The sequence below is a fragment of the Bufo bufo genome, chromosome 1, assembly GCF_905171765.1.
Source record: "Bufo bufo chromosome 1, aBufBuf1.1, whole genome shotgun sequence".
Classification (NCBI taxonomy): domain Eukaryota; kingdom Metazoa; phylum Chordata; class Amphibia; order Anura; family Bufonidae; genus Bufo; species Bufo bufo.
In genome coordinates, this window is record NC_053389.1 from 222,109,381 (window position 1) to 222,181,469 (window position 72,089).

At 45.2% G+C, this 72,089-nt stretch overlaps 1 protein-coding gene across 1 annotated transcript; it reads right to left on the reverse strand.

Moving 5' to 3' along the window:
- Positions 1–1,612: 1,612 nt before the first annotated feature.
- LOC121003666 (rho crystallin-like) lies at positions 1,613–28,122 on the reverse strand. Its single transcript, XM_040435535.1, has 10 exons — positions 28,019–28,122; positions 11,891–12,007; positions 11,287–11,454; positions 9,735–9,851; positions 9,386–9,460; positions 8,348–8,470; positions 6,459–6,568; positions 6,221–6,386; positions 1,916–1,998; positions 1,613–1,804 (listed from the first exon to the last, which is right to left on the reverse strand). The coding sequence occupies exons 2-10, from the start codon at positions 11,975–11,977 to the stop codon at positions 1,762–1,764; spliced, it is 972 nt and encodes a 323-aa protein (XP_040291469.1). The 5' UTR covers positions 11,978–12,007; positions 28,019–28,122; the 3' UTR covers positions 1,613–1,761.
- Positions 28,123–72,089: the final 43,967 nt, after the last annotated feature.

Below are 72,089 nucleotides of genomic sequence, written 5' to 3' on the forward strand. Positions count from 1 at the left end.
GCAATCAGAATAACTCAATGGATCAACAACCCATCTCTAGTAACTATAACCTGTAAGATACTAACCCATAACCTTCTTAGACCACCATGAATAATAAATATCAATATTAACCCCTTGATCATCATAGAAGAACAGAGATTCTAGGTAATAACTGCTTAAAGGAACACTCCAAGAAAATTGATAGTGTCACACCTGAGGAGCCAGTACTGAAATCTGATATAAAGTACAGGAAACCAAAAATATTCATACTCTATCACATCAAGCCTTGCACTAGATACACAAAAGGGTAGCAGGTTTTCCTGGTAACAACTTTAAGACCACTAGGAATACTTTCAATGCACCAGCATGTTTGGAAACCCTCCCTTAACACTGGGGCAGAATTGCTAGTCATGTCTAAGATTAGACATAAACGTAAATTAGACAGACAGTCTTTAGCCAATATATTCCTGTCGGGAACATATCAGAGCCCACGCACCCCGCCAAGGTATCAGTGTAGCACGGGACCTACCACTAACCTACCTATAGTGTGTGAACACTGTCCGATAGGTGCCAAGGTCTGACTCACAGCCAAATTCCCACATACCTCCAAAGTAAGATCACTAATACAATGGGAGGAGGGAGGAGGCTGCGAGTCCCACCGATAGCAGGCCATGTGACACATAATAAATGAGATGCAAAGCACATAAACCAGTTTTGTGGCGCAAACTAAGCCAAAATTCTGGTTCATTCATCTTCCTAAATCTTACCCACTGTGTTTGTCCCTACACATGCAATGAGGTAAATGTACTCATCCTACAGATGGCACAAACTTAAAGGGGTTGTCTCCCTTCAGTAAGTGGCATTTATCATGTAGAGAAAGTTAATACAAGTCACTTACTAATGTATTGTTATTATCCATATTGCTTCCTTTGCTGGCTGGATTCATTTTTCCATCACATTATACATGGCTCGTTTCCATGGTTACAGACCACCCTGCAATCCATCAGTGGTGGTCGTGCTTGCACAATATAGGAAAAAACACCAGTCTATATGCGCTCCCACGGTCCCGACCACCAGAGAGGCTGATGCTTTTTTCTATAGTGTACAAGCACGGCCACCACTGATGGGGTGGTCTGTAACCATGGAAACGAGCCATGTATGTGATGGAAAAATGAATTCAGCCAGCAAAGGAGGCAATATGGACAATCACAGTACATTAGTAAGTGGCTTGTATTAACTTTCTCTACATAATAATTGCCACTTACTGAAATGAAACAACCCCTTTATGCTGTGTCATAAATTTGGTTGATAGCTACTTTTGTCTATCTCTGTACTAAGTATTGGTTTGCTTAGTTTGAAACTTACATGTGCCCAACTGCAACACACTTTGGAGCAATTTACTCCAGATTCTGGGTACCTTCACATTAGCCAATGTGGGCTGGTATCTTCAATTTTATTGTGAAGCTGCAGTACCAAAGATTGTCCACGAGGTGTCACTTCCATGTAACATTGTTAGAGGGGGGGGGGAATAGAAATTCTAGAGTTCTGCATTAAACGTTCTATCCGGTGTGATGTATTTCAGAAAAAAAATATATACTATATTTACTTTATTTCTTTTATTTTTAAACAGTAGTATTTTTGAACAGATAATATGTCCTCACAATTGCTGCTGTTAAGAAATATTTTGTCAATAATGCGAAATGTGCATATTTTCATGTTGGTCCATCACATAAAGTTCAGAAATGATATTTAAGACAGCCGGTATGACCAGATACTTGCTCCTCAGTACTCATCATCGAATGGATATTCAGGGTGTTGCTTCATTCTGGAAAGATAAAAAGCCGCACAAAATCAATAGAAGCAACGCAATTATTTTCTGCTGCCATATATTTAGAATATTTGTAGAACTGTCCCCCCGCTCTCAGAGCCAACTTACTGCTTAAAAAGCCCATAGTGCAAGTTTTTGTCCAGTGCGTCTAGAGTTTTCACGTCTTCAGGATTCAGCTCAAAATCAAACACCTGAAAAATAAAAGATGTCTGGTCTGGTTATAAAAACATACCTACCAACATTTAAAAAGGAAAAATCTGAACATTTAAGCCTTAAACCACTAAGGGATGCCTCCAAAATGCCCAGAACCCCCCCACAGGCCACTGGCTATGGGGTGAGGCTTATATGAGCCTTGCATTTCTCAGGCCAGTTCATGGGATTGTCCCAACAAAATCTGGACTGTTGGCAAATGTAATAATCACATCAATGTTGTTAAAGGGGAAGTCTCATGTATATCCTTTTAGAGTAGTTTTCATTGTCAAAATGTTCCCTGAGGCCATACCGGAGACACCCACTTCCTTCCTGTATTTTCTGTATAGACAGTGCAGCAAGGTGGCAGCTGCAATGAAGTGCTTACTACAGGCTGGCACTAAGCTTATTCAAATATGCCCCACAGTCAACATTATAAGGAGGTTTTGTGGGTCATCGTGACTGTATTGGTATGGATCTTAATACTGTTAGATGATAAGGGATTCAAATGATGGGAGGTACGTCCTATATGCTATTCTGATTCCGCCAGGACAACAGAGTTGTAATTCCGAGGCGGATCAGAGTGAAACTTAAATAGGTTTTCCAGTATTTTGCTATTGATGACCTATCCTAATCCGACAACCGGTGTCCTCACCAATCTTCTACTTGGAAGTAGCTCCAGCGCCGGAAGTTGGCACCTGAACTACACAGTTCCATCCATTATGTAGTTGACAGAAATGGTTACGTAGACTCTGCTCCTGTTCACTTGAACGGGAACGGTACCGCATTAACCAGCGCTATCTACTACACAATGAATGGAGCTGTGTAGGTCCACTACTTATTTCCCACACTGGAGTTAACCTGATTGAGGTGGTGCACTTATCGATATCAAAATATGGGCAACCCCAAAAGTATCCTGGAAATGGCGGTTGAAACATTGTGAGGTATGCTATCCTGCATCCAGTAATACCAAAGTTTTATCATCTGTGATTGAACCCCTCATCTTCAAATGAAGAGATGACTCTGCAAACCCTGCATTGTAATGATAATGAGATGACTCTGTTGACTCCATCCTCTAATTCAGGGGTGCACAACCTGCGGCCCGGGGGCCACATGCGGCCCTTGAGACCATTCTGTGCGGTGCCTATGTCTTGTGGCTGCTCACATGTATTTTTCATGTATTTCTCCCATTAGATGGGAGTCCTGGAAGTGTAACTAGACATTAATGGTATATAATGTGTGTTCAATATGCCATAAGTACAATATTTCAGTTGTTAATACACCTTTAACATTTTAATTTCGGCCCTCGTCATTGGTTCAGTCTGGCAATGTGGCCCCCAATCAGGAAACGTTGTGCACCCCTGCTCTAATGATAATGAGGTGACTAGTGATGAGATAACTTGTCAGAGCACACCAGCTAATGATAATGAAACATAACTCATCTGAACTCACCCTCCAATTATATTGAGATGACTTGGCTGACCCTACCCTTTAGCGATGAGATAACTCTGCTGATTCCCTCCTAAGCCAGGGTATTACTTTATACGTATATCGTTTTACCTACCCTGAATCAGTCAAGTGCTATCTATTCCTGCTGGCAGGGATGTCAGGCAGCACATGAACATAGTGCATTGCTGCTTAATGAGTTAGAAAAGGTTTGCATTACTGTTAGGAATTCCGTTATAGAGTTCCGTTAAAACAGAGTTATAACGGAATATAACAGAATTTTAGGACGGAATAAAAAACCCTTTAAGAGGCATTCTGTTTTGCTCTGTCCTAATAAATTTCTATGGGCACATATAACGGTTCCATTTTTTCCCCGTTATTCATGACAGAAAAAAAGTCATGAATAACGGAAAAAAACAGAACCGTTATATGTGCCCATAGAAATATATTAGGACAGAGCAAAACGGAATGCCTCTTAAAGGGTTTTTCATTCCGTACTAAAATTCCATTATATTCCATTAGTAGCTGAAGAATCCGGCTTTGCTCGTTTATATTTAATCTATTTCATTTAATGTTTGTGTATGTCGTTAAAAGATATCAACACTATCCACTATAACAGTGACAACTACAGCACCCCGCCCCCAAAAGAGTGACCTCCACAGCCCCCCACTCCTTAACACTGAGCCCCCCACAGTGCCCCGTCCCTTAAAATTGGACCTCCACAGTAGCCCACCCCTCTTATCTTTGACTTTTACAGCAGCCTTCCCCTTTAACAGTGACTTTCTAAGCATACCACCCCCTTGACAGCAAACTCCACAGGGGCCCGCCCCCTTAACAGCAGCGTTTACTTGATCTGGGGCGTGTCCTTTTGAACAGCTCTCTCTAAGACAGTATCACTGTGCTGTCTGAATGTGAGCTTCAGGGAGAAAGTCACCTTCCCTCCCACCTCTGCAGCTGACAGAAGTTGATTTTTACCTTCATTTTTTCAATCCCCGTTGGCTGAGGTGTGGAGAGGGCGTGGCCTAACCAGATCAGGGCGTGGCTTAGCGGGACCTAGAAGTTGATTTTTAACTTAATTTTTTCAATCTCAGTCGGCTGAGGGGTGGGAGGGGGCATGGCCTAACCAGATCAGGGGCGTGTCCTTTTGAACAGCTCACTTATGACAGCAGCACTGTGCTGTCTGAGTGTGAGCTGCAGGGAGAAAGTCACCCTCCCTCCCACCCCTGCAGCTGACAGAAGTTGATTTTTACCTTCATTTTTTTCAATCCCTGTTTGCTCAGAAGTGGGAGAGGCGTGGCCTAACCAGATAAGGGGAGTGGATTAGTGGGGCCTAGGGGCGGGGTTTTAAGTTTTTTGAGGGTGGACACATTGTGGCAGGGGGCGTGTCTGGGCTCCTTCTTGCAAGAGTGACGCCCCGCTGGGTACCTTACTGGCTCATTTGCATACCAAATAAACTGGATTTTCAGAGGATAAAAATGTCTATTGCAGGAACAAACGCCTGGAAATAAGGTACTAAGTGCTATTAGGCCATGGCTTTACTTCAATAGCGATTACCCTGGTGACAGATTTCCTTTAAAGCTCTCCTACAGCAGTGAAGAAAAATGGCTGGGTTGTTATGGAAACCTGGGAGTAAAAACTGTGTATTTGGAGGCTGGAGAACCTGCAAGCTTCTATTGGCTGATAAGGGTCATGTGACCAGGCTTCTTTTGGCTAATGCATTTTTTGGGAATATTTCAGGAACGGTACGTCCTAGAGAGCTGATGTACCTGTGTGCCAATTTTCGTGATTGTAAATGTGACGGTGCGGATTCCTTTAGCGGACATACACACACACATACACTCAGCTTTATATATTAGATAACTCTGTTATAACAGAACAGTAAAATTGAATTCCTAACAGAAAGCATTTAGCAATCATAGGACAGGTTTGCATTAATTTAAAGTGCCACAGTACCAGTTAAAGGGAGTCTGTCACCACTATTTGCCCTTATACACTGCTTACATAGCACTGTAGCATAACTATACATGAGGAGACATCAGGAGAGAAGCTGATGTCTCCTCCCCATTGCTCCGATAGTAGTAATTAGCATACGGAGCAGGAGACGGTAACTGGGCCACAGCGGGCGAACGGAGCGGCGTCCAGGAATAATAGTAAGTGCAGGGAGATCCCTGGGCTCCGCTCTATGTAGCCTGCTAACTTAACAAAGTCTGGGCCCATGAAAAGTCCTCCTATAATTGGTGACGCAGTGCGCTCGCCCCTCCTCCGCACCTCTGTTGGCAGCCTGGCACAGGGGGGAGGGAGAGAGTAACTCCTTCTCCCCTGCGCTGCTGAGGGAACATGAGAGCGCTGACAGCAGCGCGCTCATGTTCTTTGATACTAGACTGCGCAGCAGCGCTGGCCAGTATCGAAAAAATTGAAATCCCGGTATCGTATCGATACCGGGACAAAAGTATCGATTGGGTTTCGAAATTTCCATACCCACAACAACCCTAAATAGAACAGTACTATCCATGTCCGTAATGCGGACAATAATAGGACAGTATGAGACCTGTTTCACATCAGTGTTAATGGTTCCGGCAGGGGAACAACCTGCTGGATCCGTAACTACCATGTGCAGCTGTGCGCTGCCCAAAGTCCATCCAGCCCCATTCACTATAATGGGGACCGGCGGAGTTCCGGCCGCAGCATGGCAAATGCCGCTGCACGCCTGTCAGAACCATTAACGCCAGTGTGAAACAGGCCTAACAGTAAAACAAGTACAGAACAAGTTGTAGTTACCTCAAGGTTTTGCTTTAGACGAGCTGCTGTGAAACTTTTGGCCAGTACCACAATCCCCTTCTGGAGGATGAAGCGCATGGCAACCTCCGCTGGAGTTCGGTTGTACTTAGCTGCCACATTGGCCAGGATTGGATCTTCAAGCAGAACAGGAGTACTCAGGTCCACCCTTCAAAAGATATCAGTTAGTTTTGACACAAATGGCAAGGCAAAGCGATTATCTGTGCACCATGATACCTACCAGTTCTTGTCTCTGTGTGACCCCAGCACGCTGTATGCTACCAAGATGATACCTTTAGAATTACAGTATGCCTGAAGTTTGCTTTGACTCAAGTATATATGACACTCCACCTGTCATCCAAAGGTCAATTAGTATAGGAGCTCATCATCAACTAGTTAATACATATTGCATGCTGTAAAAAGTAGTTAACTGTCAGGTTAAATATGTGTGTGGCTGCCAATATAGATATAGGTATGTGAAGGAACTCAGCACTGGGGATAATTGACACACAGTAGTAATCATAGGGGTCTGGAGGTTTATAAACCTCATTACATTGAAGATCATCACAGTAAAGACCCTTTTAGATGGGCCGAGGATCAGGGCAATTATCAGGAATGAGTATTGAAAAAACCAGCGAGTAAATGTGCAACCGATCACCCAACCTATTGAAAAATCATACTTGCCTGCTTCCTGCCGTTCCCATTCTGGCTGGATTCAGAAACCTTCCAGTTTCTGACCTGTAAGCTTTCCGATGGATGGGTCAAATCACTAACCTCGGTGGCAATGTGTCCTCGAGCAGCACATGACCCAGCACTTATATGACATTTGGAGGCACTTCATTGCTGCGCCCGTTGATTAGCTGCAGCAGCACATGTGACCATGTCCATCTAGACGCTTGCAGACCAGGGCCCGGAAGATTGCAGAATAGAGCCAGGACCGAGCAGCGATGAACAGGTGAGTAGGATTTTTTTAATAGGCGCAGTCAGGGGTGCACCACCAATGAGGCCAGGTGAGACGATCGCCTCAGGCAGCACCAGGTAGGGGAAAGAGGGGGGCAGCAGAAGGGCTATGGGCAATGAGCGCTTTCATTGTGGGAAAGAGGTTAGGTTAAGAAATTGGTGTTGGGGGGGAAGCGCCGTTTTAGTTTTAGCCTCAGGCAGCAGAAAGGCTAGGTGCACCTCTGAGCGCAGTATAACAGTCCTGTACCCCAAGTATCGATGTGGCATCGTCCTGTACCCCATGTATCAGTGTGTTATTGTTCCATACTCAGTCAGTGTATCATTTCTCTGTACAGCAAGTGTCAGTGTGGTATTGTTCTGCACCCCATTTCAGTTTCATTGTCCTGAACCCCAAATGTCAAAGCATCATTGTCCTGTTCCCCACATTTCAGTGTATTATTGCCCTGTGCCCCAGGCGTCATTGTGGCATTGTCCTGTATCTCAGCTGTCAGTGTATCATTGTCATGTAGCCCAAGTATCAGTGTATCATTTTACTGTACCCCATGTTTAAATTAATTATTCTCCTGTACCCCAAGTGTCAATGAGGCATTATTCTTCACCCTGTGTATGTGTCAGTGTCCTATACCCCAAGTGTCTTGCCATTATGTACCCCAAGTTTCAATGTATTATTGTACCCCTAGTGACTATTCACTTCAATGGGTCCAGGATCCGGGATATGAGTGCTACAGTGTGCTTCCGTGGGGCTTCTGGCTGTGCCTCCGCACCGCAAAAAAGTAGTGCATACGCCCGGATCCTGGACCCATTGAAGTGAATGGGTCCTTGATGCGGGCTGCACACGGCCGTGTGCAGCACGCATCATGGACCCATTCACTTCAGCATGCGCTACTTTTTTGCGGGCACACGGTCGTGTGCATGAGCCTAATAGTCCTCACTGGTACTGTTGATGCAATATTTTAGGTTTTAAAAATGTGGCTCTCGAAAGAAATTCCAATCGTGGTTTTGGCGATATTTGGCTCAGTTGACAAAAAAGGTTGCCCACCACTGCCCTAGTCTAAGTGTATCATTATTATATACCAGTGTTCCTCAAGTGCCCCCAAGCTCTTGAAAACTAAGTGTCAGTTTTCCCTAAATCTAGGACCTTAGAACTTCATGCTCATCTCTGTGTCATACCTGGTTGCAGACGGGTTTGTATTTTAGTCCTGGTTTGCTCAAGAGACGTTCTAGTTGCCTTTTGTTAAAGTTTGAGACGCCAATGGACTTCACCAGGCCTGCATCTTTGCACTTCTCCAGAACCTATAATCAGATTAGAGTTTACAGTATCTTGGTGAATGTGGACTAATAAAAGCTTCCGTTTTGCATTCCGTCATAATACAAGTCTATGGGCAGAATAACAGATCCGTCCTGGTTTCCGTTATGCAGGACTGGACTCCTGCATAATAGAAACCAGGACGGATCCGTTATGCTGCCGATAGACTTGTATTATGAAGGATCCAAACGGTACTACATGCAGGATCTTTTTTTTTACCCCGTCTAAAAAGCAGATCTCAGACGGAAATGGCTCAAACAGATGACAACTGATGCAACAGGATCCGTCTTTTTTTACTGGATACTGTTATTTGTTTCTCTCTCTCTTCTTCTGAAGGATCAGAAGTACAGAAAGCTAAATGGTGATGTGAACTCAGCCTTAGGGTACATTCACACGACCGTATTATTTTTTCCGCATTTTGCGGAATAGAAGCGAACCCGTTCATTCCTATGGGTGAAATAAATGTGTGCACAACATTCAGTATGTTGTCCGCATCCGTGTGTCTGCATTTCTATTTCGCAAAAATATGAAGCATGTCCTACTATTGTCCGTACAGATCGGTCCGCAGCACCATTCAAGTCAATGGATCCGCAAATTGCGGATGAAATACGGAATGGTTTCCGTATGTCTTTTTTTTTTTTTGGCGGATCCGTTTCCGTATTTTTGAAGGCCATAATTCTTTTTTTTTTCTCTCTCTCTCTCTCTTTTTTTTTCCTTCCGTTTTTGGCGGACCGTAAAAAACAGAAGGCATACGGAAGTCATTTGTCTGCAAAATGCGGACACACGGTTCCGTTATTTGCGGTCCGCAAATCGGAAAGAATTACACACGGTCATGTGAATGTACCCTTAAAGTGATTGAAATAAAGAAATGAATTGTCTGCAATTGTTATCCCGTGACAAACCTCCCAAGTAGCACAGAAATCCACATCATCATAGACAAAGGCTTCTGGGTTGCTGGGTTCTTCGGCTCCTCCGGGCTGAAGATAGAACATAAAAATATCAAATCATTTATTTCCTTTATTTTTTTTTCTAGTTAGTTCTGTTCAGCCTCTTTTTCATTTTGTAAATTTTTGTGTCACTGTTATCGCTTCTGTCAATAAAAAGGATTGGACAGTAGCCAAAATCTATATACAGTATAGAGAGGTGATGTAATACAAATATTATTTTCCCACTCCCATTAAAGTCCTTTAGAAAATACCCTTTACTTGATCCTTTCTTTCTGAGAATTCTTTATCTGCACATTTCACATACCTTGATGGAGAAAGGAAAGTGCATTATGAACAGGTCCAGGTAATCCAGCTGAAGATCTTGCAGAGACTTTTCTAGACCCTTGCGGACAAGTTCGGGAGAAAAAAACGTACACCAAAGCTAAATGAAAAATTAATAAATATATGAATGAGGAAAGTGGATGATTGCATTTATAAATAATTGTATAAAAAAAATAAACACATCAAATACATGTACTCAACTCCTAGCCATTTAACCCTTTATATGCTGCAGTCTATATAAACTGCAGTATCTACAGGGTTATGCAAGGAAGGAAAGGACTGTCATCCTCATTGGGTCCCCACAATACAACGGTGGAGTGCTAATTGTATGTCTTGGCAGCCAGCGTCCTACTGAATGCCACCAAGTGTCACATCTTTGCACTTTTATTAGCTCCTGCCAGTGGCAAGGCTTAATAGGATGCCTGTCAGCGTTACACACAGGCAAGCATAATGCATTGCAATACAGAAGTTTTGCTGTTTATTTTGTGAGCAATCAAGTGACTACACGGTGAAGTCCTCTAGTGGAAGTATAAAAAAAAGGATAAAAGGGTTAAATAAAATGTTTAAAAAAATGAAATACATATTTCAAATAAAATAAAACAAGGAGACATAATTGGTATAGTTACAACTAGTAATGAAGAAAATATTAGAAAATTCGATTTGGCTGCTTCGCTGAATTTTACAAATTCGCTTCGTGACAAATGACTCCATCATGAAGTGCGTTTCTTTGTAAGTAGCAGTTGCAATGACAGGGTGCGACGATTGCGCTGCTCCCCGTTCCTTGTACCCTTCAAATGCTGCATTCATAGCTGATCGCGGCATTTGACAGTAATTACACAGTGTCAAATAAAAATACATTAAATCATACTTACCTCATCCATTTGATTGCGACGAGCCGGCCACCGGCATCTTGATCGAAGATCTAGCTTGAAATCTCGCGCGGCCCGTCATCACTTCAGCCAGCATGGTGATGTCATATGTCACCGCGCAGAAGATTTCGTGGAAGATCTTCAATCTAGATGGCGGCAGCCAGATTGTCTCGATCAAATGGATGAGGCGAGTATGATTTTTTTTACATTTTTACCGCCATTCAGGGAAAATCGATTTGAGAATGAAGGGTGGGTGCGCATGTAAGGCTTATCTCCCTTCACTTTGGGGGGGCCATTTCTGGAGACTGGAAAAAAAAACTCGAAAAATGGGTGTGGTTTTCTGGGAGGGGTGGCCTATAACTTTCATACACTTATTAATACTAAGGCCAGAAAATGGCACAAATTGTGGTGCAAATCTACACCACACAGGGCAAAATCAAGATAGAAAATTGACCTGGGGTACAAATTTCAATGAAGTTCTCATAGCAGATTTGCCACAGATAAGTGTGAAATTTACAGCGTCAATTCACGCTACGGCTTCTGCTGTGGATTTTACCTTTTGCAAAGCATAGGTTAAAATCTGCAGCAAAATTCGCTGTGCAAATTCCATTGCGTACAATCTGTCACATGTGACTGTACACTAAAACCAACCTAGTATGTGTTTACCTTTCCTGTATAGAAAATGTCTTCTCTCTTAACTGTACCATCAGAGATTTTTGCACGAATGGCATTCCCGATTTGAACTTCATTGCCGTAGATGTAAGCACAATCAATATGCCTGTAGCCAAGATCGATGGCAATTTTTGTGGCATCTTCACCAAGATTTTTTGGGACCTAAACAAAATATTTCAATGAAAAAAAAATAGGGGTTGATAGTTTTCCATGTATCAGGAATAGTTTGAATTATCATGTATAGTTACAATTCCGACTCTACACTCTCTTTATACAGTATGTGTCAGTCTTCACTGTAGGTGAGGAATTATATCCACAAACCAAGCGTAGTGCAATGCACAGCATTCTACTGAAGAACAAGACTCACCCCTCTGAGGTTCAGTTTACTGAACAGTCTCACAAAAAGTGAAAGATACAAGGTTGACACAAAACATTTGCCTCATCTGTCTTACTACAGTTGGATGGTTTTCCTGGCATATTCCCCTACATAAAAGTGTTTGATATATCAGAAGGTCATTTTCAGTGGACTTTCCCTTCATTTTTCTTTTTCTTTCATGGTACTATCTACAATCACAAAAAGAAAATAATCATGACTTACATCAGGGGAAGCGTAGGTGCCCAAACCTATGATGGGAATGGCGTTTCCATCATTAAGGGTGATGCGGGTGTCCTTTGTTAGGGCCATGCTGTTTGTAAAAGGAAGCAGTCACCTCACCTGGATATATAGGAACGGCTGTATGTTAGTAACTGTGGGAGTGGTTTGTGTCCGACAAATTGAACCCTGTCCCAGATAACAAAGCTAAAGGGCAAAGTGACAGAAAAATGAATTGACTTAAAGCAGTTTCCAGATAACACAATAAAGGTTTGCACAAAAGTGAGACTTATTCAGTGACATGCAGGTTTTGTGCTCATACACACAGTGGCTGGGTCCGTGCTGCAGACCACAAATTGCAGTCCGCAATGCATGGGCACCGACCGTGTGCCTACCGTCTGTGGATGCGGACCCATTCACTGCAATGGGGTCCGCAATTCTCATCCAGCAGGCCGCACCGCTAAAAAGTTGTGCATGCACTACTTTTTGGCGGTGCAGAGGCACTGACAGAAAACCCATGGAAGCACTCTGTGGTGCTTCCGTGGGCTTCCGATCCTTGCCTACATTCAACACCATATCATCCGGATTGCAGACTCATTTAAGTGAATCGGTCGCATCCGTTATACTGTGCACACACGGCCAGTGCTTGTATATTACGGACCCATTGTTTGTGGGCTGCAATACGGGCACGGCCGGGCAATGGCATGAGCTCTTTGAGTGGCATAACCACAACAGAGGCACACCATACCACTCCTAGGGCCAAGCCCTAAACTGCTTCCTTTTATGATTAGCATTTTGTTTATCTGCAGTCTCCACTAGGTGGAGCACTGTGACTACATGTTTATACAGCTCCATAGGAGTTCAAAAGTAACTGTATAAATCCAGATCTGGGCAGCTCTCCTTAGTTTTGGTTGCAAAAAAACAGAATTTTATCATTTAAAGGAAATGTGACACCAAAATAGTTTTCTCCCAGTTAAAATCAGATAGTAATACATATCCTTTTTTCTAATCTCTTTGTATTTTTTAATTACAGATTTCTTTATTCTATTTCCTGAACATAATTATAGGGACCGCCATCTTGCCTGAGCTGTTCTTAGGCTACTTTCACACTAATGTTTCTATTTTCCTGTATTGAGATCTGTCATAGGGTCTCAATACCAGAGAAAAGCGCTTCCGTTTTGTCCCCATTCATTGTCAAAACGTAATTGAACAGAACGGGGATTGCTCCAAAAAGCATTCCGTTCCATTTGGTTGCGTTCTCATACCGGAGAGCAAATCGCAGCAAGCTGCGGTTTTCTTTCCTTCATGGGATGCAGAGCAAAACGGATCTGTCATGACCCACAATGCAAGTCAATGGGGATGGATCCGTTTTCTCTGACACAATCTGACACAATAGAAAACGGATCCGTCCCCCATTGACTTTCAATGGAGTTTGTGACGGATCTGTCTTGGGTATGTTAAAGATAATACAACCGGATCTGTTCATAACGGATGCAGATGGTTGTATTATTAGTAACAGAAGCGTTTTTGTTGAGCCCTGCCGGATCCAGCAAAAACGCTAGTGTGAAAGTAGCCTTAACAGCATTTAGAACAGATTAAGACAATTGCTTAACGGCAGACCCATCGTCCACAGGCACAATGGTCAGGAGGGGACCCTATTGACTTAGCTAAGATAAGATAAGCTTTGACAATCACTTATTGTGAATGGTGGATCCAGTCTTATCTGTCATTCTAATCCTGCCTGTAATGACATCACCTATGTGTATAGATAAGCAGGTAACTGCAGTAAAGTAATCTGTACCAACCAAGAAGTGGCGCCTATTATTAGGCTTAGTGGCCAGTGTGAAAACTGTAGGATTTTATGGGTTTTGTTTAACTTCCCGACTGGTGCCGTACATATGCAGAGCTGTGGGATGTAACTTAAACCCCAGCATCGTTCAGGTACAGCGCTCTGATCTGGCGGGTGCAGGAGCTGTACCTGCCCAATCAGCCGCAGGGGCCTGGCAGTCTGACAGCCAAGCCACTGCTGTATACTCTGGCATCAGTGAAAAAAATGAGCCCCTACCTAGCATAGCATTTTTGGTCACCTTGTCTCACAAACAGTGTAATACCAAGTGATAAAAAAATGTCACATGTACCCCAAAATGGTACCAATCAAACCATCATCTCATCCTGACAAAAATTAGCCCCTACCTAGCACGATTGTCCAAAAAATATGCCAAAACATGAACACACAAAACTTATCACATTTAAAAATGAAGCTAAATAGGAGAAAAACTTGCAACCTAATGAGCAGATCCCATGGGATACTGTTTATAGGAATATTAAAAAATCCACAGTTTCTCTTGCTCACATGTGGATTCTTCTCAAAATAATACACCGTCTATATCAGGGGTACTCAACTAGTTTTATTAAAGGTCCACATACCTGGGTCTGCAGTCAGGGGAAGGTCCGAGCTGAACGCCAACAGTAAAGATGCCATGCGATCATGTGATCCATGCGCGTGGGGCACTCTGACGTTATAGTGGAGCGCCCTGGGTAAGTCCCAGAATTAGTAATGGCCACATTAGTGCCCTAGTAAGAATAATGCCCCCAGTAAGAATAATGTCCCCATTAGTGCCCCCAGTAAGAGTAATGCCCCCATTAGTGCCCCCCTTCTCTGCTTTTGCAAAAAAAATAAAAAATAATTAGCATTCACCTGGCTGCGGTGAACATTCGCTGCTGACTGCAAGCTCAGGACCGGTGCTCCAACGTGATGACGTCTTGTAGGTCCTGTCCTGAGCTTCTAGTCAGCAGGGAGTGTTCTCCACAGCGTGAGCAAATGGAGGTGGAGGTACCGTATTTTTATTTATTTTTTTACTAGCACAAGTAGCGGTGGAGGTAAAGGCTGTACTAATGGGCGTTCCATGATGGAAGCGCTCATTAGTAAGGGTACTTTCACACTTGCAGAAGGACGGATCCGACAGGCTGCTCACCCTGTCAGATCCATCTTGCCACTACTTCGCCGTGCCGCTGCTCTGTGCCCATCGACTATAATGGGGATGGGGGCAGAGCTACGGCGCAGCACGGTGAGAGGCCGCCAGACTAAAAGTACTACATGTCCGACTTTTCCATCTGGCGGCCTCACGCCGTGCACTGCCATGCTGCGCTGTAGCTCCACTCCCACTATAGTCAATGGGGAGCGGCAGTCCGGCGAAATAGCGGCAGGACGGATCTGACAGGGTGAACAGCCTGTCGGATCCGTCCTGCCGCAAGTGTGAAAGTACCCTAACAGTCCTTACAGGAAAATTCTGGCACTGGCAAGGGAACTAAAATACCAGCCTTGCTGGTGAACTACTGGCCGGGTGGCAACCCAAGCCACAGAACAGACATATGATAGTTTTGTTCCGCATCCAATTCCCATTATTGGGGGATTGGATGCGGCCCCTTAATTACAATGGGGCCCCAAGAGATGCAGACAGCACACTGTGTGCTGTCTGCATCTTTTTCCGCTCCATTGAAACTAAGGGGTCCGCATCCAATGCCCCAATAATGGGAATTGGATGCGGAACAAAACTATTATGGTTTGATGGGGCTTAATCACTTTATTTAATCAGGTTACCTAAAGAAGATGGCCCAGGAGAGATGGGAACACGACACTGACTGGAGTCCTTTCCTGCAGTCAGTGACATGTTCCCGCCTCTCTGTAGCCCTCTCCACACCCCCCTTCCTTCCCAAATGTGACATTTATTTCATTGGTGGCAGTGGTGATGTCCCTCCCCTCTCCAGCAGCACGTAAGTGTCCTTTGGAGCTTGAAGCTCCCTTACGTGCTGCCGCTGCTGCAGGGGAGGAGGGACCTGTGAGCGCACTGAGGGAGAAAGCTCCCTCCACCTGCAGGTGCAGGATGAAAGCGCTGGTGCCTGCATGTGGAGGGAGCCGTCTCTCACTGCACCCCTGGGACAGGAGGAAGTGCGCCGGTAAGCTCCTCCTACTGCACGTACCAGAGTGTGCAGGAGAGGAGGAGCGCTACATGTGGAGGGAGCCCTGTCTCACTGCGCTCTGGGACAGGCGGAAGTGCGCCGGTAAGCTCCTCCTCCTGCACGGCACAGTGTGCAGGAGAGGAGGAGCGCTCTGAAGGATGGCCGGGGTCCGGACAACTGGCGGCCGCGGTCCGTATTTGGACCGCGGTCCGCCAGTTGAGTACCCCTGGTCTATATTATACACCATTTTTAATCTCCATCATTTACAAAGATAAAGAACCAAAGTACTATAAATGTCACAAGGACAGAGGGGACTATAAACATCTATTATGGGAATGTTCAGGTATAAAAGAGTACTGGTTTAAAATATTTACTAAAATACAGAATAGTTCCCCTCCGAAATATGAAGCCTGTATTGAATATGCGATTCTTTGCAATCTCCCAGAGACTAATAAATATAAAAAGGAGCAATTACTTTGGTTTAGGGGGATCTCCCTCGCTAAGATCATAATAGTGAAGTATTGGGGTTCGTGTAAATACCCACCTTTCCAGGAATGGAAAGAGTATATGGATAGGGTAATGGAATATGAACTTGGCCGCGCCCTGACAGAAGGGAAGAAATCAACCTGGTTACGGACATGGGGTCACTGGAATTAGGCTGCACTCAGGAATACGACGGCGGCTCCGCGGAAATGGGGGTTGTTGGGCGGGATAGGGGGGTTAAGAATAAGAAGAAAGTTCAGTCTGTGAAGAAATCATGTTACAGTATGTTCTTAAATTTTTTTGTATATTGTGAATCAATAAGGCCTCATGTAGTGTACGGGGACTGTAATACCCGTCACTACAAAAGTGTCACTTGGTGTGCTGTCGTCCCTCCTTATTTATGGGGAAGTTGGTATATGTCAGTTTTATAAAATGTCATGTAATGTAATGTTATGTATTTCCCTGTTACTATGACACTTGCATGTACAGGCTTGCTAGGGGTGTCATTCCAGCTTCCAGTCACTAGAGGGAGCTAGAGAGCCCTAGTTTATATAAGTCCAGACAGGGAAGCAAAAGGCAGTCTAGTGGAGAGCTCAGAAGTTTCTAGAGCCTCAGGAAGCTGAGAGAGACCGAGGCAAAGTGCAGAGAAGCAAGAGGTACTCAAAATAACAGAGGAGGTACTTTCTAAAGCTATAGCCAAGGATATAAAGCCAGAACTAGGTTATTGGGCCTTGGAGAAGAATTGCTATATTCCAGGATCAGACAGAAATAGAGTGCAAGCTCCTGTACTGCAAGTCCTATGTTCAACACTCTGTAATCACCTTGCTAAATCTGTAATTGCCTGCATCAACCGTATTGCAAAATCGACTGTATGCCAAGGAACTGCGATTCCAATATTGTCTCTGCATGAAAACTACTAAAGTTGGAGTTCTGTTTTAATACCACGTGTTCCTCAATTTATTCCTGCTATCCGCAAACGGCGTGCCACCGTCTAATTGGCACTGGCGTCACGAACAATTTCTACCATCACCTGCCTATGCAGAGAGTCAGCCGTCTCAGGTTAGTGTCATTGCACTACTACACCCAGAAACTCTATTACACACAACTTGAGTACGCTGCACCTCTCTTTTGGCGTCACGAACAGGATACGCACGCTTTCCAGTGCAAGAAGCGTGAACTTTGTGCCTTATACAGTTGCCCTGTGACCAAAGTGACAAATTACCTGTTTATTGAAAGTGGACTTTGTGGACTGAAAAATCTACCCAAAGTGTACCTAAAACCTCCAAAAAGCGCTGTGCAGTGTTGCGCTACCAAGAAGAAGAAAATCGCCACATTGGAGTGTGGTTTTGTGGACTTTTTACAATCCTGCTTGCTGTCAGTGAGTGGACAGCGTTTTGCTAAAGATGGCCACCGGCTGCCTGGAGTAAAGTTTCCCGCGCCGCTGAGGACCTTCGTGGGCGGATCCCTGCAAAGACACAGAGAGTCCCGCCCCTCTTCATCATCGCACCGCCGCGGCCCTGCTTCTTCTACGTCATCGGGTGCTCAAGACGTCCGGAACCTCGCGAGACTTGGCCTGCACAAGACCGGCGATACCGGTAAGCACTTGTAACCGGAGGGAAGGGGAGTGTACCGGCCCCTTTAGTCGCCAGCGGCCACCTCTCAATAGACTACCATGTCAGAGCCAGGAGTGCCTGAGCAGCCGGCCCCGGGAGAGCTTGCGGCTCCTAATCATCCTACAGCCCCCAGCATGATGCCCTTTACCATGCCTTACTATTTCGGGGCCCCATGGTTCCCCCGCTACAGGGGAGAGACCCATACCCTAAGGGACTTTAAAGAAAAGTTGCTGGCACTATTCCGACTGTACCCTATAAATGCTGACCAGCAGATGGAAATCCTGCTGGCGCAACTGGAGGGAGCTGCCCGCAGGGAAGTGTTATCCTGGCCTGCTACTGAGCGGAGTACTTTAGAACAGATCTTCGCCCGCCTCAGAGCCACTTTTGAAACTAGGACCGCCTCAGAGATAAAGATGCACTTCTTTGGCAAGAAACAGAAGTCCGGTGAGTCCCTCCGTGACTATGCCCTATCACTTCAGGAGGCTTTAGGGGCTGTAATTCAGATAGATCCCAAAGAGGCTGATAACCAGGACCAGACCTTGAGGGAACAATTTATCAACGGGGTGTCTAGTGAACAAATAAGGACCCAATTAAAGATGCTGTCCGCCCAGCACCCTAACAGTACCTTTCTGGACTTTAAAGAACTGGCTATAAAAATTCTGGGGTCCGCAGTATCTCCTGAGTTGAGCACCCCACCTGAGTCACCAGCCTGCAGGCCAAAACCGCTTATCACTAACCGAGCTGAGGCCGGCCAAGCTGTTCAAGTGTCAGCTACCGATACTATTGCCATGCTGACAGAGCAAGTAAATCACCTCACTAAAAGTCTAGAGAAAGTGTGCAGAAAAATAGAGGAATGGGAAAAACCCATAATGCTAGATGAAGAATTCCTGTCACCTCCTAGGCCGTTCCCACCTCCTTACCAAGAGACTCACCCCAGGGATCCTGGGAGACGTAATAGAGACCGTAAGCGGCCCGTGTGTACATACTGCAAGAAGCTGGGACACACAGAATCCACGTGCTGGCAGTTAAACGGGCAACCCCTGAGGCTGAGGACCACCCCTCGGGAGGTAGAACACTTGGTCCAGAGGATCCAAATTGGATGCCACGTTATGTAGGATCCCATCCTAAAATCAATATAGAGATCAACGGGGTCCCCTTTGAAGCCCTATTAGATACTGGGTCTCAGGTCACTACTATTCAGCTGCCTGCCTTTGAAAAGTTCTGGGACACCAACCAGTTGACCCAACCGCCTGAATCCTGGGTGGAAATTATCGCCAGCAATGGCAAACCAGTAAAGATTCATGGATACTGGGAACCCACCCTGCAGGTGGGAGAAGTAACCCTGCCTCAACAGGGAGTGATCGTAGTACAGGCCGGTGACAGAGGAGGACATCCTGTCATTCTAGGCACCAATGTCTTCAAAAACTGTTATTCAGAAATACTTGCTGTATTACATCAGACTTTGCCCACTGCTTCCTCTGCATCCAGGAGGGTGATTCAAAAGACTATTACTGTGTTAAGTGCCCAGCAGAGGTTTGCTAATGGGAAAGGAGAAATTTGTACTGCCAGGATTAGTGATATTAAGCCTGTGACCTTGCCTCCTAATTCTCAAACTCTTTTATGGTGTCGTGCTGTCCTGGGAGTCCAAGGCCGAGATTATCCAGCCCTGGTGGAACCAATCCAGATGGAGGATTACCCTTATGTGAGAGCTGCCAAGTGCCTGGTGAACGTCTCCCAAGGTAAAGTACCTGTCCGTCTGATTAACCTGAGTGATCATCCTGTTGCGCTTACTAAGCATTGCCGTGTTGCCCAGCTGTCCCAGGTGTCCTTCCAAGACATCATTCGTCTTCCAGCGACAGAGAAGCCGCCAGCTGCAGTCAGCGGATGTTCGCCGGTGACCCAGCCACAAGTGCCCTAGTGGGAAGAGCTCCATGTAGGGGACGAGACTACCCCCCAACATCAACAAGAAGGGATTCTACAGCTTGTCAAGGAGCACCACCAGGCCTTCAGTAAGCATGCCACTGATTATGGAGAGGTGAGTGCCATACAACACACCATACCTACTGGCTCTCATCCTCCTATCAAGGAGAGGTACAGACCTTTACCGCCTACTTCATATCAGACTGTAAAGAAAATGATCCAAGAGATGAAGGACTCTAATGTAATCCGGGACAGCCGTAGTCCGTGGGCTGCACCCCTGGTCCTTGTAAAGAAGAAGGATGGTGGTATCCGTTTCTGTGTGGATTATAGGAAGATTAATCAAATAACCCACAAAGATGCATACCCACTGCCCCGCATTGAGGAGTCACTGACTGCTCTGGGCTCTTCTGCCTATTTCTCCACATTGGACTTGACCAGCGGCTACTGGCAAGTACCCATGGCCCCCGAGGATAGGGAAAAGACTGCTTTCACTACTCCCATGGGCCTGTTTGAATTCAATTGTATGCCGTTTGGGCTATGTAATGCCCCAGGAACTTTCCAGAGACTAATGGAACGGTGTTTGGGTCACAAAAACTTCGAAACAGTGCTGCTGTATCTAGATGACGTCATTGTGTATTCAAAAACATATGAAGACCATCTGAAACATTTGGCAGAAGTATTTGAAATCCTTATCAAATATGGCTTGAAGGTAAAGCCATCCAAGTGTCAACTGCTCAAACCTGCAGTAAGATACCTGGGGCATGTAGTAAGCGGAGAGGAAGTGCAACCTGACCCTGATGAATTAGCAGCTGTCCGTAATTGGCCGGTTCCTACTACCGTCAAAGAGGTGAGGAGTTTTCTTGGTTTTGCCGGCTACTATAGACGTTTTATCCCCCATTTTGCTCAAATAGCTGATCCTATCCAGGAACTCTTGAGGGGGCAACCCAAAAAGAGTCCTAGAACTCCTGTGCCCATTGAGTGGAATGAGAAAAGAGAGATAGCGTTCCAATTGCTAAAAAAGAAACTGACCGAGCCTCCAGTGTTAGGTTATCCAGATTATAGCAAGCCCTTCCATCTCTATACTGATGCTAGCAAGCGAGGCCTGGGAGCTGTGTTAGCCCAGATCCAAGAGGGAAAAGAGAGAGTGATAGCATATGCAAGCCGCTCCCTGAAAGGAGCTGAGAAAAATGACCAGAATTATAGTTCCTTCAAACTAGAGTTCCTGGCATTAGTGTGGGCGGTGACAGAAAAATTCAAGGATTATCTAGCCGCCACCCCGTTCATTGCATTCACTGACAATAACCCTCTGGCGCATCTAAATACAGCTAAATTGGGGGCCTTGGAGCAGAGATGGGCCTCTCGCCTTGCCAACTATAATTTCTCTGTAAAGTATCGTGCTGGACGTACTAATGATAATGCTGATGCTTTATCCAGGCTTCCCACAGAGACAGCTCCTGATGATGTGCGAGATGCTTGGGAAGATGTAGAGATGCCGGCTTTCTATAACAAATTTGCTCAACAGGATCAGGCTCGAGCTACCAATAACAGAGCTGCAGTTCCTTCACCCTCCAGTAGGCCTGATCCTAAAGAAGAAAGGTGGGTGAAACTACAGTCTGAAAGTAGAGTGCTGGGTGAGTTGTTGGACTTCATTACTAGTGGCAGAGCCCCTGAGAGGATTCGGCGTAAGAGTGCAGATCCTGAGCTCATCAAACTGTGGAGACAGCGCCATCAACTCTTCATACAAAAGGGCCTATTGCTACGGAGAAGCCTAGACCCAGTGTCCAACGAGAGAGTGCACCAGATTCTCATACCCCGACGAGATGCAGGTATGGTGTTGGAGATGTACCACAATCAATCCGGTCACTTTGGGGTCCAAAAGACTGAAGCTACTATCCGCCAGCGGTTTTACTGGGTAGGCATGAGAGAAGACATGGAGAAGTGGTGTCGAGAGTGTGTAGCCTGTGCCTTGAAACTAAGTGAGCACCATGATCAGAGGGCACCACTGAGACCCATTGTAAGTACCCGTCCTCTTGAACTTGTCGCCATCGACCATGTAAAACTGGAGCCTAGTCGCTCAGGGTATGCTTATGCCATGACTATTATTGATCATTTCACAAAGTTTGTTGTAGCAGTGCCTGTGAGAGACCAGACAGCCAAGACTACAGCCGAAATGTTCTGGAAGCACTTCCTCCTGCCCTATGGATGTCCAGAAAAGATCCTCACCGATCAAGGACCTGCTTTTGAGTCCCATCTGTTCCATGAACTGTGCCGCTTACACAACTGTAAGAATATCCGGACAACGGCCTACCATCCTCAAGGTAACGGATTATGTGAAAAAATGAATCAGACCTTGATAGAGATGCTGAGGGCCGTGCCTCCTGAGAACAGAGGAGATTGGCCCAGTCTGTTGCCACAGCTCATGTTCACATACAATCATACCATACATTGTTCCACCGGGTATACCCCTTTTTACTTGATGTTTGGGCGCCAAGGGACATTGCCTGCTGATCATTCATTGGACATACATGTACCTGATTGCATTAACCCATTACCTAACACCGACTGGGTTGCTGAGCACCAAAGGCGATTGGATGCAGCCAAAGCCATTGTTCAGGAACGTATGGACTTTGCTAGAGACCGACAGCAGAGAGACTATGATCAGACAGCCCATGCAGAACCCTTGACCATAGGGGCCGTGGTATGGTTAAAGAATAACCGTCGTACCAGCAAATTGGACAGTAAGTGGGAGCGAAGTCCTTATGTTGTCACTGCAATCCCAAATGTTGGAACTCACACTTATGAGATCACCCGGGAAGGCAAGGGATCCCAAATTGTACACCGAAACCGGTTAAAGCTCTGCCTGACACCAGAACCTAGCGACGAGAGTTCTGGATCTGAATATCCTGTGTCAGAGTCAGCACTACAGCCCGAGGATCCTATGCAGGCTGTTCGTAATCTGAGGTATGACGCTGATCCCATGCATTGGCTTCTGACACCGTGGTTGAACTTGCTGGTGCCTGCTCCGGCACCTACTGTAGCTTCACCTCCAGAAGAGCTGGTTCAAGATGCCCTGGATCCAGTTCCCCCTGTAGTGGATATTGTTGTTCCTGTTGTTCCTGACCAAGGTCTCACTGATGGAGACTCTCCTGTTGTTCCTCTCCCTTCTACCTCGTTGCTAAGGGAAGAGGAGACCCCTGTTTTGAGAAGGTCTACCCGGATGACCAGGGGACGCCCGCCAGTCCGTTTAGGAGACTTTGATTATTCTGGTGGTGTCTCCTCCCAAACAGTTGCCACGGGCAATACTTTACTTGACATTTGTGCGCAAGAATGGACTCCTCCACGTGAGCCCTTGCCTGTGATACACCCACAGGAAACTCCTGGGTAGTTCCGTTTATATACTGTTTTATCTATTTTGCTGTTCTATTATGGACTTATTCATTGTCATGGACTATCCTGGTTATTAATGTTACGCTGTGCCAGGTCAGCGCCCCCGTTCCATTCATTATCCTGAGAGAAGAGAACGACGCCCCTTGTCACTACCCTTCACCTTTGCCAATTGGACCTGATGTAAATGTAAATGCAGATGAATTACATGTATGTATGCCTGCATGTCTCTATTTTCTATTTCAGGTAGAGATTCCAGTTGGGCGACCCATGATGGAGTACGAGGTCGTACTCAGCTTAAAGCAGTGGGGTATGTAGTGTACGGGGACTGTAATACCCGTCACTACAAAAGTGTCACTTGGTGTGCTGTCGTCCCTCCTTATTTATGGGGAAGTTGGTATATGTCAGTTTTATAAAATGTCATGTAATGTAATGTTATGTATTTCCCTGTTACTATGACACTTGCATGTACAGGCTTGCTAGGGGTGTCATTCCAGCTTCCAGTCACTAGAGGGAGCTAGAGAGCCCTAGTTTATATAAGGCCAGACAGGGAAGCAAAAGGCAGTCTAGTGGAGAGCTCAGAAGTTTCTAGAGCCTCAGGAAGCTGAGAGAGACCGAGGCAAAGTGCAGAGAAGCAAGAGGTACTCAAAATAACAGAGGAGGTACTTTCTAAAGCTATAGCCAAGGATATAAAGCCAGAACTAGGTTATTGGGCCTTGGAGAAGAATTGCTATATTCCAGGATCAGACAGAAATAGAGTGCAAGCTCCTGTACTGCAAGTCCTGTGTTCAACACTCTGTAATCACCTTGCTAAATCTGTAATTGCCTGCATCAACCGTATTGCAAAATCGACTGTATGCCAAGGAACTGCGATTCCAATATTGTCTCTGCATGAAAACTACTAAAGTTGGAGTTCTGTTTTAATACCACGTGTTCCTCAATTTATTCCTGCTATCCGCAAACGGCGTGCCACCGTCTAATTGGCACTGGCGTCACGAACAATTTCTACCATCACCTGCCTATGCAGAGAGTCAGCCGTCTCAGGTTAGTGTCATTGCACTTCTACACCCAGAAACTCTATTACACACAACTTGAGTACGCTGCACTCATGCACACGACCGTATTTTGTTTCCGTGTCCGTACCGTTTTTTTTGCGGATAGGATGCGGACCCATTCATTTCAATGAGTCCACAAAAAACGCGGACAGCACACCGTGTGCTGTCCGCATCAGTATGTCCGTTCCGTTGCTCCGCAAAAAAAATAGTGCATGTCCTATTTTTTTCTAGGATAGGCATTATTACAATGGATCCACAAAAAAAAACGGATGCCATACGGAAAGTCATCTGTTTTTTTTGCGGATCCACAATTTGCGGACCGCAAAACACATACGGTCGTGTGCATGTAGCCTTATAAAGAGGGGGGAAAAAATAAAAAATATGGCTCTCAGAAAATGGCAACACAAATACAAGATTGTATTATTTTCCTAAAATGCTTTCACTGTGTAAAACTAAACAAAATAAAAAAATAGTCCAAAAAATATATTTAAAAAAACTGTGGCAGAACAGTCATTTTTTTGTCACCTCACTTTACAAATGGTACCAATGATAATGTCACCTCATCCTGCAAAAAATAAACCCCCACATAAGACAATCACCCAAAAAATAAAAACCGATGGCACCTGTAAACCACTCTATCAAAATCTGTGACCTTCTGACTCTTGCCATGTGCCCCTACAGCAGTTTACCAACGCAAAGTGGGGTTGCCATATTCCTGTTACCGCAGACAGGATTGCTTAGCGGTGATCCTATAGAAATGAATGGGATTGCCACAACAGTCGCAAGGAATTCAGGTTGCCGAGTAGCCCTAGCCTTGTGGTTAATTGTGTGAAAGTTCATTTTTCCTGTATATTTATAAACCTATATAGTTTTCTTAGCACATAATAGCGCAAAAATGATCTGAATATACAAATTTCTAACATCCAGATTGCATCAAATAATAAAATAATATACAAGATGGGGTCAAATATACAGAGGGGGACATTTATAAAGGTAAAAAACAAATGCAATCGCACTCTGCAACCAGCACTCTGCCCTGCCTCTATGCTGGATGTTGAATGGGGCATTGGTGTACATTTTGGCCAAAGCGTAATAAGCCACTCACCACGTCAAGGTCGCCTCCATGAGTGGTCCCTAACACTAGTTCCTACCTGTTATGGGCCATGACAGCCACACAAAGTCCAGGGAGAATAGGTACAGCATACACGCTGTATAATGTTAAATTGTTTTAGCGCACACAACTTACGCAAAACTTTAAAGGATAACTGTCACATTTAGACCCTAATTTCAATTTTCATATATGTAGTTACTAATAACATGATATTCCAGAATCAGTTACTATTAGACTGACTTACCCCATATTTAATAAGATTCAGCCCTTAGCAACCAGTCTGCATAAAACTGCAATTTCACTATTCAGTTAAGATGGCCGCCACTGCCCTCATCCTGAGGCTAATCCTGCCTGCCCTCACTAGCCAGTAACAATAGCCCCCCAAAAGTGTCAGTAACCAGAGCCCTCCCCCCTAAAGGGTTAATCTCCTGCAGCACAAAGGGGTCCTCTTACCACATGTTGCTTTCATTTATACACTGAGCAGATGGCAGATCTCCCTTCCCTGTTGTGCGCTGCTTCAACTCTGCATTCTCCAGCTCTGCTGAGTGAGGGAGCGTCTGCCAAGCGCAGGGTCAGGGAGAAGTGCACACAGCCCAGGCACTGTTATCAGCTGCTGGGGAGGACACTTACAGTCCCTGGCTGTCAGTAATGTGACCTTGCACGCAGCCTGCACGCAGCGTGCTCCGTTGCTTCTATGTGCTCCGTCTATCGGACCATGCCTAGCAACCCTATTTTAAGCACAGGTAAAAGTAGGCAGTACAGGGAACAAAAATGTGGAATTAAGGGGTAATTGAATACACCGTGAAAAGTTGAAATAGGGCCACCAAGGTGATATTAATCACCACAATCCAATACTCCAAAAAATATATATACGACAGTTATCCTTTAAGACTTTTGGCTTTGCACACTACTTTCAGAAGTGGAGTGACAGGTTGGTCTGTTATGAAAAACTGGTCACCTTTAAAGGGATTCTGTCATCAAGATTTTCGATATGGAGCTGTTTATATTATCCTCTCAGTCTCCATTATCTAATTAAAAATATACTAGTTTTACCCCCATCTGTCCTTTCATTTTTGATAAAGATTGGTTTTATTAATATGCTAATTACCTTACTAACATGCCCAAGGGGCTGTTCTTCCGGCCGTTTGTGCCCAGCCGCGCTCCTTATCTCCTAGCCCAGCGCCGCCCCACTGCTAATTATGCACTTCTCTCATCGCCGATGGTGCGCCGTAATCTCGCGCATGCGCCCTAAATCCACTGGTCAGCGCCTGCGGGCGAAGTGCGCGGGCGCTGACCAGTGGATTTAGGGCGCATGTGCGAGATTACGGCGCACCATCGGCGATGAGAGAAGTGCATAATTAGCAGTGGGGCGGCGCTGGGCTATGAGATAAGGGGCGTGGCTGGGCACAAACGGCCGGAGGAACAGCCCCTTGGGCAAAGGACAGGTGGGGGTAAAACTAGTATATTTTTAATTAGATAATGGAGACTGAGAGGATGATATGAACAGCTCCATATCGAAAATCTTGATGACAGAATCCCTTTAATGTACATTTACAATGTGCAACTCTGGTCAATGTCGCACAAAATGTCACAGTCAGTTGCAAAGTACGTTGGGTAACCCCCCTGGTGTTTGATGACTTAAAAAGGCGAAACCACATTACACTTGGCTGAAATTAAAAAACTTTGCACCGTTTCATAAATTTTGCTCTCCACAATAAACCAAAGGCAGCCTTAAAAATGATATATAAAAAAAAAAATTAAAAAAACGCAATTGTTAAATGCCCCCCAAGTGTTCACCTAATTGTGCCATCTAAAGTCAGTGCAGTATTGCATGCTTAGTGTGTGCTCCATGAAAAGCTCCTGAAGTGCGAGCAAAGCGTATCCATAGGGTCCCATTAGTTGACAGAGGACAAAAGAGTGTACTTCTCCCGTGTTGGGCTGGTATATCAGTATACCAATAAAACAGGTATGTAATAGCATAGAAAACTATGCTATTCGGTACAATAGCACAATACCTAGTAAGGATAAATAGATACTGCATGTTATGTATCACTTTTTTACAATGGGGCAATATGGCCAATGTATCCCTTTGTATGTCTTTACACAAAGATGCATCACAGGTTTCTATATACTGTATGCAGGTATATGGTGGGAGAATCCCCCAGTGTATATGTCTAACAGAACCAATTACTATTATGTGAACAGGGTCTAATGAACACAAGCAAAAATATATACATCTACTTCATACTATACTCTGAAGCACACATCTACTACATAAGCATATACTACATACATGTACACAGAAGTGCACATTCTCCACATGCAGTGCATGCACACAGTAACACACACCATACATACTTGCTCATACACGTCTGTACAGTGTCAGATTAGGTTGCCTAGAGCCCATCAGTAAAAAAAATTTTGGGGGCCCGCCATAGGGATACATTCAAATATTATCAGGTCACATAGCAGCAGACAGCGACAAGATGCTACAAGATTAATGATTATGGGGATCTCTGCATCGACTTTGAGAAGGCAGGTCCCTGCAAAAAGAGGATACTGGCCAGCGGCATCTGTACCTAGAAGTTATCTCAGCCATCTGAGTTACCTGTTATGAAAAGTTTTAATTTCAATTTTCCTGTGTCCTGGGCCGAGGCCTATCCTGAGAGGAAAAGTGTAAATGTGCACAGAGAGGGAGCAGGGAGGGAGGGCGGATGCTTTGGGGGGAACTTTCCAGTCTGCTGACACAAGCAAGTTATGATTCACTCTCACACCCATTATGGCACTGGCCCAATGCAGCTAACACGTGTGCCTGACTCTGTTATGGAGGCACTGATGCTGACAATGTGATAAGGACACAGTGGATGGCCCCAGTGGGAGCAATGCATTTAACTGTTATAGGGGCACTGAGATTGACTCTGTTTGGGAAGGACTAAGGCTGCCATTGTTATGAGGGCATTGTGGATGAGTATCATGGGACCTCTGTGGTTTATGGGGATGCTGACTTACTAACTCTGTGATGGGGGTACATGTAATAGTGTAATGGTCATCAGAGGAAGAAGGGTAGAGTGATATGAACATTGGGGTGATATCACGGTTGCAAATCAAAATTTCTTTTTTTCTGGACATCTTGTCCCAAAATCACGGACAGCCAACATTTTGTATGGACAAATTGGAAGACCATAATGAATTATAAAAATTCTAAGTAATACAATGTCTATAGCTCAATATTAGAGATGAGCAAATTTGTAAAAATTTTCGGGAAAAATTTGGTTTGATCCGAATATATTTGTGGCAAATTATGTTAAAAACTGCTATTTCCTGGCTGCAGAGAGCCATTATAGTGGTGTAGAACACTGTGCCTTGTAGCAGGGGCGTTGCTAGGGTCTCAAAAGATCCGGGGCCCAAGACCCAATGTATATTGCCCAATTCTCAAAGTCAACCAATCGCCCCCCCAACCCCTCCCCCTGCAAACACTAGCACTGAAGACATTTTACTGTACTTGCTATATAGCTAAAAGGCAGCACGTACCTTTCACATCCAGTGCCTCCCAGGTGACGTCTCCTCTGATGTAGATTTTCTCTGTTATCATCTTCTCCATTCGGTCTGGACAACTTCTCTCAGCCGAGCCTCGTCTCTGCAGAGTGTGAAACGCAGACATCTTAACTTCCTCAATTTTCTCTACCCCCAAATACTATCCTGAAGAAACATGAGTGCCCCCCATAGTAATAGTACTCCTCATAGTCCCACCAATAGTAATTCCCTTCTAGAATGCCCTCATTAGTAATACTGCCCCTACAGTGCCCCCAACAGTGATAGTGTTCCCCAAGAGTGCCTCCATTAGTAGAAGAGCCCTCCGGTATTAATAATGTCCTTACAGAGCCCCTAGTAGAAACAGGGCCCCCTATTGTTATCCCAGTGGTAATAAAGCTCTTTACAGACCCCTCAGTAGTAATAAGGCCCCCCATAATGCTCTTAATAGAAATAATGTGGATCAATAAGTCCCTCCTATAGAGCCCCCAGTAGTAATAAGAATGCTTAATGTCCCCTGGATTTAAAATGTCCCCACAGTGCCCCCAGTATTTATAATACCCCCTATTGTTATAATGATCACCCTAAAGTGCCCCAGTATTTATATCACTCCCTACTGTTATAATGCCCAAGCATTGCCCCCAGTATTTATATTGCCCCCTACTGTTATAATGCTCACCTTGAAGTACCCTTGGTAATTATAATGCCCCCTGCAGTGCCCCCTGTAGTTATATTCCTCTGTTTACTATCCTCAGAAATTATAATTCCTAGCCCCCCACCATACAGTCCCATGTAAATAATATTATTTCCCTCCTCCGCCATAGAGTCCCATGTAAATACCATCACACCATCTCTCCAGCCCCCTCCAATATACAGTATCATGTAAATAACATCCCTCTCTATCTACAGCACCCTCCAAAATACAGTTCCACATAAATAACATCACCCCCTCCCCAGCAACCTTCAACATACAGTCCCATGTAAATAACATCACCCCTCAATATTCAGTCCCATGTAAATAACATAACTCCACCCCACTGTCTCACGTAAATAACTTCAGCCCTAACATACAGTTCCAGTTAAATAACTACAACTCCGAACATTGCTCTGCCTCTTACACTGAATAATCTACCCCTTCACTTACCTCTAATCATGTAGCAGACCTCACCTGTCACGGATGGTGTTGCAGAAAACTGGAAGTCACAAATAAACAACAAACTGACTTGATCCCAAACTAAGGAACATATGGGTAAGCCCTATAAAAGCCCTAGAGCTCTCCCTTACTGCTCAGCCCATGCAAAGATCTCTATGATAGATAATTGCATGTCCTCGTGCCTCGACTGTATGACACCTGGAAACCCTACAATAGTGAGGGGACACGACCAACGGCTCCCTGCACTCAATACGGAGGAAGCCAGGGTCACCTAGAATCAAGCCAGCAGAAAAACACAAATAGAGGAAGAGACTTATCTGAAGAACCAGCAGTTGCAGCTTCTAGCAGTGAGCACAATCCAAGAAGTAGTATAAACCACAAAGTGAGGCAGTATGGGAGGGGATATAAAGGGAGGCAATCAGTGTGAATAGATGACAGCTGGGGAAGGAAAAGAGATGAGAAAGTGAAACCAAAAACAAAAGAACTTCATACAGGAGGTACAGAAGAACGTCTGTCAGAGCTTCTTAAAGCTCTGGCGGTGACAGTACCCCTCCCTCTACGAGTGGACTCCGGACACTCAGGGCCCACCTTCTCAGGATGGAACCTATGGAAAGCCCTGATAAGACGAGAGGCCTTAATGTCTGCCACTGGGACCCACATCCTCTCCTCAGGACCATAACCCTCCCAATGAACGAGATACTGGAGAGAACCGCGGACAATGCGGGAATCCACAATCCTAGAGACCTGAAATTCAAGATTACCATCAATCACAATCGGAGGAGGAGGCAAAGAGGAGGGCACAGTGGGTTGCACATAAGGTTTTAATAGGGACTTGTGAAAAACATTATGAATCTTCCAAGTCTGAGGAAGATCAAGACGGAAGGCAACGGGATTGTTGACGGACAAGATTTTGCAAGGCCCAATAAACCTAGGACCCAACTTCCAGGAGGGAACCTTCAGTTTGATATTTTTAGTAGACAACCACACTAAATCACCCACATTCAGGTCCGGACCAGGCACACGTCTCTTATCCGCCACACGCTTATATCTCTCACTCATGCTCTTCAGATTACCCTGAATCTTTTGCCAAATAGATGACAAATACGAGAAAAATCTCTCCTCATCAGGTAAACCCGAAGACCCTTCTCCAGAGAATGTCCCAAACTGTGGATGAAACCCATATGCACCAAGAAAATGGTGACTAATCAGAGGACTCCTGGTGACGGTTATTTAAAGCAAACTCAGCAAGGGACAAAAAAGAACACCAATCCTCCTGATTCTCTCTCACAAAACAGCGCAGATACAGTACAGACCAAAAGTTTGGACACACCTTCTCATTCAAAGAGTTTTCTTTATTTTCATGACTATGAAAATTGTAGATTCACACTGAAGGCATCAAAACTATGAATTAACACATGTGGAATTATATACATAACAAACAAGTGTGAAACAACTGAAAATATGTCATATTCTAGGTTCTTCAAAGTAGCCACCTTTTGCTTTGATTACTGCTTTGCACACTCTTGGCATTCTCTTGATGAGCTTCAAGAGGTAGTCCCCTGAAATGGTTTTAACTTCACAGGTGTGCCCTGTCAGGTTTAATAAGTGGGATTTCTTGCCTTATAAATGGGGTTGGGACCATCAGTTGCGTTGAGGAGAAGTCAGGTGGATACACAGCTGATAGTCCTACTGAATAGACTGTTAGAATTTGTATTATGGCAAGAAAAAAGCAGCTAAGTAAAGAAAAATGAGTGGCCATCATTACTTTAAGAAATGAAGGTCAGTCAGTCAGCTGAAAAATTGGGAAAACTTTGAAAGTAAGGGCTATTTGACCATGAAGGAGAGTGATGGGGTGCTGTGCCAGATGACCTGGCCTCCACAGTCACCGGACCTGAACCCAATCGAGATGGTTTGGGGTGAGCTGGACCGCAGAGTGAAGGCAAAAGGGCCAACAAGTGCTAAGCATCTCTGGGAACTCCTTCAAGACTGTTGGAAGACAGAGGGGGACTACCTCTTGAAGCTCATCAAGAGAATGCCAAGAGTGTGCAAAGCAGTAATCAAAGCAAAAGGTGGCTACTTTGAAGAACCTAGAATATGACATATTTTCAGTTGTTTCACACTTGTTTGTTATGTATATAATTCCACATGTGTTAATTCATAGTTTTGATGCCTTCATAGTCATGAAAATAAAGAAAACTCTTTGAATGAGAAGGTGTGTCCAAACTTTTGGTCTGTACTGTATGTCTCCAGATTCTGATTGACGCGTTCGGTCTGGCCATTTGACTGCGGGTGAAAAGCAGAAGAGAATGACAACCGAACCCCCAAGCGAGAACAGAAAGCCTTCCAGAATCTGGAAACAAACTGCGTGCCCCTATCAGATACTATGTCTGAAGGAATGCCATGCAATTTGATAATGTGATCAACAAATGCTTGCGCCAGCGTTTTAGCATTGGGTAACCCAGGAAAAGGAATGAAATGCGCCACTTTGCTAAAACGGTCCACCACCACCAGAATCACAGTCTTACCCGAGGAACGAGGTAGGTCCGTAATGAAGTCCATGGTCAAATGTGTCCAAGGACGGGAAGGAATGGGTAACGGGAGGAGAGGACCCGATGGCCGTGAATGAGGGACCTTGGCACGAGCGCAGGTCTCGCAGGCTGCCACAAAACCCTCAACCGTCTTACGAAGAGCCGGCCACCAGAATCTCCGAGCAATGAGATCCACTGTGGCTCTACCCCCCGGGTGCCCAGCAAGGACAGTATTGTGGTGCCCCTTAAAAACCTTTTGTTGTAAATCGAGAGGCACAAACAACCTCCCAGGGGGACAAAGATCAGGAGCCTCTGCCTGGGCTCTGCCTGGGCTGCCTGAACCTCTGCCTCCAATTCAGGATAAAGAGCAGAGACGACCACCCCTTCAGCCAAAATGGGACCCGGGTCTTCAAAGTTCCCCCCTCCCGGAAAACAACGTGACAGGGCATCAGCCTTCACATTCTTAACCCCAGGGCGGAACGTGACAACAAAATTAAACCTTGAAAAGAACAAAGACCATCTGGCCTGTCTCGGGTTCAGACGCTTGGCTGACTCCAAGTAGGCCAGATTCTTATGGTCGGTAAACACGGTAATAGGGTGTCTGGCTCCCTCTAGCCAATGGCGCCATTCCTCAAAAACTAACTTGATGGCCAACAACTCCCTATCTCCCACATCGTAATTTCTCTCTGTGGAGGAGAGTTTCTTCGAGAAAAAGGCACACGGTCGCCATTTGGCAGGAGAGGGACCCTGAGACAAGACCGCACCCACCTCAGAAGCGTCCACCTCAACAATGAAGGGCAGAGAGATATCAGGTTGTACCAAGATGGGAGCAGAAGCAAAACTCTCTTTGATACTAGAAAAGGCCTTACGTGCATCTAACGACCAGGAGGAAAAATCTACCCCTTTTTTGTCATATCAGTGAGTGGCTTAACAACAGAGGAATAATTCAAAATGAACTTCCTGTAATAATTGGCAAACCCCAAAAAGCGCATCAGTGCCTTCTGATTCTCAGGAAGCTCCCAATCAAGCACAGCGCGGACCTTCTCGGGGTCCATGCGAAAACCAGAAGCGGAGAGAAGAAAACCCAGAAATTGAATTTCTGGAACCGCAAACACACATTTTTCCAGTTTAGCGTACAATTTATTCTCCCGCAGAATGAGCAAAACCTGACGTAGATGGTCCCTATGAGTTTTGAAAAAATCTAAATGTCATCTAGATACACTAGTACAAATTTCCCCATTAAATGATAAAAAATGCTGTTCACAAAATGTTGGAAGACGGCTGGAGCGTTCATCAAACCAAAAGGCATAACCAAATTCTCAAAATGGCCCTCAGAGGTATTGAAGGCCGTCTTCCATTCGTCCCCTTCCCTGACCCTGACCATGTTGTATGCCCCTCTTAAATCCAACTTAGAAAAAACTTTAGCCCCAACAATCTGGTTAAACAGGTCCGGGATCAGAGGAAGCGGATAAGGGTCATGAATTGTGATACTGTTCAGCTCCCTGAAATCCAGACATGGTCTTAAAGAACCATCTTTTTTCTTAACAAAGAAAAAACCAGCGGCAACAGGTGACTTCGAGGGTCGGATGTGTCCCTTTCTCAGGCTCTTAGAGATATAAGTACGCATAGCGACTCTTTCAGGCTGGGAGAGATTGTATAAACGAGATTTAGGCAGCTTGGCGCCTGGGATGAGATTAATAGGGCAATCGTACTCCCGGTGAGGGGGCAGCTCCTGAACACCACTCTCTGAAAACACATCCGAAAATTCAGAGAGAAAAGATGGTACAGTCTTAGTGGAAACCTCTGCAAGAGACACCAAAAGGCAATTCTCTCTGCAAAAGTCACTCCAACCATTTATTTGCCTCGCTTGCCAATCAATGGTGGGGTTATGTTTAGTGAGCCAGGGTAGCCCCAACACTAGAGGAGTAGGTAATCCGCTTAGGACGAAACATGACACATCCTCAACATGAGCATCACCCACAGTCAAACGGATATTGTGAACTATGCCCTTTAACGATTTTTGAGAAAGTGGAGCGGAATTGATAGCAAACACAGGTATGTCCTTTCCCAAAGTGCATACCTGGAAACCATGTGTTATAGCAAACTGATTATCAATGAGATTGACAGCTGCTCCACTATCTAAAAAAATCTCACAAACAATGTTCTTGCTATCTACCGCCACCCTGGCAGGCAGGACAAAACGGGCACTACAAGCAAACGGAAAAGCTTCAATTTCTGCATCAACCTTGCCAATAGTAACAGATGGAACGTTTTTAGAGGACTTTTTTCTTTTTGTTTCTATATTACCCTTAAAAAACTCCTTGAATCTCCTAGAGGGGCAAACATTTGCCAAATTATTTATACCTCCACAACAGAAACAAACCCTCCTCTGAGAGCTGAATCCTCTATTGTTAGAGGCAAGCAAACCCAGCTGCATGGGCTCCTGCTCAGAGGGGATTGAGAGAGACTGAGGTCCCTGCGCACTGAATGAGACCGCCCCACTGTCCTTGGACTGAATATGACAGGAAGGAGTGATCTCTCCTCTCTTTCTAATACGCCTGTCAATACGAACAGCCCGAGACATGGCAGACTCCAAGGAGGTAGGTCTCTCATGAAAGGAGCATTACCCCTGAGCAGCGAGATGATGATCCCCACCCTCTGCTCCTCATCACCAGAGGAATGGGGAAGTAGGCGAAAATGGAGTTTGCAAGCCTCTCTAAAATGAACAAAATTCTCACTACCCCCAGAGAACGTATCCGGAAGCTAGATCTTAGGCTCAGAACAAACTCCATGAACGCAAGCAGAACCGGTCACCTGAAACTGAGATACAGTTTTACGGAGATCCGCCACCTCCAGTGAAAGACCCCGCATGCGGTCCGCCCAGGCTGAAACCGGATCCATGCTTAAAACGGTTTTGTTGGTTTATAATGTCACGGATGGTGTTGCAGAAAACTGGAAGTCACAAATAAACAACAGACTGACTTGATCCCAAACTAAGGAACAAATGGGTAAGCCCTATAAAAGCCCTAGAGCTCTCCCTTACTGCTCAGCCCATGCAAAGATCTCTATGATAGATAATTGCATGTCCTCGTGCCTCGACTGTATGACACCTGGAAACCCTACAATAGTGAGGGGACACGACCACCGGCTCCCTGCACTCAATACGAGGGAGCCAGGGTCACCTAGAATCAAGCCAGCAGAAAAATACAATTAGAGGAAGAGACTTATCTGGGGAACCAGCAGTTGCAGCTTCTAGCAGTGAGCACAATCCAGGAAGTAGTATAAACCACAAAGTGAGGCAGTATGGGAGGGGATATAAAGGGAGGCAATCAGTGTGAATAGATGACAGCTGGGGAAGGAAAAGAGATGAGAAAGTGAAACCAAAACAAAAGAACTTCATGTAGGAGGTACAGAAGAACATCTGTCAGAGCTTCTTAAAGCTCTGGCGGTGACATCACCACAGCTTCCTCCCAGGACTTCTCTTCACTGTTAAGCCGTTCTCTCCTGCACTGGTCACATGATGGTGACATCATCGCAGATCCTTTTCAGCTACTGCATTTAGAACTGATCACATGGACTGTGATGTCACAGGTCCTTCAGCTCTTGCAAGGCATTAGATTCAATTGTGCTGCCATTCTGAGGATGGCAATACAGTTGGCTCTATCTGGCAGGCAGCACATTCGGGGCCTGGGACAAAACATCAGGGGCCCAGGCCCCAAATGTTTTAACCACCTCAGCCCCCCTAGCTTAAACACCCTTAATGACCAGACCACTTTTTACAATTCTGCACTACACTACTTTCACAGTTTATTGCTCGGTCATACAACTTACCACCCAAATGAATTTTACCTCCTTTTCTTCTCACTAATAGAGCTTTCATTTGGTGGTATGTCATTGCTGCTGACATTTTTACTTTTTTTTGTTATTAATCGAAATTGACCGAAATTTTTGCAAAAAAATGAAATTTTTCACTTTCAGTTGTAAAATTTTTCAAATAAAACTACATTTCTTTATAGATTTTTCTCTAAATTTATTGTTTCTGAGCATTCAATTAATTGAAAATAAAGATTAAACTGAAACAGGCTGTTTTTCCGCTGATCCAAATTTTAGGACCACATGCCTTTAAAAGGCCAAATCTGTGCAAAGATGTGGATTCATTGTCATTTTCTGTCAGGTAGTCACACGTTGTGATGGCAAAGGCAAAAAAAATCTCCCTTTTTGAACGTGGTTGAACTGCATAAGCAGGGTCTCTCACAGCGCGCCATCGCTGCTGAGGTGGGACGCAGTAAGACACAGTCATTTGGAATTTCTTAAATGATCCTGAGGGTTATGGAACAAAAAAGTCAAATGGAAGACCCAAAACAATTTCATCAGCACTGAGCCGGAGGATCCAATTGGCTGTCCGTCAAGACACTGGACGATCCTCAACGCAAATTAAGGCCCTTACTGGTGCTGACTGCAGCTCCATAACCATCAGATGGCATCTGAGACTGAAGGGCTTCAAAAACAGAATACGTCTTCAAAGACCTCTTCTCCTTGAACGCCACAGAACTGCTCGTTTGGACTTTGCAAGAGAGCACCAAACATGGGACATTCAAAGGTGGAAGAAAGTTTTATTCTCTGATGAGATTTTTTTTTACCTTGATGGTCCTGATGGTTTCCAACATTACTGGCATGACAAGCAGATCCCACCTGAGATGTTTTCTAAGCGCCACAGTGGAGGGGGCGCCATAATGGTCTGGGGTGCTTTTTCCTTCAGTGGAACAATGGAACTTCAGGAAGTGCAGGGGCGTCAAACAGCCGCTGGCTATGTCCAGATGTTGCAGAGAGCATTCCTCATGACTGAGGGCCTTCGTCTGTGTGGTAACGACTGGGTTTTTCAACAGGACAACACTACATTACACAATGCCCGCAGGACAAGGGACTTCTTCCAGGAGAATAACATCACTCTTTTGGCCCATCCGGCGTGTTCCCCTGATCTAAATCCAATTGAGAACCTTTGGGGATGGATGGCAAGGGAAGTTTACAAAAATGGACAACAGTTCCAGACAGTAGATGGCCTTCGTGCGGCCGTCTTCACCACTTGGAGAAATGTTCCCACTCACCTCATGGAAACGCTTGCATCATGCATGCCAAAACTAATTTTGGAAGTGATAAACAATAACGGTGGAGCTACTCATTACTGAGTTCATGTTTGGAAGTTGGATTTCTGTTTTAGGGGGGTTTAGGTTTTTTTTGGAGGTGTGGTCCTAAACTTTTGATCAGCTGAAAAACAGCCTGTTTCAGTTTATTCATTGTTTTCATTAAATTGAATGCTCAAAAAATGTTTTGTCTCACTCCCATTTCTTCTTGTTGCATGTTGAAGCTCTACTTGGAACATTGTTAAGATCCAGCCATGCTAAATATTATTTTTTGCCATTTTTCAAGTGGTCTTAAACTTTGATCAGGACTGTATATAATGGATTTTTAGAACAGGGAGAGTGAAATAGAGCTTGCTGTGTCCACTTCACGCGTTGACCTACTCTACTGTGGATCGCCTTTGTGTGTGACTGTTCACCGGACTCTGAGGACTGCAAATGGCTCTGCGGGCAAGGTAGTGTCTAGCTTCTTTCTCCTGCCCCTCTGGAGGGGTCTCGTCTGGGACAATTGGGACAGCCCCATCCATTACAACTGGCAAGCTCCGTGGTATTATGGCGATGTCCTCAGGTTTGTTAGGGAGCATCAACTGGAGGGCCTCAAGCTCGACTTGTGGAAATCATAGAAGAAGCTAAACAGAGGGAAGGACTTTGTGTATTCAGTTCGAGGGCTCCCTAATGATACTTCAGAGACTGTATGGACTCCTGCAAAAGAGAAATCAGAAAGTGCACTAAAGTATAACAATGACTGGGTGCGGCCGGTATACAGTACAGACCAAAAGTTTGGACACACCTTCTCATTCAAAGAGTTTTCTTTATTTTCATGACTATGAAAATTGTAGATTCACACTGAAGGCATCAAAACTATGAATTAACACATGTGGAATTATATACATAACAAACAAGTGTGAAACAACTGAAAATATGTCATATTCTAGGTTCTTCAAAGTAGCCACCTTTTGCTTTGATTACTGCTTTGCACACTCTTGGCATTCTCTTGATGAGCTTCAAGAGGTAGTCCCCTGAAATGGTTTTCACTTCACAGGTGTGCCCTGTCAGGTTTAATAAGTGGGATTTCTTGCCTTATAAATGGGGTTGGGACCATCAGTTGCGTTGAGGAGAAGTCAGGTGGATACACAGCTGATAGTACTACTGAATAGACTGTTAGAATTTGTATTATGGCAAGAAAACAGCAGCTAAGTAAAGAAAAATGAGTGGCCATCATTACTTTAAGAAATGAAGGTCAGTCAGTCAGCCGAAAAATTGGGAAAACTTTGAAAGTAAGGGCTATTTGACCATGAAGGAGAGTGATGGGGTGCTGCGCCAGATGACCTGGCCTCCACAGTCACCGGACCTGAACCCAATCGAGATGGTTTGGGGTGAGCTGGACCGCAGAGTGAAGGCAAAAGGGCCAACAAGTGCAAGCATCTCTGGGAACTCCTTCAAGACTGTTGGAAGACCATTTCAGGGGACTACCTCTTGAAGCTCATCAAGAGAATGCCAAGAGTGTGCAAAGCAGTAATCAAAGCAAAAGGTGGCTACTTTGAAGAACCTAGAATATGACATATTTTCAGTTGTTTCACACTTGTTTGTTATGTATATAATTCCACATGTGTTAATTCGTAGTTTTGATGCCTTCATAGTCATGAAAATAAAGAAAACTCTTTGAATGAGAAGGTATGTCCAAACTTTTGGTCTGTACTGTATATAAACTTTTAAATTTTTTATTTTTTTTATTTTCTATAGTTTTTTGGTTACTGTAGGCCACAAAACATTGGGAAATGGAAAAGAGAACCCACAAAGGGCGCTGGAGTATAACAATAGCTGGGGGCGGCCGGTATACTTCTCTACGCTAGACAAGGGTAGTGATGAGCGGCAGGGGCAATATTCGAATTTGCAATATTTTGCAAATGTTTGGGCGAATATTCATTATAAATTTGTGAATTCGAAAATCCGCCATTATTTTCTTAAATGCGAAAATCGGCAATGTAATATGCGCGTATTGGGTCACTTTTGCTACATTTTTCAAGCTGCTAGAAGTTTCCTGAGACTGGAGAAAATGGTTGGCATGGCAGAACATTTTAATAGCTTTATATGCAGATAGAGTGCTCCAATATATTCGCGATTGCTCAAGTCGGCAATTAATGATGCTCATGTTTTGGCGCAATATGTGCAACTTCACATTTTAGCAGGTCTGACGACATATTACTGATTGGTGCACTAAGTATTGTTGTGAACGTGTGACATCACAGCACTATGTCTGTAGCATGTATGTATGGACAAGCAGAACCTGTCACACTACCTAACGCCATGCACTGGAACCAATCAGCTTCACTATATCACGATCTAACCTACACTGACTATCTCCCACTAACTATCTGTATTATATATATAAGCTAACTAACTAACTATCTAATGTAATGACACAGCAAAGCAGAGAGCACACTGCTGGTTGGGCACACTGCTGTCTCTCTCAGAACTGAAAAAAAATCTAGAATATTTGCGAATACGAATATATAGCACTATATTCTAAATCTTCGCAAATTCTTGAAGTGGCGATATTCACGATTCAAATATTCGCGCCCAACAACTAGCCAAGGGATGGAAAAGTCCTGTGGACAGGCCGTTGCGCCTGTCCGTGATCAAACCCCCCCCCCCCCCCCCTCTCACCATGCTAAACACATGTTCGGACAATACACTGGTTACAGGGCAGACCAGCACCTCCAATGTGTAAAGGGCAAGCTCAGCCATGTGCCCAATTTGGAGATCCAGAAGTTGTAAGGGGCAGACCCATCAGTCAGTACATGCAGGTGTGTGCACACGTACTGTTCCACCATGTTGCTGAAACGCTGCCGCCTGCTAAGATGGTCCATATCAGCTGGTGGTGTTGGATATTGTGGCATGCTGACAAAGTTTTTCCACATTTTGGCCATGCTAACCCTCCCTTCTAAGGTACTGGTGGTGCCCCAACTCCGTTAGCGACTTCTTCCTCCTCTGCCTTCACCCTGTGCTTCCACTGAGCCCCCACTGTCAGGTGGGAATGCCATCAGTAGAGTGTCTACCAGCTTGTCCTTGTACTTGCGCATCTTCCGATCACGCTCTAGTGACGGAATTAAGGACGGCACACTGTCCTTGTAGCGGGATCCAACAGGGTGGCCACCCAGTAGTCAGCACTGGTTAGAATGGAGGAACTTGGTGGTCTTTGCTCAGGCACTGCAGCATGTAGTCACTCATGTGTGCCAGTATTCCCAGAGGCAACGACAAGCTGTCCTTGGTGGGAGGCGTCTGTATCCTCCCAGCCACGCTCCAGTGATGCTCGCGAGCTGATTTGGGTGCCACCTTGTTGTGAACACAGATCCTCCTCCTCATCATCATCCTCCTCATCCTCCAAAACTGTGACCTTGCTGGACAGTTGTGTATCTGGTCGCTGTTGTTGCAGGAACCCACCCTCCGAGCCACCTGTGAACGACTAGCCTGACAACCATGGGAATCATCCTTCTTCCCCCTTCTCTTCCTCCTGTGCCACATCCTCATCCATCATCGCCTGAAGTGTTTTTTCAAGGAGACATCGAAGTAGGATAGTAACGCTGAGAATGGCATCATCGGCACTGGCCATGTTGGTGGAGTACTTGAAACAGCGCAACACGGCACACACATCCTGCATGAAGGCCCACTCGCTAATGGTGAAATGGTGCTGTTCCTCAGAGTAACTCACCCGTGCGTGCTGCAGCTGAAACTCCACTATCGTCTGCTGCTGCTCGCACAGTCTCTCTAGCATGTGCAAGGTGGGGTTCCACCTTTTGGGTACGTCACATATGAGGTGGCCAGCAGGAAGGCTGAAGTTACGCTGCAGCGCAGACAGGCAAGCAGCAGCAGGGTGAGAACGCTGGAAGCACACACAGAAAGCCCACACTTTCTGCAGCAGCTCTGACATACAGTATCAGGGTAATTTTTCAGGAACCTCTGCACCACCAAGTTCAGCACATGCGCCAGGCAAGGGATGTGTATCAAACCAGCTAGGCCCACAGCTGCTAAGAGATTTCACCCGTTGTCGCACACCACCAGGCCGGGCTTGAGGTTCAGCGGCAGCAACCACTCATTGGTCTGCTCTTCTGTGCCCACCCACAGCTCCTGCGCGGTGTGGGGTCTTTCCCCCAAACAGATGAGTTTCAGAATAGCCTGTTGTCCTTTCCCACCGGCTGTGCTGAAGTTGTGCTGACATGATGAGGAGGTGGTAGGGGAGGAACAGGAGGAGGAGTGGTGTAGGAGGTGAAAGCAACGGGAGGCACCTAGAAAGCTCCAGCAATCCTCGGTGGCGATAGGACGTGCGCCAAACCGCTTTCCGCCTTGGGCCCAAGCACCACTTCATTTACCCAGTGGGAAGTTAGGGAGATATAACGTCCTTGCACATGTTTAATGGTCCACGTATCGGTGGTTATGTGGACCTTGCTTGATTTTTTCCTACACTTGTTCCGCCTGGAAAAGTACTGTGGGACAGCTGCCATCTGGATGTTTTTAAAACTCTCCGTCTCCACCAGATGGAATGGCAGCATTTCAAAGGCCGTAATTTGGAAATGCTGGCATTCAGGGTCAGGCCTAACGGGTGGTTAGGTGGGGTACTTCCTCTTTCTCTCCAAAGTTTGGGGATGGATAGCTGAACGTTTCCCTGGGACAGTGCGGAGATGCTCGGTGATGGTGGTGGCGGTTGTTATCGAAACCCAAGCGCTTTCTTACTCAGATTGTCATAGTGAATCCAAATTATCTTACATACATGATAAGTACCAGCTGGGAGAATAACTAGAGACACAGACAGGAAGTGTACTCCAAGTTGATAAGTTTATATACAGAGTAGTGACAACAGGCCAATTTTACATAACACGTATTAACTTGTTTCTCCCTTTTCTAACTCAAGGCTGAGAATTTTGTCTTTACATTTTTACATTATGGCCAGACCAGAATATTCCAAACTCAAGGCCGAGAACCACGTCTAGCATCTGGATGAGCGCCCAGACGTGGCAATGATCCCAGAAACACAACTTCATGTTCTGCAGAATATCTGCTGAACATCTCTAGTGTACTTTCAGTCACTCAAAGCTCAAGGAATAGAATCATGCAAGTATATACTGACACAGAGGGTGCAAGTGCATAAAATCAATATAATTTCTATCACAGTAGTGTTGCTGTCACATCTTCACTTTGAGGGGTGCTAGGTGGCTCTGTCGCTCCAGAAGGGCAGAAAGAGGCCGAGATCGCAGCAGAAGAGGAAGCAGGAGGAGCCTCAGATCTTTTGTGGTTTTTCAGGTGTCTACTCCACAGCAGCTCGTGCTTTGCAGTTAGATGCCTGGTCATGCAGATTATGTTCAGGTTTAGAACATTCATGCCTTGTTTCAGGCTCTGATTGCACAGCGTGCAAACCACTCGTGTCTTGTCGTCAGCACATTGTCTGAAGAACTGCCATGCCAGAGAACTCCTTTGAGCTGGCTTTGGTGTGCTCTGTTCCTGGGCGCGTTAGGCAGTAGCAGACGTACTGACGGGGGGCCAGCCACTCTGCTTTTGTACCCTGCTCCCTCTTTTGCTGTGTGGCTGGCGCTGTGTGACCCCCACCTCTTCCTCCGAACTGCACACGTCACTGGCATGGCCCAGATGCCATGTGAGGTCTTGGACCTCATCATATTCCACCCACTCCTCACCCCTGCCCTACTGGCCGGTCTGCACAGTGCAGAAAGCCGCAGCAGTTGATACTTCTGGTTGGGCATCAGTGCACTCAATCTCTTCCACTTCTGGGGCAGGGCTAGGTGGATGGCCCACGGAAACCACACAAGCATCAAAAAGCATAAGTGACTGCTGCATGACTGTCGCCGGGGCCGACTCTGCACTTTCAGTAGTGGACCGGATGGAAGACAATGAGAAGGAACTGGAGGCACGCAGAGCCATTCAATCTATTACCACCTCTACTTGTTCTAGCCTCACCATTCTTAGGGTACTTTCACACTTGCGGCAGAGGATTCCGGCAGGCAGTTCTGTCGCTCCGGACGCAAACTGATGGCATTTGTCAGACGGATCCGGATGCAGATCCGTCTGACAAATGCATTAAAATACCGGATCCGTCTCTCCAGTGTCATCCAGAAAAACGGATCCGGTATTAATATTTTTTTGCATTTTTACAAGTCTGCGCATGTGCAGACCGGAAAGTCGGATCCGTTTTGCCGGAATACTTAATGCAGGATCCGGCACTAATACACTTCCGGCACGTGATTAGTATTTTTGGCCGGAGAGAAAACTGCAGCATGCTGCGGTATTTTCTCCGTCCAAAAAATGTAAGAGGGACTAAACTTATGCATCTTGAACGGATTGCTCTCCATTCAGAATGCATTAGGATAAAACTGATCAGTTTTTTTTTCCGGTATTGAGCTCCTGTGACGGAACTCAATACCGAAAAACAAAAACGCTAGTGTGAAAGTACCCTTAGAGCGGTATTTGGGTCTACTAAATGACGCAGAACGTCCTATCGTCTGCATGCACCAGAGGAAGGTGTTTCATTTGTGAGCGCGTAGCTGGCACAGATCCACAACTGCAGCAGGAGCCCTAACACCAGCAGCACCACGACCACTTCCCTTATTTGAGGCAAGGGACGTGTTTTGCGGATCAAAAAATATGTATGTGTTAGCGACACAATGAACTGAACTCTTAACTATTGTATTTCCGTGTGACAACAGCAAGGAAAGGATTTTGTGGACCGAAAACAGGTATGTGTCAGCGATACAATTAATAGACGGATTAACTATTGTATTTCCGTGTCACTGGTGCAAAGGAGTAGTATTGCACCAATCAAAAATGACTACAGGTCACCCACAGACTCAAAAGCACAATTAAGTATGGTATTTCTGTGTCACTGGTACAAAGAAGCTGTATTGCACTGATCAATAATGCCTACATGTCACCAGCACACTTTTTAAAAATAATAAAAACACTCTCCCTGCAGCAGCCTACACTAGTGAGAACAGAATGGTGGCGCACCATGTGATCCAGAATTTATGCATGCAGGGTCACATGGTGCGCCAGCCAATCACAGTCATGCCAATACTAGGCATGACTATGATGCCTTTCAAGTGCCCACAGCCTAAATGCTTGTTGATTGGCTGCGCTGCACCCTTTCAAGATGTGGTGTTAAAATATATTACAGTATGAGTTATATGGAGTAGTAGACAACAGGGTTCAATATAGGTATATTGGGGTACAGGATACAAGAAATAGTGATGGAGTGTGGCAGAGGAGTAGAAGTCATATATTGGGGTGCAGGAAGATCCTGAGGTGAGCTGGAGTGGAGATATTGAAAACCCAGAATAATTCAATGGACCGGAAGGTCGGGGAGTATAACATTAGTGCGACACAAGAACAGATAGAGTGTTAGGGTAAAAATGCATTGGGGACAGTGAGTGCATTAGATAGAAGATTGCAGGGGCTGCAAGAATGGGGGTCTCAAATAGACTAAAAGACTAAAGAAGGTCATTTGGGGACCTGATGCTAGGGCATAGAGTATAGAGGCTAAAGATGAGACGAAGAAAGTGCAGGCAGTGCAGATATCGAGGCACAGCGACTGCGACTATTGGTTCCACCAGACCTTTAAGGCCTGCTCCGTGGTTGCTACTGTACAAAGCACCTGGCACCAGGGGAGATCCTCTGACAACAGCAGCAAGGGCCATGCACTGGGTTGTACTGACAGCGAATGGTGAGAAAGGATTGAGGTACTAAGAATGAGTCAGCTCAAAGACAGGAGAGTCACACAGTGACTCCTCTCCAGCCCTCCTTAGTGGGATGGGTGTTTGCTTGCGGTAGGAGAATCTCGCTCTTCTCTCCTTCTCTGCCTCATTAAATTTAGGCCCCGCACACCTTACAACTGCTTCTCCCCGCCACCTCCTTGCAGGGCGACACCCTAGGCACTGGACCTCCAGTGCCAAATTGAAAATACAGCCCTGTTTAAAAGAGTTGCTGCAAACTTCTAAGGCCTCTTTCACACGGGCGTTGCAGGAAAATGTGCGGGTGCGTTGCGGGAACACCCGCGATTTTCCGCGCGAGTGCAAAACATTGTAATGCGTTTTGCACTCGCGTGAGAAAAATCGCGCATGTTTGGTACCCAAACCTGAACTTCTTCACAGAAGTTCGGGCTTGGGTTCTGTGTTCTGTAGATTGTATTATTTTCCCTTATAACATGGTTATAAAGGAAAATAATAGCATTCTGAATACAGAATGCATAGTAAAACAGCGCTGGAGGGGAAAAAAATTAATAAAAAATCATTTAACTCACCTTAATCCACTTGATCGCGTAGCCCGGCATCTCCGTCTGTCTCTTTTACTGAATAGGACCTGTGGTGAGCATTAATTATAGTTCAAGGACCTGTGATGACGTCACTCCGGTGATTCACCATGGTAAAAGATCATGTGACGTACCATGTGATGACCGGAGTGACGTCATCACAGGTCCTTGAACTATAATTAATGCTCACCACAGGTCCTATTCAGTAAAAGAGACAGACGGAGATGCCGGGCTACGCGATCAAGTGGATTAAGGTGAGTTAAATGATTTTTTTTTTTTTTAACCCCTCCAGCGCTGTTTTACTATGCATTCTGTATTCTGTATAACCATTTTATAAGGGAAAATAATAACGATCGTCTCCTAGCAACCATGCGTGAAAATCGCACCGCATCCGCACTTGCTTGCGGATGCTTGCGATTTTCACGCAACCCCATTCATTTCTATGGGGCCTGCGTTACGTGAAAAACGCACAAAGAGGAGCATGCTGCGATTTTCACGCAACGCACAAGTGATGCGTGAAAATCACCGCTCGTGTGCACAGCCCTATAGAAATGAATACTCGCTCATGTGAAAGGGGCCTAATAGTTGCCCAAAATTGGAAACTCTTGGCTGTTTTTATTCTGAAATAGTGCCAGATTGTGTCTTGTAATCAGCTAAGCTCCACTGAAATGAATGGAGCTGGGCTGCAACACCACACTAAGGCCTCCTGCACACGACCGTTGTGTGCACCCGTGGCCGTTGTGCCGTTTTCCGTTTTTTTTCGCGGACCCATTGACTTTCAATGGGTCCGTGGAAAAATCGGAAAATGCACCATTTTGCAGCCGCATCCGTGATCCGTGTTTCCTGGCCGTGAAAAAAATATGACCTGTCCTATTTTTTTCACGCCCAACGGTTCACGGACCCATTCAAGTCAATGGGTCCGTGAAAGAACACGGATGCACACAAGATTGGCATCCGTGTCCGTAATCCGTGGCCGTAGGTTACTTTTTATACAGACGGATCCGAAGATCCGTCTGCATAAAAGCTTTTTCATAGCTGAGTTTTCACTTCGTGAAAACTCAGAACCGACAGTATATTCTAACACAGAGGCATCCCATGGTGATGGGGACGCTTCAGGTTAGAATATACTAAAAGAACTGTGTACATGACTGCCCCCTGCTGCCTGGCAGCACCTGCTGCCCCTCCCTCCCCTGTAGTTAACTCGCTGGTGGCCAGTGCGGCCGGCCCCCCTCCCTCCCCTGTAGTTAACTCGTTGGTGGCCAGTGGGCCCTCTCCCCTCCCTCCCCCTCCTAATTAAAATCTCCCCCCCTATCATTGGTGGCAGCGGAGAGTACCGATCGGAGTCCCAGTTTAATCGCTGGGGCTCCGATCGGTAACCATGGCAACCAGGACACTACTGCTGTCCCGGTTGCCATGGTTACTTAGCAATTTGTAGAACCATTATACTTACCTGGAGCTGCGATGTCTGCGTCCGGCCGGGAGCTCCTCCTACTGGTAAGTGACAGGTCATTAAGCAATGCGCCGCACAGACCTGTCACTTACCAGTAGGAGGAGCTCTCGGCTGGATGCAGAGATCGCAGCTCGCAGGTAAGTATAATAGTTCTACAAATTGCTAAGTAACCATGGCAACCGGGACAGCAGTAGCGTCCTGGTTGCCATGGTTACCGATCGGAGCCCCAGCGATTAAACTGGGACTCCGATCTGTACTCTCCGCTGCCACCAATGATAGGGAGGGAGATTTTAATTAGGAGGGGGAGGGAGGGGAGAGGGCCCACTGGCCACCAACGAGTTAACTACAGGGGAGGGAGGGGGGGGGGCCCACTGGCCACCAACGAGTTAACTACAGGGGAGGGAGGGGGGGCCCACTGGCCACCAACGAGTTAACTACAGGGGAGGGAGGGGGGCCCACTGGCCACCAATGAGTTAACTACAGGGGGGGGCGGCCGCACTGGCCACCAATGTGTTAACTACAGGGGGGGGCTGCCCCCTGCTGCCTGGCAGCACCTGCCAGGCAGCAGGGGGCAGTCATGTACACAGTTATTTTAGTATATTCTAACCTGAAGCGTCCCCATCACCATGGGAACGCCTCTGTGTTAGAATATACTGTCGGATTTGAGTTTCACGATGTAACTCAAATCCGACTGTATATTCTAACATAGAGGCGTTCCCATGGTGATGGGGACGTTTCAAGTTAAAATATACCATCGGATTGGAGAAAACTCTGATCCTATGGTATATTAACTCCTGACTTTACATTGAAAGTCAATGGGGGACGGATCCGTTTGAAATTGCACCATATTGTGTCAACGTCAAACGGATCCGTCCCCATTGACTTGCATTGTAATTCAGGACGGATCCGTTTGGAGGATCCATGTCCGTGGATCCTCCAAAAATCAAGGAAGACCCACGGACGAAAAAACGGTCACGGATCACTGAAAAACGGAACCTGTTTTTGCGGACCGCAAAAAAATACGGTCGTGTGCAGGAGGCCCAAACCTGTAGACAGGTGCAGCACAGTTTTTTTTAAGAAAGCAGCATGTTTATCCATTATCATTAATTAGACCTTGAATTAAGGCATAAGCATTGTCGGGAGATCACATACACATAAGGGCTCATGCACACAAACGTATTTTATTTCCGCTTCCGTATTTTTTTTTGCGGACCGTATGCAGAACCATTCACTTCAATAGGTCCACAAAAACTACGGAAGGTACTCCGTGTGCATTCCTTTTGCGTATTTCTGTTGCGCAAAAAAGTAGTGCATGTCCTATTATTGTCCGCAAATCATGGTCCGAGGCCCAATTCAAGTCAATGGGTCCGCAAAAAATACGGAACGCACACGGAAAAAATCTGTATTTCATCCGTATTTTGCAGATCCATACTGTAGAAATGCTATGCCTAGCCCATATTGCTCATGTGTTTGGTGATTAAGTTACTGTTTCCGTTTCCGATCTGTAAAAAACAGATCGCATACGGAAACCATACGGATATGTTTTGTGGAATAACGGAATGTAAGAGGACATAAATCAGAGAAAAAATACCTCAGATACAGAACAATGGATCCGTGAAAAACGGACCGCAAAACAACAACGGTCGTGTGCATGAGCCCTAAGGCTGAGTTCACACTTCAGTTATTTGGTCAGTTATTTCCATCAGTTATTGTGAGCCAAAACCCATAGTGAAGACTACTCAGACATAAGGTATACCCTTAAGATATTCACCTGAAAGATATTCACCTGTTCTGTGTATTGGACCCGTACCTAGTTTTGGAGATAAGTGAACAAATAACTGCCAACTCAGCTTTAGATACTGTAGTTGACTTGTCCCACCAGATTCAGTCAACTTCTATGTGTATGGAGGCCTTTCGAGTGAACACATATCAGAACATTTTACACAAAGTGACTCAGAAAGTGACTTATTTAAGTAATAAAACCATAAACCAACAGACCATATACACATTAGATAATGATCTGCCTGAAATGCAATATGTATGAGAGCCTGAACATTCATTCTGCAGAGCTGTGATAATAGAGCTCTAATTAAAGTCACATTCATCAACATCTCTAGAAAGTTCCTGCATCTACAGCATACACATTGGTAAGATGTACGACAGATGTAGGAAAGAAAACTGAGGGTCGCAATTTTTTTAGCAAATGAGGTATTTCACAAAATTGCCATCTCTATGATTTTTTTTAGCTAAAGGGGTGGAGACACCTGAACTAGACACGCTTGTAATAGATTACACAAGAAGACTGGCATGTGAGCACCAGGTCTCTCAGGCATAATGGAGCTGCAGGGTCTAAGCAGACCCTGATAAGCTCTGCCCGTGTAAAATGCCCCCACACAGAGCTGTTTTTCCCTGTGACTGGGTCTCCTTTGAATAAAAACATCACAAAATATATTTTGGTAGCCCAAAAAATTAAAAAGTTAAACCACCACAATCGCTAAAGCACAAGAAAAGTGTGTGATCATTAGGCCTCTTGCACACGAGCGTGACGGATTAGGTCCTGATGCGTTCAGAGTGTGTTCAGTGATAATCACGCGATTTTGCTTGCGTGTGCCATCCGTTTTGTATGCGATTGCGTTGCGTTATTGCTTTTTTCCTGCACGGATGACATGCGGAATGCATGCATTTTTAACGCACATGAAAAAAAATTATCCATCCTCTAGATTCACCTGTTACTGAAAACCCATATAAATACCCCCAGCGTGCATTGGTTTTCTGACAGCTCCATTTCTTTACGGAGATTTGGTCGTTTGGCTAGTTTGTGTGTTTGGTTTTTGGATTTTCCTTTGCAGGATGTCCACTTTTACCTTATCATTCACTGACCATGTGTTCTTGCACTGGGATCTTCCGTTGTTTTGGAGAGCGGCCAGAATAGAGGAGGAACCGCAGAGGAAGCGTATGTGGGTGCATCCCTATAATTTCGCAGCGGGCCAGCAAAGGGCAATTTGTTGGTTTGTACTCTGACCTCCGTGCGTACCCTAATTTTTTTAATTATTGCTGCATGTCGGTGGCTACCTTTGATCAGCTGTTGGGGGAGTTGCGGCCTGCCTTGACTTTCCAGGACACCAACATGCAGCGAAGTGTGTAACCTGAAGAACGTCTCATTATTACTTTAAGGTAAGAGTATATTATTAGTCTCATACATGAATGACCCACTGTTTGCCAATACATAGCAGTTTGGTCTGTGGCCTGTGTATTCTGAACTTTACCTGTTCTATATATAAGTATTTATTAGTAGTACACATGCTTTTTTTTTTTTTTATAATCCTGGCTGTAATGATGAGGATACGTCACCTATGTGTATATGGTAATGGTCTGGAAGTTGATGTAGCTAAACGGGTTTCCTTACTTTAAAGTGTATTTCTATATAAAGTATTGAGTCCCAATCTTGTTGTATGGTATAATTTTATTTTAACTTGCCAGACACATTGCCATGAAATAGTTGTAAGTAATGTTGAAGATTTTTAAACATGTGATCTTTTGTGTATTAATGTTGCTAATATTTTATGTTTTTCATTTCAGATATCTGGCGACTGGCAATTCTTTTTCGTCCTTACATTTTGAGTTTAGAATGGGGACCTCCACAATTGCTGGCGTGGTACGGGCTACATGTGCCACCATTTGGTTGAGACTGAAAGCTTCGGTGCTGCCACATCTAACCAGGCAGCAGTGGCTTGATATAGCTAGGGCTTCCTGGAGAGGGCTCAATTCCCTAATTGGTACCCTTGACGGGAAGCACATACGGGTTAAGAAGCCACCAAACTCAGGGTCCCGATTCTATAATTATAAACTGTTTTTCTCTGTAGTTTTGTTGGCCTTGGCTGACACAATCTTCAGGTTTGTCATTGTAGATATGGGGTCCTATGCAAGTACTGCAGATGCTCGCATCTTCAGGGCTTCCAGAATGGGTCGGTGGCTTTAGTCCAACCGACTGGAACTTACCACAGCCAGCAAACCTTCCTGGCTCCTCTGGTCCACCTGCACCTTATGTGGCTGTAGGGGACGAGGGTTTTTCCCTTTCTACCCACCTCATGCGTCCCTTTCCTAGGCGAGGTTTGGATGAAAAGAGGCGCACTTTAATTATCGTTTAAGTAGGGCCAGAAGGTTTGTGGAGTGCGCCTTTGGTATTTTTTCTAGCAAATGGCGGGTTTTTCTTTTGGCCATAAAGCTGGCTCCCGAAAATGTGAATATGGTCATCAAAGCGTGTGTAGTGCTGCACAACTATGGTACATACGCACCTATGAGTCGACACCTGATGAAGAAGCCCAAGCATATAGTCCGCCATCTGGAAGAGACACTTTCCAACTTGGAAGATCAGGATCTGCTGGACTGAGAGTGAGGGACTTATTTTGTGAATATTTTATGTCCCTATCGGTTCATTCCCTTTCCAGCAGTAGTACTCGACACATGGAAGGTTGTAGTTGCCATTTTTTTTTCACAACCTGGATGGTTAATTTTTAGTTAGTTTTTGTATTTTTTTGTTAGGGACTCGCAAGATAATGAGAAACCTTGATGTGGGTTGCGAGCTTACATATTTTGCTAACATATTGTTTAGAACACGGTATGTGAAATATGTACAAATACCTCATTCATATAAAGTTTAATTTTTACCACCAAATGTATGCATGTTTCACCATCATCATTAATAAAGTTGTAGTTGGCCTAATTTTGAATTAATAAAAACTATCATTACATGTGTCATGTCACTAAACTCCATCTGTATTGTGTTTACTATCGTGTGCATAATGGACAGTACATGTTTTTATGAAATGTTTTCTAGATATGTATTATAAATAAAAATATGTTGAATAAAGTGTATAAATTTGTGGATATTGTTTATATCCACATTAATATTAGTTTCTGTAACTGACTGAGAAATCAAGTTTATATAGTAAGTGTATTTGGGTGATGTTAATGTAAACTAAATGTTTACAATTAATAATGTGGTCTATGTGTTTGTGCGACATAAATATAATTATGCACTGTATATAATAAAGAGAACAAACAATAAAAATCAGGAAAAGAAAACTCTGTTTATTATAACACAGAATAGTCATCTTGACTTTATTTTTTTTCAAATAATAACATAAATAAATAATAGAAAAGAAAATTTACAAATTAAAAAAACACCCAGGTGACGAGGGGGGACGCTGAAACTGAGAGCAATGGTATGAGGGTTCTGAAGGGGGGCCAAAGTGCAGAGATGGCCCAGCTTGGGATGAGGAGGGGACAGGCTGGCCATACGAAGTTTCCCTCTGATATTGTTGGCCATATGGCCTACTTTGTTGGCCATAATGTTACCTGGGAGGAGGGAACTGTGTGGGAGCCTGTGAACCCTGGGGAATTGACATTGGGCGGGGGCCAAACATGTTTCCATGGGTTCGCCAATTCTCCAGGTCCACAAACATCTCTGTCGGGTCATTGGTGGAGTAGCTTTATCCAGAACGATTCCAAGAGCTGCTTTGGTTCTCAGTAATCGGTCTGTAGGCAGCCTCCGCAAATAATGGGCCAGACTGCGGGCATAGAGGTTTAAGTGGTCCTCCTGCCGAGCTCTAGACAAATAGTCCAGTACCTGGCTATTGACTAGAGTTTCGGCAGGAGGCATGGCCTGTCTTCTTGCCCGGCTGGGTAGAGCAAATGTGTGGGGGGGAGTCCAGTCCCGAAGCAGCGGGCCATGACGATGCCGAGGTGCAGGGTCCTTCTACACTCTCTGTTGGAGATGCCACAGAGGGAGTGTCCTCCTCGCAGGCGCTCGAGTGCTGGGGAGCGGACTCTTCGGCTTCCTCCTCTAGGTTGTTCTATGTTCTTCACAAATTAAAAATACAGAACATGTAAGTTAATATATGAACACACTTTTTTATTAAAAATATTCACGTCACATATTTCTATCATCATCAAAATACATTTAGCACATAGTACTACATGAACTAACCAACATATTACATATGTGTTCATTTAGCAACATTGGGGAAATGAGAAGTGGCATAGCTGGCCATAGCAAAAAATCTAATTCCACTTGTAATGTTGTTCACCTACTTTTGGTAATGAAAGGAGGAATGGGCTTGATTGTTATCGGCAACTATGACATTTCCAATTTACAAATTGTTAAAAATCACATTACCAACATAGTCAACATACAGTGTGTATCGATAAACATGTAGTGGTCAGTGTTTATAATTAACTTACGGACGCAGCTCCATGACATCACGAAGGAACATGAGTTGTTCCCTAAACATGTAGGGCCTTTTTATCGGTGGCCCGGAACCACTAGGCCCTTAGTGCTGCATCTCTTTGCGGATATGTGTTATGCTAGGGAGGATAACATATGGCATGTGCTATGCTAGGGAGGACAGCAAGGATCACACATATATAGATTGGCTACTTACCCAAACTCTGGCAACTTTGGCCTCTGGTTTTCTCCCATATGCTGGCATACAGCTCCTGGGTTATTTCCACCCATGCTGCATCCTTTTTGTACTGGTCGTGGTACTTCCCCGATCGTGTATCCCAAATGCAGGGCCTCTCCTGCACGAGGACAATGAGCCTCCCCACGTCCATGGACTTGGGTGGCTTTGGCATGGTTGAAAAGATCCGCAAGGGCAGGAGACTCACCAAACCAACTTCTTTCACTGCACTGCCTGGAGCCAGACGCTGAGAAACTCAACTTCCTGTCTAAAATACCTTCACTGTTGCTAAGTTACAACGCAACACATTGCATTCGGATAAAATGTGTTTTTCACGCAGCCTTATTCACTTCTATGGGCCCAGTGCTGCCTGAAAAATTCAGAATATAGAACATGCTGCGATTTTAAGGCAACGCACAAGTGATGCATGAAAAACAACGCTCATGTACACAGACCAATTGAAATGAATGGGTCTGGATTCGGTGTGGTCGCAATGCATTTGCATCACGCATTGCACCCATGCGAAAAACTCGCTTGTGTGAAAGGGGCCTCAAAGTGTAAACCAATGAGTGTATTCTCCCCCCCCCCCCCCCCCTATAGTAAGAGAAAGCTCTTACTGGTTACTGAATGGCACCTGTCACACAGATATAACCTATAACAAGAGGCAGTGATAATTAATGAGCACCATCCTCTGCAATGACGGAAAGCGCTCAGTGATGAATAAGGGGCAGGGTGGCAGGAAAGGAAATTGCCACTTAAGGCCCTATTACACTACACAATTTTTGGGCCAATTATAGCTGATTTTGTTACAGAAAATTTCTGTGACTGAAAATCATTTCCATTAATCTGAATGGGGTTGCTTTGACAGGAAGCAAATGGATTTCTGCAAGCATCATGCAGATGAATGGACTGCAAGTGAAGGCGTCCTAATTGTGCCGCTGATCAGCAGATAAACAAGCAATCGCTCGTTTGTCTGCTGATTTGCATCTTTCATCAGAATGTAAGATGCATGATTATCAGGCAGCAGTCTCCATCAGGGTTGTGCTGCCGATATGGCCCCATGCATATGACCGTACGTTCGGTCCACATCTGATCTGCATTTTTTGCAGATCGATGTGGACCCATTTATTTCAGTAGGGCTGCAAAAGATGTGTATGCCCTGGAGAAAGGATAGAATATGTCCTATTCTTGTCGGTTTTGCAAACAAAGGATAGGACATTTCTACAGGAGCAGGGATCTCAAGTCTCCCGGACGTTCAGGGAGTCTCCCGCTTTTAGATAACGGCTCCCTGACGCCCGCATGTGAAACAATATATCCCGGAAAGGTTTACTCTAGTGATGTCCGGTTCATGAACGAAACGTTCTTTTGAATCGATTCAGTTCACTGAACCGGAAGAGTCGATTCCTCTGACTGAGCTGATCCGTGTGAAACAGTTCAGTCAGATAGCAGAGCAATAGAGATGCTGGCAGCAGGGAGGAGCGTAATCTGATCCTAGAGTGGAAGCCAGCCCCTCCTCTCCCCGCCCACCCCGGCCTGCAACCAATCAGAGCTCAGTCAGATAGCAGAGCAGAGAGACGCTGGCAGCAGGGAGGAGCGTAATCTGATCCTAGAGTGTAAGCCAGCCCCTCCCCTCCCCGCCCACCCCGGCCTGCAACCAATCAGAGCTCAGTCAGATAGCAGAGCAGAGAGACGCTGGCAGTAGGGAGGAGCGTAATCTAATCCTAGAGTGGAAGACAGCCCCTCCTCTCCCCGCCCACCCTGGCCTGCAACCAATCAGAGCTCAGTCAGATAGCAGAGCAGAGAGACGCTGGCAGCAGGGAGGAGCGTAATCTGATCCTAGAGTGGAAGCCAGCCCCTCCCCTCCCCGCCCACCCCGGCCTGCAACCAATCAGAGCTCAGTCAGATAGCAGAGCAGAGAGACGCTGGCAACAGGGAGGAGCGTAATCTGATCCTAGAGTGGAAGCCAGCCCCTCCCCGCCCACCCCGGCCTGCAACCAATCAGAGCTCAGTCAGATAGCAGAGCAGAGAGACGCTGGCAGCAGGGAGGAGCGTAATCTGATCCTAGAGTGGAAGCCAGCCCCTCTCCTCCCCGCCCACCCCGGCCTGCAACCAATCAGAGCTCAGGCAAGCACTAGCAGCACTGAGTCACACAGGTCACACAGTACAGGGAGTCTAAGAATCGAGTCTACAGGTTAAAAGAATCTAAAGATCCAACTTAGTTAGAGACTCATTCAATTCTTTGGCCCCTTTCACACGGGCGAGTTTTCTGCGCGGATGCGATGCGTGAGTTGAACACGTTGCACCCGCACTGAATCATGACCCATTCATTTCTATGGGGCTGTGCACACGAGCAGTGATTTTCACGCATCACTTGTGCGTTGCGTGAAAATCGCAGCATGCTCCTCTTTGTGCGTTTTTCACTTAACGCAGGCCCCATAGAAATGAATGGGGTTGCGTGAAAATCGCAAGCATCCGCAAGCAAGTGCGGATGCAGTGCGATTTTCACGCACGGTTGCTAGGAGACGATCGGGATGGAGACCCGATCATTATTATTTTCCCTTATAACATGGTTAGAAGGGAAAATAATAGCATTCTGAATACAGAATGCACAGTAAAATAGGGCTGGAGGGGTTAAAAAAAAATAAAAAATATTAAACTCACCTTAATCCACTTGATCGCGCAGCCCGGCTTCTCTTCTGTTTCCTTCTTTGCTGATTGCAGGAAAAGGACCTGTGGTGACGTCACTCTGGTCATCACATGATCCATCACATGATCTTTTACCATGGTGATGGATCATGTGATGACCGGAGTGACGTCACCACAGGTCCTTTTCCTGCAATCAGCAAAGAAGGAGACAGAAGAGATGCCGGCTGCACGATCAAGTGGACTAAGGTGAGTTTAATTTTTTATTTTATTTTTTTAATCCCTGCAGCGCTATTTTACTATGCATTATGTATTCAGAATGCTATTATTTTCCCTTATAACCATGTTATAAGGGAAAATAATTCAATCTACAGAACACCGATCCCAAGCCCGAACTTCTGTGAAGAAGTTCGGGTTTGGGTACCAAACATGCGCGATTTTTCTCACGCGAGTGCAAAACGCATTACAATGTTTTGCACTCGCGCAGAAAAATCGTGCATGTTCCCGCAACGCACCCGCACCTTTTCCCGCAACGCCCGTGTGAAAGAGGCCTTTGAGTTAAAAGAACCGTGAGTCACTCGAACAGTTTACACTGAGGCTGATGACCAGGCTGCAGCAGTGATAAGGTTAAGGGACAGAGGGCAGTCAGCAGAGAGATAAGAGAAGTGACAGGACAGAGTTTAGATTACAGGTTGAATTAACCCTTTAGGGTCAAATTGGCTTCTCAAGGAGATACAGGGGCGTAACGATCGCGGTCGCAGGGGGTGCGACTGCGACCGGGCCCGGCGGGGGGAGGGGGCCCGCTGTACTAACATGTAATGAAGAGCTGTGACGGGGCCCGGCATGAAGTACAGTGACAATGCCAGCCCCGTCAGGGCGCTCCATTACACGTTTAATATTATGAGGCAAGGTGGGGGAGGTTTGCGCAGAGAGGGGGAGGAGGAAGAGGGGGGACGCGCGCACTCACTCATATACACTCGGCCCGGCAGTTCTTGTCACTGCCGGGCTGTCTCCAGATCATCAGTGAAGCAGGAGCTCTAGCGCTCCCTCTGCTTGCCGCACATCGCGCTGCTGGCTGTGGGAGGAGCTCTGAAGGCCCGGGAAACTGCCTTCAGTACAGCCAGCAGCGCGATGTGAGTGTGGCAGTGAAACATCAGGGAAGAGGGTAAGTATGTTTTTTTTTTTTTTTTGCAGACTGGGGGCAAAGGGAAGGGGGGGCACAAAAGTGTGCATCTCTACTGAGGGGGCACCTAATCTGTCATAACTACTGTGAGGGGGGCACATATAAAGGCATTACTATGAGGGGGCACATATATCAACTACTGTGAGGGGGGGCACATAATCTGGCATAACCACTGTGAGGGGTACATATGTGGGCATATCTAATGTGAGGGGCACATAATCTAGCATAACCACTGTAGGGGGGCACGTATCTGGTCATTACTGTGAGGGGCAAATAATCTGGCATAACTACTGTGAGTGGGCACATATCTGGTCATAACTACTGTGAGGGGGAACATATCTGGCCATAACTACTGTGAGGGGCACATATCTTGCTATATCCACTGTGAGGGGCACATATCTGGGCATATCCACTGTGAGGGGCACATATCTGGGCATATCCACTGTGAAGGGGGCACATATCTGGGCATAACTACTGTGAAGGGGGCACATATCTGGCATAAATACCGTGAGGGGGCACATATTTGGCATAACTCCTGTTATGGGGCACATATTTGGCATATCTACTGTTAGGGGGCACATATCTGGGCATAACTACTGTGACAGGAACAAAGGTGGGCTTAATTACTGTGAAAGGCCACAAGGTGGGCATTAGTACTGTGAGGGGCCACAATGTGGGCATTAGTACTGTGTGGTAGCACTTAGGGGAAATGTCCTAAATTACCCTGCTATACATTGGCATAGCTCAGTCTACCAGGCCAGCACAGCGCCCCCTGCTGGTGATTTCATAGGGGCAGTCACCATCCCTTCCTTATGTGATTATTCATTTTTTTCTCTATCACCACAGGGACCTTGTTCTGGATCCAGTGGATATCACGCCGAAGCCAGCGACACCCTGGATGAGGTAGGACCAGATTTTATTAGGACTGGGTTAGTGTAGCCATGCATTGGGCTTAGGGCTCTTTAACACAAGCGGATCCCGTGTGACTAATCCGCTGTGTGAAAGAGAGCCAAGCCCCGCTCCGGACAGCAGAGACACGTAGCAGTAACATAATTGATAATGCTCTGTGCCTCTCTATGATCGTTTTGCTACAAACTCACAGTGACAACTTTATCTCACTGTGATTTTGTAGTAAAAAGGTCACAGAGAGGCACGGAGCATTATCAATCATGTTACTGCTCCGTGTCTCTGCTGTCCGGAATGGAGCTTGGCCCTCATTCACGCAGCGGACTAACCACAAGGGAAAGAGCCCTTCGTAAGAAAATCTGCCGCTTCTTTGTAAAAAGGGGGGGGGGGGGGGGGGGGGGGCCCCGATCCAAAGTTTGCACTGGGGCCCATAACACTCTAGTTACGCCACTGAGGAGATATATATGTTAAAGGCATCCCTTCTTCTGTCTCATTCAGTAGCTATATAACTATTGAGAGAGATGTATTTTTTTTAAATACATTTACACATTTAACCCTCCATTTTAATTATATTATTTACCCCAGTGTTAAATTCACACCCCCTGGATGCTTGTTTGTTTCCTACAGTGGGGTAGATAATTACACACAGGGTTTTAATGAATAAACTTCCTGACTCAGACCAAGAGCCGACTCAGCGAGTCAGCAAGTCAATCGAAGCATCCGCGCATTGCGCAACCTGAGCTTCGGTTCACTTGCTTCTTGTCAGCTCAGCGAATGAACCGAAGATTCGATTCATGAATCGGCTCATTTGAATGAACCGATTCATGTGAAAGATCCGAACTTCCCATCTCTAGTTTACTCGCAGTAAACCTTTCCGGCAACCTGTAGCAGTGTCCCCTCCTCGGCGCGTGCGCACAGTGCAAGAAGCAGCCGATGCCAGCAGTCCGCAACGGCGCATCAGGCTGAGCCTGTGCGCACGCGCGGTATCTCAAAGCAGGGGGAGGGAGGGAGAGGCCGCACTGAGGAGTAGAAGGCGGCGCTGGGCACGAACGGCGATGCGTGCGGCCGAGCACCATGCATCCACAGACCTCCCCTGCTTGGGCACCTTAATTCAATGATTGACAGGTTAGTAAAACCTGTTTTTCCGCAGAATAAAGCCACAAATAGCTTTTATAAGGCCACCTTAGAAATCAGAATGCTACACTGGACATGAGCATATGTTTAGCTTACAGGCCTTATAGGTGGTGACAGAACCCCTTTAATCATATACATAAATATGATAATTTGGGGCAGGGTGATGAGCCCAGTCCTCCACACCACAGAGCAAAGTGTGCAGATACTGCATATGTTTGGAAAATGTAATAAAACGTTTGTGAAAGAAAAAAAAAAAGAAAACCTCCCTGAAATGAGTTTTTGCAGGTTGGGATATCTGCAGGAGGAAAAAAAAGGTCAGTGTGCACATGGTTGGGATTTGTGTTTTGCGGATTCGCGATTTGTCATGTGCATAAGCCCTAATCATTAGAATTGAATGAGTGAGCGAAGACTGCCTTAGCACCCCAGCTATAGACAAGAGTTCACACTGATTGCTGAGGCAGCCACGTCATTCCTCCATAGTAACATTTTGCTGAGTCACCCTGCAGCTTTTCCACCTCTAGTAGGTCAAAATACCTTTATCCTTATCTCACTCTTTTCTTTTATAGGGCTACAATTATAAAGGCAGTAGTGCTAAAGATATGCAGCTTAACATGACTCTCATGATATGCACTTAGGGAACTGGAAACCCACCAGCTCCCTGTCGGATCCCATGATAGTGCCCCCCTATCATCTCTACTGCTGGAACAGCCTATTAGTTCCCGAAACGCTTATGGAAATGTACCCTAGCTTCCAGAATCTAACTGGATATAATCTTTGGTATCATACAAAATGTGCTAATTGTGACCGGAGCAGCAGGAGATGAGTGTGCTGATCTTGGGGCAGTAACCAGTTTACTCACGTGATAATGCCCTGCCAGAGCGGAGTGGAGGCTGGGAGTGGTAGTGGCTATGGATGCAATTATTCATAGTGGCAGTCTGCAACATGCCGTAGGGGAGTAGGTGAGTGCAGACGTGGCCAGATGGGTGTAGTAATAGTTGTACTCCCGGTTCTGATGCTCCTTGGGATTGTGCAGTGACGGGAAAGGCGCACGAGTTCTTCCCTTCAGGGCACAAACTGGTTCTTGGGATCCTCCTACCTGATGATGGTTGAGGTGCCCTTGGTGTTGATGGTTTTATGGTGCAGGTAGAGTCCCTGATGTTGTGACGCTAACATCTTGTGGTGTAAAAGTAGTAGCTGGCCATTCCATTCCGCAAAATGTGGAAAACACATGGTTAGTATCCTTGTTTTGCGGATCCGCACTTTGCGGACTGGAAAACACATATGGTCGTCTGAATGAGCCCTTAGAATGAGAAGAGCTCTCCAGAGTGTTTAGCTTTGGGGACACATAGTGACATAGTCCTGCATGTTTTCTCTACTCCCTTGTCTCCCCCCTTTTTGTCTTCTAGTTTGTCTTACCTGAATGGGGTCACCTCCACGTCAGAGGTACAAAATGTCTGAGCAGGTTCCGGCTTCCAACCTGTTCTCGTGTAGGCCCAAGTGCTAACTGATTGGTGGAGTAGTATTAGTGATGGGAAGACTTCTCTTTTGATTGGTAGATTGTTAGCAGTGGTGGGAAGAGTTCCCCAGGGATCTCAAGTCTCCCGGACGTTCAGGGAGTCTCCCGCTATTAGATAGCGGCTCCCTGACACCCGCATGTGAAACAATATATCCCGGAAAGGTTTATCTCAGTCAGATAGCAGAGCAGAGAGACAGAGAGATAAGAGAAGTGACAGGACAGAGTTTAGATTACAGGTTGAATTAACCCTTTAGGGTCAAATTGGCTTCTCAAGGAGATATATATGTTAAAGGCATCCCTTCTTCTGTCTCATTCAGTAGCTATATAACTATTGAGAGAGATGTATTTTTTTAAATACATTTACACATTTAACCCTCCATTTTAATTATATTATTTACCCCAGTGTTAAATTTACACCCCTTGGATGCTTGTTTTTTTCCTACAGTGGGGTAGATAACTACACACAGGGTTTTGAAGAATAAACTTCCTGACTCAGACCAAGAGCCGACTCAGCGAGTCAGCAAGTGAATCCAAGCATCCGCGCATGCGCATTGCGCAACCTAAGCTTCGGTTTACTTGCTTCTTGTCAGCTCAGCGAATGAACCGAAGATTCGATTCACGAATCGGTTCATTTGAATGAACTGATTCAAATGAACCGATTCATGTGTAAGATCCAAACTTCCCATCTCTAGTTTACTCGCAGTAAACCTTTCCGGCAACCTGTAGCAGTGTCCCCTTCTCGGCGCGTGCGCACAGTGCAAGAAGAAGCCGATGCCAGCAGTCCGCAACGGCGCATCAGGCTGAGCCTGTGCGCACGAGCGGGATCTCAAAGCGGCAGGAGGGGAGGGAGAGGCGGCACTGAGGAGTAGAAGGCGGCGCTGGGCACAAACGGCGATGCGTGCGGCCTGGCACCATGCATCCACAGATCTCCCCTGCTTGGGCACCTTAATTCAATGATTGACAGGTTAGTAAAACCTGTTTTTCCGCAGAATAAAGCCCCAAATAGCTTTTATAAGGCCACCTTAGAAATCAGAATGCTACCCTGGACATGAGCATATGTTTATCTCACAGGGCTTATAGGTGGTAACAGAATCCCTTTAATCATATACATAAATATGATAATTTGGGGCAGGGTAATGAGCCCAGTCCTCCACGCCATAGAGCAAAGTGTGCAGATACTGCATATGTTTGGAAAATGTAATAAAAAGTTTGTGAAAGAAAAAAATAGAAAACCTCCCTGAAATGAGTTTTTGCAGGTTGGGATGTCTGGTTCCCCTATATATGTCCTGCTAACAGGAGGTTTGGGACCAGTCTTGTGATGAATATTCAGAGCCAGTGAGATAAAAGACAGCTGCTGCAGCAAGTGAAGTTGACTGGCGGCTAATATTGACTAAGGAAATGCTTACAAGAGCCGCAGCAGGAAGCAATGGCTGAGTATTCAGCAAGAACGAGCAGAAGAAGAAAGAAGTCTGGTGCAGAGCAGAAGGAGTTGGCAGGATTCGCCGCCAGCGGATGGGAACCGAGGGTGAACGAGTGACAAGAGACACTGGTGAAGACAACAAGGAGGAGTGACGTGTGCTGTGACCTATCGTTCAAGCAGAAATGACCGCCGAGGCCTGTAATTGGCCGCAGCAGTTATGGGACCAAACCATTTCCTGCTCCTGCTGAGATTGGAGGTGCCTAGGAATAGAGCAGCGGTGTTATTCTTGTTTTAGGCACAGGTTACTTAACTTTGCTTAAAGGAGTTGAAGTGATTGTCCGGCCTAGGAGCTGACAGTCTTTTTAACCCATTAATGTGAAATCACTTACTTGTACAACATTTACGGTTAAGGGGTGTAGGGAACAGGATCACAAGCTCAGTTTGCTCCATACACGGTGGGTGGAGGCTGAGTGATACAGCTGACATCTGTCAGCAATGACTGGCATCAGCGACAACTGTGATCCTGGTCATTTAACCCTACAGATGCTGTGGTCAAATGGACGTGGTTAAACAGAATGAGGGAGGATCCCTCTATCCACCGATTGTAGCCCCATGGCAAAATCTCAGGGTGTTTATTGATTACTATAGCAACCTGGGGCCTTGTGAAGGCCACCAGGCCTGCCATAATAACAGGCCTACTAAGCTCAGCCTGTGGCAGGGCTTAAAGGGTTGTCCTATGAATAATATTTAAAAGTTTTCAAACCAGCACATGGATCTGAATACTTTTTTAATTGCATGAAAATGTATTATAGCTACTGAGCTATTCAATGGATTCTATTTGTATAGCGCCACTGATGGGATATATGTGACTCCATTTTGTCTCATTTAGCCACGTGTATTACATTTGGTTAGTGCACTACAAAACCTCCCTCCCCCTATGGAATGTGAGACACTTCCTTAAACTGTTTCATGAAATCCATACATGTTGAAAGTATGAACCGCCTTCTAGCCATAAAAGGACATCTGACTCAAGTGTCTGCTAGCTTATGTGTATATACCTGATTGGTCAAATGCTGTTACTATGAGTCAGCTATGATGTTAATGCAGAGCTTATGTGTGACCATACTATTGGTCAAATACTAATGCTAACATATGATTGGATGTAAAGGAAGCTCAACCCCCTCTATTAAAACTGTTTGCCAGCTGTGAATAAACCAGAATGGATTGGAAATAGACATGTGTTCATGTGGTCTATCTTCTTCATTCTCCCGGTACCGGTAAGACTTAATTCAAGCTGGCCACTGAAATCATGTGTCAGGGACACACCGTTAGGGAAGAGAGTAAATTTTCCTTACAGATTTGGGGGCTCAGTTTCCGGGATTGGGAGGGTCAACTCTTCAGGTCTACCGTGAAAGACATCAATTTTTGTCCGCCTTGGACCTGGGAGCAATGACCAAAAATCCCATTCAAGTAAGTCGAACCATCTATTTATGATTTCAGTGGATTGCGATGTCTGGTTCACGCAAATGTTGATTGTAAGCGGCTCATATCATTGAGTCCATATCGTTATAAAATGTTGATTGTAAGCGGCTCATATCATTGAGTCCATATCGTTATAAAATGTTGATTGTAAGCGGCTCATATCATTGAGTCCATATCGTTATAAAATGTTGATTGTAAGAGGCTCATTTGAGTCCGTATCGTTAAGAGATAGTGCACTATATACAGTGGGGGAAATAATTATTTGACCCCTCACTGATTTTGTAAGTTTGTCCAATGACAAAGAAATGAAAAGTAGCAGAACAGTATCATTTCAATGGTAGGTTTATTGTAACAGTGGCAGAGAGCACATCAAAAGGAAAATCGAAAAAATAACTTTAAATAAAAGATAGCAACTGATTTGCATTTCATTGAGTGAAATAAGTATTTGAACCCTCTAACAAAAAAAGACTTAATACTTGGTGGAAAAACCCTGGTTTGCAAGCACAGAGGTCAAACGTTTCTTGTAATTGATGACCAAGTTTGCGCACATTTTAGGAGGAATGTTGGTCCACTCCTCTTTGCAGATCATCTCTAAATCCCTAAGGTTTCGAGGCTGTCTCTGTGCAACTCTGAGCTTGAGCTCCCTCCATAGGTTTTCGATTGGATTAAGGTCCGGAGACTGACTAGGCCACTCCATGACCTTAATGTGCTTCTTCTTGAGCCACTCCTTTGTTGCCTTTGCTGTATGTTTTGGGTCATTGTCGTGCTGGAACACCCATCCACGACCCATTTTCAGTTTCCTGGCAGAGGGAAGGAGGTTGTCGCTCAGGATTTCACGATACATGGCTCCGTCCATTTTCCCGTTTATGCGAATAAGTTGTCCTGTGCCCTTAGCAGAAAAACACCCCCAAAGCAAAATGTTTCCACCCCCATGCTTGACGGTGGGGACGGTGTTTTGGGGGTCATAGGCAGCATTTTTCTTCCTCCAAACACAGCGAGTTGAGTTAATGCCAAAGAGCTCTATTTTGGTCTCATCAGACCACAGCACCTTCTCCCAGTCACTCTCTGAATCATTCAGGTGTTCATTGGCAAACTTCAGACGGGCCTGCACATGTGCCTTCCTGAGCAGGGGGACCTTGCGAGCCCTGCAGGATTTTAATCCATTGCGGTGTAATGTGTTTCCAATGGTTTTCTTGGTGACTGTGGTCCCTGCTAATTTGAGGTCATTAACTAACTCCTCCCGTGTAGTTCTAGGATGCTTTTTCACCTTTCTCAGAACCATTGACACCCCACGAGGTGAGATCTTGCGTGGAGCCCCAGAGCGAGGTCGATTGATGGTCATTTTGTGCTCCTTCCATTTTCGAACAATCGCACCAACAGTTGTCACCTTCTCTCCCAGCTTCTTGCTAATGGTTTTGTAGCCCATTCCAGCCTTGTGCAGGTCTACAATTTTGTCTCTGACATCCTTGGACAGCTCTTTGGTCTTTCCCATGTTGGAGAGTTTGGAGTCTGCTTGATTGATTGATTCTGTGGACAGGTGTCTTTTATACAGGTGACTAGTTAAGACAGTTGTCCTTAATGAGGGTGACTAATTGAGTAGAAGTGTCTAACCACTCTGTGGGAGCCAGAACTCTTAATGGTTGGTAGGGGTTCAAATACTTATTTCACTCAATGAAATGCAAATCAGTTGCTATCTTTTATTTAAAGTTATTTTTTCGATTTTCCTTTTGATGTGCTATCTGCCACTGTTACAATAAACCTACCATTGAAATGATACTGTTCTGAGACTTTTCATTTCTTTGTCATTGGACAAACTTACAAAATCAGTGAGGGGTCAAATAATTATTTCCCCCACTGTAAGGATATCTGTTCCGGGAACAGAAGGATACAAGCTTGAATTAACTCTTATGTATATATAGTATAAGTATTTTAGAAGTATTAAGATTATCTGTCTGTGTGAGATGTTGGCCTGGTGGTAAGTTTACGGTCGCATCCCGCTTTGAAATCATTCTGTTTCTATCACTGCCAACATGTAAACTTTGTTGCACGGTCTAGTCCCACAAATTATTTTCTAGTTAACACATGAGTAGACAATTGGGCAAGATGTGAGAATTGACAGTTAAAATGTGAAACAGAATGTTATGCCAGGCTGGCAGGGATGAAAGGCTGCAAAAATCTGTTAGAAGCTTACAGACAGTGTACATCAGAGCTCCTGTGATTGTGAAGGGGGGCTATAGTGAGTGACAAGACACAGCAGAGTCAGGAAGTTAATTCATGGCAAGGGAAAAAGTGTCTCAGTGTTTGCAATTAGAAAGGGCTTGTGTTAAACGTTCAGAAATTAACTGGTTAAGTTTTGTTGCCCTAATGATCTGTGTGTGTTTAAATAGTGACGATTTATAGTTCCTGGAATTAGAGATCACAGCACTAAAAGATGGACAGTTAATGCATAAGTGTATTGATAGTTGAAGAGAGAAGTTGTTAAAGGATAATAATAGCCTGGTGCAAGCTGAGTAATGGTGAAAAGTGTATATGGAAGTGACTGAGAGAACTTGAAGTTAGAGAAATGAAATGAGCAGCATTTCTTATTTCAAGATGGAGGATTTTGAATCCTATAGAGAACAAAGGTTGCCATGAGGCATCCCTCCCCCCCACCACATTCCAAAATGTCACTTGTAGTACAACAAAAAAACTTCTTCCTGTCCTGTTTGAGATGTGTTTTCAGAGAGAACTCCCTCCCATCTCACCCCTCTCCTCTGCTCAGGAATTTCATATGGGGGTTGAGGGGGGAGGGGGGCTGCTAATTGGTAATGCATAAGCAGCAATGTGAAGATACTAACCTGTGTTATCTATAAGATATTCCAGACAGGGCTCCAGTATTGATTGTATCTTTCCAAATTGCATGTTCCGATGGTTTAAAATGTGCCTGCAGTGATGATGCTAATTAGAAGTGTCCACTCGTATCAATCTAAGGTTGCACCCAATAAGTTCTTATTCAGATGTGAGTAAAAGTTTGAGGAACATGTGGTACAGCTGAATGTCCTTGATGTATTGCTTTACTTCCCCTGTTTGAACACTCCTGAAATAGGAGACGCAAGGCAGAGGAAATGGGGGAAGGGTTAGTTATATACAATAAGTGGCGATGTGTGTAACACAAAAAAAAACAAAAAAAAAACGACATGGCATATAAGATGATTTGTTAATTTTAACAAAATGACTGTATGATTAACATGTATATTGTTTTACAGCGACAGACCATCAGCAATTGCTGTGTTTGTCTGTGCTGCAAGTTTTGGGATGTAACAAAGAGATTGTGTGATTGGGTGAAAGATACATGATTCAGTGGAATGTGAATGGGTGTGGCTCTGAGTTATATGTACGTAGCAGAGCTGTGTGTGTAATTCATATTTTATGTATAAGGGCGTGGTTATGAGCTGGTTTGTGAAGATGAGTACATGAAAATGTATATGAATGCGTATGGAATACGGTATTTGTTTTAAATATGCGCATTAAGAATTTTATTTTATTTTATTGGAAGTTTTGGGGTTTTTTATTGGTACCAACAGCATTGATCAAGCTGTACATTTTTATTTCAATGAAAAGTTTTTATGGGCCCTTTGTGTGTTCATGTCTGTATTGTCAGATCTGTTTGTTTCAATGTTTGCAGTTACATGTTACATGTTCAGTGTTGTGCTTAACATCAGAGCTCTGCTCGTATGGACAGCTAAGATACTAATGGCAGAACAGAAGACAGACCAAAGCGTCCACCAAAAGGGGCGGACTTAGGTGACTCAGAGTGTCAGGAAGGAAATGTGAGCCCTCTATGGGAATAAATGGGGTACTGACAAGGACATACAGAACAGATTCCTTACCAGTAGAAACCATGGACAGGGAATACATCATGTCATGTATTTAGCATTATACTAGATTGCCCAGTCAGCCTATTAGGGAGAGATTTGTTCATTAGGCTTAACTTGCAGGTATCAGCAAAGAATCAGGACATAAGAGTACACTCAGATCTCATTCCAGTCTCTACACCAGTGCCACTGATTCTTGCAAACATACAGGACCACCCAGAATAACATTAACCCTGCATTATGGTCCTCAAATGAATATGACACAGGATTCATAGATTGCACACATTACACAGCTACTGTGAAACCAGGTGTCATCTCAGTGTTCCAGAAACAATACCTGCTGTTAAAAGAGAAACTTGATGGGCTTAGGCCAATGATAGAAGAATTCCTACAAAAGGGAATCCTGGAAGAGGTGATTTCACCCTACAGCACGCCCGTGAATCCAGTGACAAAGGCAGATGGTGCTGCCCGCTTTGTACAGGATTTAAGGGCCATCAACAACATCATTGTGCCTATAGCCCCTGTTGTACCTGATGTCACTTAATTATTATCTGCCATTCCAGCAGACGCTGTTTGGTTCAGTGTGATAGATCTGAAAAATGCTTTCTTTTCTATCCCAGTTGATAAGATAACCAGACTACTTTTTGCTTTTTCCTTTGACAGACGCCAACTGACCTGGTGCAGAGATGCCCCAGGGATATGCTGATTCACCTGTAGTGTACAGCATAGTCCTCCGAGCGATGTTAGAGTCATGGTACATCCCCCAAGGTTCTGTGCTGCTGCAATATGTTGATGATTTATTACTGTGTAGCATGTCAGCGGAGGCCAGCATTCAGGATGGTTTATCACTGTTATAATGGTTGTCAGGATGTGGTCACAAAGTGACACTTAAGCAAATGCAATGGTGTAAAATGCAGGTTGAATACTTGGGCTTTGTCCTCACAAAAGGTGAACGGAGAATCAGCGCAGAAAGAGTCCAGTCTATTGCGGGTTTGGTCGCCCCGCACACCAAGAAAGAAATGTTATCTTTCCTTGGTATGATAAACGGTAGACAATGGATTACTGATTGCTCCCACTATTGACAATGTTTTGAGGCAAGCCACTCTGGATGGAAATCCAGATTTGATTAAATGGTCTTCTGAAATGTACAATGCATTTGATTATCTGAAATGTTCGCTCATGTCGAGTCCAGGGCTGGGCCTCCCTGACTATAATATGCCCTTCCACATGTTTGCACGCCAAAATTGTAAAACCATGGCGGGTGTACTGACACAAGAAAACGGAGGCAAGTTGCGTCCTTGTGTATTTTTCTCAAAGGTAATGCCCACCTCTGTCCAGGGGATGCCGGCATGTCTGCGTTCTCTTGCAGCCTGTGCTATGATGGTAGAGTCGGCAAATTCTTTCACAATGTGACATTACACCATTTTGCACACCACTCATGATGTTGTAGGCCTACTCAAGGACATCCGCACTCAACACAGCAGGCAGCTGAGCTTATTGCACTCACTAGGACATGTATTCTACATGCTGATAGACCTGTCACCATTCATACTGAGAGTAGGTACACACATGGGGTAGTGTGGGACCATGGTATGATCTGGCAGAGGAGAGGATTTACGGCAGCAGATGGTAAGGATCATGTCTCACAGGGCAATGCGCTGGCAGTTAAGATGGCGAAATGAGTTGCCAAAAGCAACCTCACAGGTTTGTATAACCATTGGGAGATGCCATGTTTGGCATCTCCAACCCCTGAGATGCTGCAAATACTTACTGATCTTCAGTGGTATGTCACTGAACAGGAACAGCAGGACTGGTGTTATCCAGTATTGCAGAAAAATCCTGAGATAGGATTAGTCTGCGAAGAGGGGAAGTTATGCATTCCCCAACACAGTGCTTCCATCTTAAGTAGCACATTTCCACAGAGTAGGACATTCCACAGAGTAGGACATAAACAGCATTGAGATACTCATGGGTAGGCCTTTCCCCACACCATGGGCAAGACGCCCCCTGGTGGTGCAGGAAGGGGACTTGGACCTGATCAGAGAGAAGTACTAATCTGATCAAAGTCCTCAGTAAAACTGAAGAAAAAGTGGCTTGTAAGTCTCCTTCTCTTTCACAGGAATCAACCCGTCCATTCCGGATAGGCAACCAGGTGATGATCAAGATCTTAAAGAAGGGAAAGGAACCAGGAAGTTTCACCTACGGACAACCCACCGAGGTAGTCGCGATCACCAGAACAGCGGTCCTCACTGAACAATCGCTCACGTGGATCCACGCCACAAGGATTAAGTTGGTGAAGAAAAGAGAGGTACTAACGGGGGCAGACAGCCCTGACCTCCAACGAGGCCCAGAGGTACTAACGGAGGCAGACAGCCTTGACCTCGAAGAAGATACAGAAGGGGTACTAACGGAGGCAGACAGCCTTGACCCCCAACGAGATGACGCAGTCGGGAAATTCCTCGAGATGGCTGAGATGTAGTGCCTTAATAATTGTAATTTTGTGTCTCCTACTTACTGTCCCATGGCTGTGGAACAGACAGATATACCTGGAAACAGAATGCAGAGGGGAAGACAGTCTATGCAAGACAAAGGAGAACTTATGGCTGTACCTGGCCAAAACTCTGAACTTAACTGACTTTTGTCTCCAAACCACTTTATCGGCATCTAACATTTTGGAGACATGTCTGGTAGCAGTCCCCACCCCACTAGACGTATGGACGGAGCTCCTACGTTCCCAATGGAACGACACAGACTTGGAGGATCATGATGTTAAATATGGATATGTAAATCCTTATCATGCTTGTTATGACTGTCCTACACATGAGAATCTGCAGAGTAATATGATAGAAGTAATTACAGGTCTTGTCACAGCAGCAGAAATATGTTATAACTTCACCTGTGATGAGACACTATTGCCTCCCTGCATACAAGCAAAAATGCAGAATAAGATTAAGCCAAATATTTGTGATAGAGATATAGGTAATTGTAAAAAGATAATATCAGGAAAGAATATGCAATGTAATATTACAAAAACAGTACCATCCCTAGACAAACATGTACCTCTACCAACAGGATGGGTATTGGCCTGTGGGAATACTAGTTACACATACATACCGGCCAATATTACAGAGGGACCCTGTACAATAGCCAGGCTGACATTAGCAATGTTACCACTATTTCCAGCAATGCAGACACGACACACGAGAGACACTTTCCTACAGCTACCAGAAAATTGTGATTATAATGTGAATCTCCTCTCTAGATTAGAATTTATGAGTTTAGGGGTATCTTTGATAGGAGTACCAGGGTTGGCCATATATAACCACAGGACAATATCAAAACTTGCCTGTTTTATGATAAAACAGATAAATGTCACTAGTGCAGTTCTGCAAGATATGCTGCTGGATATACAATCGTATGAAAAGGCTATCTTGCAGAATAGGGCAACTATTGACTATTTATTGCTCCAGCATGGTACAGGATACTCAGCGTTCGCAGGGATGTGTTGTTTCAATTTATTAGATCACTCCCGTGGAATAAAAGATAAAATAGGCCAATTAGAGGAGATGAGGAAACATATAAAACAGGATGTTGACCAAGGTTGGTGGGACTGGCTTTTTGGCTGAATACCTGACTTTGGTCAAATAAGATATGTTTTAGGAGTGGTACTCGCCGTGGTCGCTGCAATAGAGTGTCTCTGCTGTTGTCTGTAGTGTGTGCCCTCCCTTCTAGCCATATGTCAAAAAGGTGGCCGAAAGAGGGGTACACTCAACATTCCTCTATACTCCGGTAGAGGTAGAAGAGGTAAACCCAACCTCAACAAAACCTGAGGATTATACTGCTGAAGGGTATATGGAATACCTAAAGGCTTATAAGCAAACCAAGGAAGAGCAGAGAAAGAACCATATAGTATAAGGTATATATATAAGGTTCTAAGAGGGGATTTGATGGGATATATGTGACTCCATT

Excerpts from the sequence above, each read along its gene's own strand:
- LOC121003666 (XM_040435535.1), bottom strand. The coding sequence starts at position 11,977 with ATGGCCCTAACAAAGGACACCCGCATCACCCTTAATGATGGAAACGCC. Across the intron at positions 9,852-11,286 it reads ACATTTTCTATACAGGAAAG|CTTTGGTGTACGTTTTTTTC; the intron begins GTAAACACATAC and ends TTTTTCATTTAG. Across the intron at positions 8,471-9,385 it reads ATTTCTGTGCTACTTGGGAG|GTTCTGGAGAAGTGCAAAGA; the intron begins GTTTGTCACGGG and ends ATCTGATTATAG.